The 72,089-nt window shown below is 33.3% G+C and overlaps 1 protein-coding gene and 1 long non-coding RNA gene across 2 annotated transcripts; one reads left to right on the top strand and one right to left on the bottom strand.

The window, feature by feature from the left end:
• Positions 1–4,383: 4,383 nt before the first annotated feature.
• On the top strand, positions 4,384–26,509 carry LOC134246656 (uncharacterized). Its single transcript, XM_062729028.1, has 8 exons — positions 4,384–4,461; positions 8,947–9,024; positions 9,149–9,380; positions 20,366–20,473; positions 20,581–20,686; positions 20,787–20,875; positions 25,529–25,597; positions 26,505–26,509. Exons 2-8 carry the CDS (start codon positions 8,971–8,973, stop codon positions 26,507–26,509), a joined length of 663 nt encoding a protein of 220 aa, XP_062585012.1. The 5' UTR covers positions 4,384–4,461; positions 8,947–8,970.
• A 26,511-nt stretch (positions 26,510–53,020) lies between these two features.
• Positions 53,021–55,724, bottom strand: LOC134246655 (uncharacterized). Its single transcript, XR_009987674.1, has 3 exons — positions 55,095–55,724; positions 53,846–53,919; positions 53,021–53,296 (listed from the first exon to the last, which is right to left on the bottom strand). It is a non-coding gene; the product is annotated as an uncharacterized LOC134246655 (long non-coding RNA).
• Positions 55,725–72,089: the final 16,365 nt, after the last annotated feature.

The raw sequence follows: 72,089 nt of genomic DNA on the forward strand, positions 1-72,089 counted from the left end.
ACTTTGAGTTCTTTGAACAAATATTTTGTCTCTGACGTCGCTTCAACCGTATAAAACATATTTTTTTTATTGTACGCTACCCCGTGCGGAAGGCCAACGTCACTTTTTCTGTCGAGTTTTGACACAGATTAAGGTATTCAATCCCTAATGGGAACAAATTCAGTGATATTGAATACATATCTGATATGTAGGCATTGAATACTCAGTTTATTTAGACATATTTCCCATTTATTACTATTAGTATGTATAGTGAGATCTGTCCTAATTTATGACCTTGAGTTTTGGTAAGAGTTATCTCCCCTTTTTTAATTAATAAAAAAATTAAATTTAAAAAAATTTAGCTGATAAAAAAATTTGTTTTCAATTTTCATTCTATTTCTAATGTTTTAATGCATATTTCCACCGCATGATTTATTGATATTCAAATTATTGAATTTTTATTTTTAATAAAAGATGTTTTTCCCCATAGACTTCAATGCAATCTTTGTTAATTAAATACTGCTTAATTAATGACAATTTAAAAACTTTCTCGCGGGCAATCCTTTTCCACTTTAAAATGCTTTAATATAATATCAGTGTTTTATGAACAAAAATGATTATAGCCTTTTTAGTTGTGTTACATATAATTTTAATTAAGCTTTGACGTGTTTTATGTAAAAAAAAAATACTCATTTTATTCCAAACACTTTATTTCAAAGTTTATGGCATTTTAACCTTGGTCGGTGCGCAATATCCGCGACCTTTAAAGACCCCAATTTTTACATAAAAAAATAATAAGCAACATCAATAAAAATGAAATCTATCTGACTTGAATTTTCATTAGAAATATTTTGATACAAATGATATATATAGATCCATTTATTTTAGCAAAAACGTCATTGTCAACGAACTTTTTGGACAGCCCTCGTATTTGTTATTTTGAGCCAACAAAAATCATTAAAATATGCATATTTTACATATGCAGTAATGAAATCTCTAAAAGGGACATAAAACAAACATAAATCCTTTAGAAAGCATTGCCCTTAATATAAAAAAAACTGAATTTTTACCAAGTTTTAAAAATATTCTAAGAAAATGAAATTGGGAAAGACTTTGCCAAAAAAAAAAAATGATGATTATGGATAAACTTTGTTTCTGAAAAATTTACCGGAGACTTTATCTCAAATGAGCTAAGCAGTAAACAACAGGACCAGATTCGTATATGCTTTTTTTGACTTTGAAATGTGACTGGGCATCTCTTCGATTTTATATTTGAAAGTTACATGCACGCAAGTTGATTCAAAAGTTCGTGCAGTTTCACTCTAAATTAAATTTTATCCTGATTTCATGATATAAAAAAAGACTTATTTATAACATAGAGCCATTATGCAACAATACTGGAAACTTTCGCCACCTTCCAAATTACGTTAAGGTCAGTCGAACATTTTAAAGTCCGGGAAGACTCTGACTTAAAGTTAATTTAGGTATGTCACGTTCTAGATACATCTCACCCTCACGTTCAAATGGACAAAAACATTCTACAGAACATATCATATGTTTCGCAAGAAAAGTGTGGGTATCCTCTTGCTCAGACTTTCTTTTTATTACAATATTTTTTCAAGATAAACTCGCCACCTTTCCATATGATTTTCCGATTTCAGTGACAAAGTTAATGTGTATATAATACACAATATTTTTTTTTATAAAGAGACGATTAATATATAATCAGATGAAATACTTATTTTATGTTTTTATTATTAAATATAATCATAAATGTAACATAAAATACTCAGAAGTTCATTGAGATACATGTATTGCTCGGATATATTGTAAAACATAAAACATCCATTTATTGTCAACACCTTACTGTGACACTAGACCTTGACATAAACGGTCGCATCAGAAGGATTGGTCTCCTGACTCCACAGTGGTTTCTAACCCACGATATAAGAACTTACTCTTTGCAAATCTAGTGCGCTGTGTCTCTTAGAAGGGGATACTTTCTTAAAAATCTAAAATTATATAAAATATCAACAGTTATCTTTCTTGTGATTGTATTATTTCTGCTTTTCTTTGCAAAACTTTTTGTACATGAATAATGCTATTTTTGAAAATGTGCATTAATATCATTTATTTATCTAAAATGTGAGAAAGATAATTTATAAAAACTACAAAACTTAAAATCTAAATAATGTTTTTATAAACATGTTAAAATTTTTGCAAACATATTACATGTACAGTGTATCAGCTAACGAACAATACAGAAGAACAGAAAGCACCAATTTAAGGCCTAAAGTGGACTTAGGAGTCAAAGATTTGAGTCATATCATTTTTTGATCATATAAGGACAAAAAGAATGCCAAGGTAATAGTATAAGCAAAAACGTTTTTGCGTACTTGTTGGCCTTGTAAATAAATAGATTTGCAATGCAAAATATGACCTAATGAAAATGTTATGTTTCTGAAAATGGTGAAAATTGCATCAAATTTGAGTAGCCAACCAAGATGTTGATATGATAATCAATGTTCTTTCAAAATGTTTTGAGACGGTTAAACATAATAAACCAATAGATATAGTTATCATTGCTGGTTGTTTAGATAACTTTAACTGGATTTATTAACAAACTTTTCAAGAACTATAAGTTTGATAGTTCAAAGCAATTTATAAGAAGGTAGTTTATTCAATACTGTAAGAGTGGTAATTTTGACAATGTGCTAATTTTGACTATAATGACGATTTTTTTCTCGTCAAAATTTCCTATCATCAAACTTTACATCTTATACACATAGCGTCACAGTAGACATTAGCTCTGTCTCTTAATTTCCTCGGATATCATTTATTTAAACTTGATCAAAGTAACCGTTTAATTTATAAAAATAAATAACTACCGTTATAAACTATTATTACCCATCTACCATTATCAGTAAAAAAAGACATGCAAACGTTGGGACATTGTTTACATTTAACATGTTTAAATTATTTAAAAAGTTATTTCTTCTTGCTGAAAATTTCTCAGCCTTCTTTATTTTGGAGATGCTATCTGATATGATTTTGAAGGTTCGTGTTTACTCTGCTTCTTATTTGATGCACTTTTGATCGTTATCTCCATATACAACATTCCTCTGTGCATTAAAGCGGTTTTAACAACACATTACCTGTTTCATCTCAAATTCCACCAGTCGGAATAATTTAAATCTCTGGAAAATAAGTGGGACACTCTTAGGTATGCATTTCACACATTCTCAATTTATCTTGACAAATTGACCTTAGGAAAAGTCAAAATATTTTGTGAACTGAAACTAATACTTTTATGTGTCACTTGAAACATGAAATGATAGTGTATATTTATTAAAGATTTCAACTTGAATTCGTATCGATGAGTACCATAATATAATCAGAATATAAAGTTTTAGCACTCTCAATCAAATAAACTGACATCCTGTGAGTAAAACGACCATTTGTTCTCCCTACTCCCGTTATGAACGATATTATGGATTTTACAAATAACTTGATATGGTAGGTATATATTGAAGATGAGTATTCTTTTCTGAAAACACAATTTGTACTTTTAGTAGATAGAATCTGTGTCCTACAATTAAAGTACATTTTATTTGTGTGTAACCCAATTTTGCAAGAGAATTTGTTCAAAACTTTGGCTCCGATTACATCTTTTCAACATTGTATTACTCTAATAGAATGTGTGATTATTCCATTTTATGGGGGTGAATTGCTTACAGGTAGGGAGGAATGTAACGCCCTAAAATTGCATTGAAATTTGTTTTTAAATTAATACTTTAATGTCGCTTTCTTTCCAGTGGCGGATGCAGTAATGGGGGATTGGGGCGCAGTGCATTATAGGATGCAAGGTGGTGGTGGACTGGAGGCTGTATTGAGAGGCTGACCCTGGATCCACCTTTGGTTTCTTAAAATATGTAAAAACAAAGTTGTGTCCGCCTCTTTCGTAATATATGATCTTGATCATAAGTTTATAGATGATAAATAGGCTTTGTTTTAAATTCAAAATTAGATAAGTGATATATAAGGCATTCCGATTGATAATGGGAATTTGAATCTAATTAGTAAATCTTTATTGACAGAAGGAATCTTAGGTGTCGTTGGCGGGAGGGATGGGGGTGGCTTGGCAAAGCTCTAGTTTTTTTTAACAGTAGAAAATATACATATACAATATAGACTTTGAAAATTGGGTCTTAACTTTTTCTTTATATGTTTTAAAGACTAAATAAATAATTTCTTTTAAATGGATTAGGACCAAAGCCCCCCCCCCCCCCAGTCGCTTTTTCCACATATACTTCAAATATTATTTTGTATATCTGAGTTATACCTGTGTTCGGTGAATAAATAGGTTTTTTCTGTTTGCCTTTCCACGGTTAAGCGACATCCCAATCAGCGCGTGACGTTTGTTAAGATGGAATTCCAGATGTGATGAACACGAGTTGTTTGCATTCGGTTACCTAACAAAAGGTAAAACTTATTTATTGTAAAAAAGAAAAAAAAATTATATGTTTTAAAGTACTAAATAATTAATTTCTTCTTAAATGGATTAGGACCTTTAGTTATTCTACTTTCGTTATGTCAACACTTTCAGCTAGTGCCTATTATATACGCAGTAAATGAGATGAAGTGAAATCATATCAACTTGTCTTTTTTGTCATCAGGACCGATATTCGCTATATATCATTCGTAAAATTTCTCATTTTTATCTTTAGTCAGGAGCAAAAATGAAAAAAATGATTTTTTTTAAATTTTCTATTCGAGAATGTTTAACTCCAATCATGCAGGCCTGTAGGAGGGGAGGGGATCACAGTCATACATTTTCAGCTGAGTAGGCACAATCTACTAAAATTCCTTGACAAGCAAAAAATAAAAGGTCTTCAGAGTTTTTTATAATAGAGGGGGCAAGTGAATAAGTTAAATCTGTTTTCTATAGTAGTCAAAGACTATATATTGGAAGAAATAATTGGAGGGGATAAATCCCCTCAAATTATTTTTTCCAATATATAGTCTGAGACTTCTATTGAATATGTCATGAAGTGATAAAAATGGAATTAACAGGGGAAAACGTACACAAGCTACATGTATGAAGAAAAGCAGATATAATTGTGTACTTTTCAGTAGCAAATAAATTAGCCGACGTAAACAAGATAATATACAAAAAAAATCCATTACATAATATATAAATGCAGAATATTTTAATTTTCTTTTTGTTTAATGCTTTAATCATGAAAGTGACACCGAAATCCGTTAGATGAAATAATTGAATTGTGTCTCAGACTCTGACTCTAGACCAACCTTTACCAACCTTACATGCACATGCAATATAACAGAAATCAGGAAAGAAAACCGAGTTAGAGAATCTCCTTTTTTTCATAATCAATTAACACAAAATTTATACTGTGGTTGATCGAGGTCACTAGATCAATGAGTTTATTATTGTGGTCCAGGTCTCGGGGCCTTATTTCACCATGTTGACCTCAAAAGGGATAATTAATTGTATATTAATTGCCCTTATTGCCCTTGGTGAAATAAGGACCCGAGACCTGGCCCACGAGGTGACCTGACCTGACCGAAGCCGCGTATAGAACAGTCACTTTGTGATGAAAAACTGATATACTTTGCACGTAAGTCTCAAATCGACAAGATTAAGTCTGACATTTTAATGAGCAGAACATTCAATAAAAATGGCTTTTTACAATGGTATAAAGTTAATTGTTCTTTTTGGGCTGATGCAATATTAAGCAATGATTTTTGCAGTAAAGTTCAAGAATGGATTTCAGGAAAAATGACTGAAAACTGAGTAATAAATACTATTATTTATTTTAAAATACATTTGATGTGTTTGCAACTTTTCTTTGGTTATAGGATTTTTTTCTGTATTATAATCATGCTGAGCAAATAAAGGAGATCTCATGTAATAATACATTTATAACCTCGAAAACTATTTACCGTCATATTATACTGTATATATTTGCTTCATTGACGCTGCAATGCTTTTCAATGGAGATTTAAACGACCAAAGAGGTCTCAAAAAGGATAATGAAAAAAATATTGCATTACGAAGAACACCTGTACTTGGTTACCGATTCTGTATTATGTAATTAGCTAGGGTAAAGACAGTTTACAATGAATCCATACATAAAAATTTACGCACTAGTTTTCCTGTCCATTACACTGGCACAAGTTTATAAATGTAAAAAAAAAATTAAACCACAAGTAAGGTCCATCCGTCTGTAAACATTTCACATTCACATTTCTCTTCAAGAAGCATTATACCATTTTAACCCCAAAAGGTGTAACAAAAACCAAAGCGACCTTTGAGTGAGAGGTGTTTAAGCTGTAAAAAAAATGAAGGACCCTAGGGCGGATTAAAAAAATAGGAAGTCATAAATGAAAAATCTTCACAAAAACCAATGGGCTATAAACGACATGACTTGATTGATTTTTTTGTAAAGTGTCTTGTTTTTTTTTTAATTGGGATTTTTTGTATTTTGATAAAAAAGATACGGAATTTTGAAAATTAAGCATGGTATTATATATTTTACTTTTAAATTAATGAATCAATTAATTTCAGGGCTTTTTTCGTATTTACATCTGTATAAATTCTTTATACCCCAGGACTCAATATTTTGAAAATAGAAAATCAATGAAATACTCACTTTTAGCTCACATAAGCTGAGGGAACAAGTACGCTTTTCTGACCATAAATTTTCCGTTGGCTGTCCATCCATTCGTTTGTCTGTCCGTTTGTTAACTTTTAACATTTTCGACTTCTCAAAAACCACTTGATCAATTTTAACAAAACTTGTAGCAAACATCCTTTGGTGAAGGGGAGTTTAAATTACTTAAATGAAGGGCCAAAACCCACCAAAAAAGGTGATAATGAAGACAAGAAAAAAGGTGCTGTTATTAAAAATCTTCTACATGATATCTAATTACTGGGCCGGAAACGTCAAATCTTATGCAGAAGCACCTTGGGGTAGTGTAGATTCTAAATTGTTCATATGCGGGGGGTAGGGCTGTGCCACAACAGGGAACTCATGTTTTTTAATAGGAAAAATCTTTAAAATTCTTCTGAAGAACTATTCGGCCAAAAAAAACTGAAACTTATGTTTAAGCATCCTGGAGTAGAGTAAATTCTAAATTGTTCAAATCAATATTAGGGGGAAGGGGAAGGGGTAGAGCGGGTCGACCATAAAAGGGGACCCAAGTTTTACAAAGAAATATATAAACAGGAAAAACAACTTTAAAAATCTTCTTCTCAAGTACCACTCGGTTAGAAAATTAAGCTGAAACTTATGCAGAAGCACCCTCTGGCAGTGTACATTTTTAAATTTTTCACACCATGACCCCCAGGGGAAGGGCGGACTACAATTTAGAATTCAAGTCTACATTGAAATCTATCTATTAGGATTTTTTTTTTTAGATTTTCTTAAGACCCACTTGACTAGAAAAGCTGAGAATTATACAGAAGTATCCTTTAAAAGAGTAAATTCTTAATTCTTCACACCATGACCCCCGGGGTAGAGCGGGAACATAATGTGGAATTCAAGTTTAATTTACATTGAAATTATAGGGGTTTTTAATAAATATAAATCTTCTTCTCAAGAACCACTGGGCAAGTTATTTGAAAGCATCCAGGAGTATTGAAAATTTAAATTGAAATGCTTAAGAAACTATACTCGGCCGAAATAATGAGACTTGAATATTCTATTGGGGATTATCAAAAGGTTCGTGTACAACAATTATCTTTATCTTCAACAATTATCTTTATAATTATTAACGTCAAATGTAATGGATGCATTTTATCAGGTGTTTTTTCTTAATACCTTTAAAAATGGGAGGTGCATATTGACGAAAAATTGAATAATAAATATTTATAACGATTGATTGTTTGTATATTGTGTAATGTTCCATTGGAGAATGTTTCACTCATACAAAGACGTCATCGAATGCCGTTGAATGGCTTCAAATTTATACTCGGCACTCAAGGTCATTGAGCAGTTGGGGTTATTATCATGCCAACGCCTACCAAGATACGGGATATATAAAGGTCATATATAAAAAAACCCCATGACTTCCACTTTTAATGCCGAGCGCTTAGCGAAGGAACAGTCCCTATCTAGGTTATCCAGGCCTTCTGATCACAAAGTAAACACTCTACCACTAGGCTACCGTAATATTTATAACGCATTCCTGTAAAACAATCAATTGTATATATTTATATAACGTTTAATACTTAAAGCAATTTGCTGATCTCTTTAAGGATGTATTTATTATTTTACTTTTTTTTTCATACATGTAATAATATGAAAATAAACAAGCATTCTGAGAGTATTGCATTATCAATACATATCCCCGACAGGGTTCCCCTTCTTCAATATGTCATTTAATAGTATGCAAAAGTTATGACCAAGGTAAAACTGCTCGTTTTTGAGGTTGTGAATGCCTTTAACCTAATAAAATAATCAACATAAAGACAAAACTCCTGATCATGGCAAGCAGCACATGGCAGGTGTGACCAGTCAGCAGATGATGCTCACTCCTCCATGGCACCTGATCCCACCTCTGATGTTTCGGAGGTCCGTGTTTGTTCTGCTCCAATTTTGTATTGTTTTATGGACTTCAGATTGAATACTGTTCGTTATATCCATATCTTTAAATTTTTTTAGAGGGATTTATTACTAAAATTATTATTTTTTGCGTTGAATAAAACTCGTTTTAAAAATATATAGGGATAGATCTAATTTCAACAGATTCGTAGAAAAACTTTGTACTTATAACTAGAAATATATTATATAGATATGAGATATAATGTAATAACTGTAGGGAAATATTTCAGAACCATATTATCATTTATTTAGAAATTGAGTATACTATTAAACAAGTTGCGATTATTCTAGCAGGGCCTGCTAAGAACAAGAAAGTGTTAAATTTTGAGAACTTTTCCAGATGCGGTGATATCCAAGCCCAAGCATGGAGATTCTGAAGCATCCCTATATTCTTTTGCTATACACGCTGATAACTTTCGTAAGTTTTAAGTTAATACCAATGTTGTGTTCACTTTATTTGATTGTGATCTGCAATGAAAAATTAAACATGAACAAAAAATAAAATTTATTCTTTCACAAAGCGTATTATTAAAATTTTGTAGCTCACTTTTTCGGCAACACAGCGCTGTCCTTTGTCCGCTAGGACAGAAGAAATTGTAAAAAAGTGCCCAGAAGATGAAGAAAGTACAAATAGAAGTGCACAGATAAAAAAATGTGAGATACTTGCAGAACAACAGACGTGTTCAAGTCCTTCCAAATTCAAGTATCACTGCCTACCTACCGATTTATCAGGAACCCTAGTGGAAGTATGTGCTGTTGAAACATACATAGATGGTGAGTAGATATTAAATCAATATGGCCCTTTCATGAGGTCGATCAATAGATATATCGACTTCACATAAAAGCACGTTGGCCGCGCACGAAATGCAAGGTCGACATGCTTTTCTGTGAGGTCTTTGGATAGACCAAATGAAGAAGATACATTTTTATATTAGATTTATTTTCAAAAATATTAACAAAAGTTAAAATGAACAAGTCACAAGTTTTTTTTAATCATCTTTTAAAACTCATGCTAAAGAATAAAATAAGTTGTTTATACTAATTGTGTTTTCATTTTCACTTAAAAAGTAATTTACAATGTAGGGAGGGAGTGTTCTAATTTCAAAGAATATATTTTTTTCATTATGATTATCAAAACCAGTTCTAGTATATTTTAGTATAAAGTAAATTCTTATTCAATAAACATATCTACAGTGGCTGGAACGTTATTGTTGACAAACCAATCGTGTAGAATCGTTCGTGTATCGTGAGTGATCGTTCGTTTAACGTGCAAGATCGTTCGTGTATCAGACTCAATCGTGTGCGTTTTTAATCGTGCAAGATCGTGCGTTTAGAATCGTGTAAATTTCGTTTTGTAAGTTTTTATTGAAGTGTTATTTCTAAAATAAGCATTTCCCTTGTTTGTTTTTCTTAATTTATTAAATAAAATCAAAATAAAATGAAAAAGCACAATTTACATAATAGATTGCAGAACGAACTAATTATCGCTCATAAACAAGCAATAAAATAAGTCGTACAATATTAAGTTCTCGTCAAATAGCGCGATCAATATTGTGATCATGATAAACCGTATTTAGATCTCTTACACCTTTCTGAAAAATCTGATTTAATTATTATTTACTTCTTATTGTGGCGAAGATAATCTTGAAATCAATTAATTGAAAATAAATATTTTTTTTACAAAGAAATAAACATTTTTTCAATGCTTACATAGCTACATGTAGTTAGTAGACAAACATACATGCACACGGCATGATTTTCGGGAGTTTTGATTATCTGTGTTTATCTCTTGAGCTTATTTGTAACCAGTTATTTTAAATTTCTGCAAATAAAAAAGTTGAATAATTAGCAAGTTTATCAGACATTGAATAAATAGAAACATAAGTATAAAATTTGTAATTATTATTAAGGCCATTCAATGCTGCCATTTTTGTTCAATCGTATCCCCCTTTCTGCATATCATGATATCCAATTCAATCAAATTATAACATGTACATCGTCTGATAGAACGAACAAAATCCGTTTTCTTTGATCGGAGAATTACCTTAGAAATAATTATTTTCAATCTGAAATATTAAGTTTTAATATATTTAGTTAAAGAAATATCATTTGTCGTTTTTTTTTCAAAGTCTATGAAATAATATTAATAAATCTTTGAAATCTTAAAGAAGTACATGTATTAAGTTTTATTTCGTTTTGAAAATATTAATTCCTAAATATTTGGAACTATTTTGAGTGAAAAACGTGCGTTTGCGTTAACAATCGTGCAAGATCGTGTAACGTGTAGAATCGTGAACGTGAAAGATCGTTCGTGTAACCGGTTTAATCGTGCGTTAATCGTGCAGAATCGTTCGTGTAACGTGATCGTTCGTGTAAGTTGTCAACAATAACGTTCCAGCCACTGTATATAAAAACATAATTACAGAACACAATGATTATCATTAAAAAAAAATTTTTGTTAAACCTGGTTCAATAAATTTGTTATTGTCCTGCAACCCGTCCAATAAGTTACCTGTAGATGTCCAATAAGATTCAACTTATTGGACAGGTACAGGTAACGTTTAAATGAGAACAAAGGGCGAGTCAAATAAGTAAACAGCACTTAAAAGGCAATGACAAATCAAACAATTTAATATGAACAATGTAGGAAATTAGAAGCGTTAGATATTAATATTTAAAAAAAAACTCCTATTGAAAATGGCACAAATGGAATGTCTCAGATTCATTATTGTAGACGCATCCGTGGCTCCGATCATAAAGTTCCTAAATTCACCGTCCATTGCTATACAATAGATTCATTTCAAAATGATTGATCCACGGAATTAATATAATATAGAAACCAGTGGACATAAAAGATGAATGAGATTTTTTTTTTTTACACTTACATGTATTACACACAACCTTGGTCTTTTTGTTTATTGAAATATCCATTTTGTTCCGCATTTAGCACAAAGTTTAGCTCATGAAATTTTAACGAAATCTGTGATGTCGTTTGGTGATTTCTGACCATTTGTCCATCTAGTCCTGTGTGTTTGAGCGAGTATCTATCGTTGTTTTAAGAAGTGGCTGGAGTAAAATCCGTCCGAGTTCGAAACCTGCACACAAAAAAGAAAGTATTGCATTTTTTGAAAAAAATACATCAGAAATAATCCCCAATTTCATAGAAAATGCTTAAGCAGTTGTTGGAGTAAAATCTCAACTGTTTCTTGCAAATTCCGAATCATAAGAATATTTTGTACATGTATCTATCCAGATTTCACAGTAAAAACTTGAACTGAGGCATCTTGGTGTAATCAATGAATGGCATCATTAAACCACCGGGTCCCGATTCGGAACGTCTTTTTTTCAAATTTTAAATGTACGTCGTCATCCTTGGTCGTTGCGTTGTAAGATGAAATAATTGTAAAAAGTTTAGTAGAACTTACTTTTACGCATGCGTAGTTTATATAAAAAATGTCGCAATGCGGATAAATACATGTAAGACCAAACAAAGTTAATGTTCAAATTTATCGATGATTCCTAAATTAATAAAGACAGAAAAAAAAACCAAAACTGTTTTTCTTTGGCCTAACTTGATGAACAGTGCCAGGTAGTCAGCGAAGCAAAACGAGACCTTACCTGTGGCTGTCCAATAAGTTAACAATGGAAGTGTTCGACAGTGGTGAAATGTTTAAGTAAGTTAAAAGCCTTAAACTGACCATTATGTCAGATATTAGACTCTCCTCCGCAGGGGGAATAAGGAAGCATACAAAATATTCTACCTTGGCTAAATCAGTGCTGCATTATGACGTCATAGTAGACAAGATGACGTCAATTTTACAAATCAGGTTTTCGTAATATTGGTATTTAGCGATGTAATTTAACTCTAGAAAATGAATAGAAACGTGTAAACATTAACAAAATTAAAATGTTTTTATTTTGTTATGCTGTAACAGTCATTATGATTGAAATCTACCACCGATGACGTCATATGTGTACATCGAGTAACTTGGAAATTGATCATGTCGTGTTAAAGAGAATTTGGCTAAGACGGCATGATCAAAGATACGTAAAATGGAGTTTAAAAGGAAATATCGGAAATATTGTGTTAAATTCATATGGAGTTCAATTAATAAAACAGGTATGCTAATTTATTTTCATCGATTATATTCACTTTCGAGGACAGTCAGCTATAATTACGTATCCCGGTCGACCTATCGTCCGTCTTTCTTGACCAAAAAATGCAACAGAACAACAATAAGCTGGATATTTCATAACATACGATTTGTACAGATTGAAAGTTTGCGTTTTGACAAACTTGGAAAGTGCTGCTAGAATCCCGAGTTAAGCACTGTTGTACGAAAAATCTCGATTCATATGTATGAAATTCAAAACAAAGGGTAAGGTTTCGTGCGAATGTGTGGAATAAATATTTTACGGACAAGATAGTCGGATTCTAGCAGCACTTTTTAGACAAAGTAGATGTTTTCCAGCTATATTAAATACTCAAAGAAATTATCAAATTCCGGGGTATTGTTGTTCTGTAAGCCTTTTTATTAAGGAAAATTTAACTATTAATAGAAGTCACGTGATGTCGTGGCGGTGATGGACGTCTTTGGGTTAGACACGCTTTTATCTGTATGCAATAGTAAATAACGGTTTACGTTTATCAGTGGTTCTGGTAATTTATTAAACTAAATTTTCTTCAAAAAGTCTAAATTTCCCGAGAAATTACTTATATGCTTCCTTAACATACCCGCGTCGGCGCTAACTCGCCTCGGGTCGTCTAATAACTGACATAATGGACAGTTTTCGGCTTATACATGTAACCATTACTGATTATAAAAAAAGTTGACCATGGGATTATTTATTTCTCACAAACAACAAACAATATTAAGTACAAGTTTTGTTAAGTCAACACTTTTGTTCTTTTATATATTATTTTCATGAATATTAAGATACTTCAAGACAGTTTTTTTTTCAAAATCTATAAATAGTAACATGTTTTATGTTATTATATTCTTGATCATGTGATCAGTGCGCATAGAATAATAGAGAAAAGGAATATTAAAGTGTTTAACTCACTTGTAATATACATGTTTGAAATAGAAATTAATTATTACACTTAAAGTAGGCAAATATGAAGAAAATAAAACAAATTGTCGTAATTTAGGAGGGTGACATCTTTTAGAGACAAAACAAATTTTGATGTCTACCAGGCAATTTAATGTGCTTACGTGTAATTTTTTAATTGTTTGTTCCTATTTAAGGTACTCAATCCCTAATTACCACCGATTCAATAAACTTAAATACATAACAGAAAGATGGAAGCTTGATACTCTGCTTTTTTTTTAATGAAATTTCAATCTATTACTATTAGAATGTAATAGTGGAATGTGCCCTAATATATGACCTCTAATTCTGGTAACAGTTATCTCCCTATATATATTTTTTTTTTTCAATTTAAAGAACAATTTTAGAAATCTCATATGTGTTAAAAAGATATTGCCAATTGTCATTCTACGTCTAATGTTTCAGTGCATCTTTCCACCACAGTCTTAGATGATATTCGTTTAAAGTTTAATTTAATAACACAATGCTTTACTCCATAGTGTTATATGAACTTTCATATTACTACTCGTTATCTCCATATCCTTCCTTTAACGTTACAACATTTTACTCATTTTTTTCAGTATTAATAAAACCTATTAAGTTTAAGTAACAAAAAGATTGTCTTTATAAACAGTATTACACATATTTGCAATAGATCAATTAATAATGTTAAGCAGATTGATACGCTTTTAACGACAGTTATTTTGATGCCGACAACCAATGTCATACAATTTAGATCAATTTTTCATCCAAAAAAATGACGCATTACAACCAACTTCAAGTATTGGAAAAAAAATACCATTAGTTATACATTTTTGTTTAAATACATATTTATTTTCGCTTCTGTATCTTCATTTAGCCTAAAAATGGTTGACTTAGAATTTCACAAGGGGTTGATGAAGAGTCTTGCCAACCTCTCTCCTGGAAGGAAATTTATCTGAAATAGTTTCTTAATCTTCATATTTAAAATATCACATGTGCATGCAATATACAAATTAGTTTTAGAGCTTTAACACTGTGCCTAATCTTCAATATATTTTATCCTAATTTAAAAACGAGTTTTTAGTGTGAATTAAAGGCAATCAACTGTATCTCCATGTTACTTCTATTTAAAATGTTAAGGTCCATTCAAAATATCGGGAAATGTCAATTCAAATTGTATCAAACCCTTTTTAATAGAGCTTCAAAAAGCTTTCTAATTGACTAAAGTCAGTCACAGACGTACTTTTAAAACCGACACCTTTCGACAAAGGAACTAAAAGACATTTTAAATTGAAAAAAAAAATTCTTGCGAATATTTTTGTCTTCTGGGTAATATGTATTTTTTTTACTGTGCCCATAACAAATAGGACGTCTAATGTCAATGCACCATGAATGTCTTTTTGTAGTTGTTGTTGTTGTTAAGAGCCTCAGTCTTTGAAAATGTTAAAGTCAATAATTTTGCTTGAGAATTAAACTGAAAGATGAATAAGATACATGTATTTGCTTTAATAGGATAATCGAGAATATGCACATTCATTGCTGAATGCATATTGGAAGTGAACTATTCTTACTAGCGCGGGCTTATCGAAAGGTTGAAAGTTTTGAAGAATGGCTATTTAGATATCGATGCTGTGTAGCAAATTAATTGTTTGAGGAATTAGAATTTTTAGAACTAATAATTACGCGTAATGCCTGAAGTCGCTTTAAAATGTTTATGTATCAGTGTTTCCACATGTATTTAGCGATAAAATCACTGTTTGTTCGATTGATTGATTGATTGATTGTTTATTGTTTAACGTCCCTCTCGAGAATGTTTCACTCATATGGAGACGTTACCGTATGCCGGTGAAGTGCTTCAAATTTTGACCTATACTAGGCACTCAGGGCCATTGAGCAGTGAGGGATCTTTATCGTACCAACGCCTGCCGCTGACACGGGGCCTCGCTTTTTAAGGTCTCATCTAAAGGACCCACAACTTTAAACTGCCAAGCGCATGGTGAAGGAACAGTTGCTACCCATTTTAACCACTAGTCGCAGCCGAGATTCGAACTCACGACCTCCCGATCACGGAGCGAGCGCTATACCGACTGAGCTACCGTGAACGGTCACTGTTTGTATTATCTCTAAAATATATGCATAATGTGATCTATTCTAGGATTGAATTTTTCAATTTTGAAAAAAAAAATGCTTATTGCATAGGAAAAATGCGAGAAATCGTGGGAATTATAAATCATTATATCTTAAAATCATAACATCTGTACATGTATGTTAAATGATCACTATTTTGAAATTCTTGATATTGACCATTAAGCAAGGTTAAAGTTTAAGCTTTTGAATGAAAAATAAATTTAGAGAAAATTTATTTGAAATTGCATTATCTCTTGCCATGTGTAAATTATATCTTATGTCTTTAAAAATTTCAGCAAAAAAAAAAAAAAAAAATGATATCTTGAATTTCTAATAGAGTAAAAAATTTCAAACAAAAAATCCTTATGATGGCGAATATTTTGCATAACGATGATTTAAATAAAGCTCTTAATGCAATTCTATTTTGTTAATATTTTTCATTGAAAATTCTTAATTTGATGACTTGGGAAAACTTTATATTCAGTGGGGTATGTAATGTGAAATTAATAAAAAAACATAGAGATAAATGTTTCATGTAATTGCCTACATATTGATTGCTTATACTCATAATTGACCGATCAATTTATCATCAAACTTTTTATACAAAGTAAGATCAAATGTTTAAGGAAAATTCGAAGCTATGTTTTGCAAAAATTGTGTTATCGCGAGGCTTCTAAACGTAGCTTTATCTCCTATGTTTTCAGAGCACTTTACAGTATATTGACCGTACACATGCATTTTATAGTGTCTAAAACACATGGAACCTTGTAGGGGAGTCTATCTGATAAACGATCCATTTTCTGTTTTTGTAAATCTGTTGTTTGTGACGAATAAATTAATGTAGAGCAAATGAAAAGTTGAATTTCATTTCTGATTGCAGCGAGTTTATCGACATTTCAATTTATATGTTTCATTTTAAAAGTTTCTGTTGGTGATACTCATAACTGCCTGTATTAATCAGATAAATCAGACAAAGTACACTGTCACCATGCCAACCCAATGCGAGCTCAATTTTTAGAAAGTTATACATTGTAAATGCATTTTCACTAAAAATTAGACCGCCTAAATCCATATTTGGGGTCTGAAGTCTAGGTTCTGTACATTTGATTTTATTACTGGAAGATGACAGTTTTGTTCATCATAAGTGTACAAACTTTACCTATCAAACATCAATAACTTTCAGTACTTTCAGTCCTTTGAACTGATATCCTGTTGTTCGTCTTCATGTCATCCGTCTGTCTGATTAGTTGGCTCTCTGTTTGGTTCTCAAGAACCACTGGACCATTTTAGCTGAACTGGACGGGAAGCATCTTTGGTTGAAGGGAAGTAAAATTATTAAGCTGAAGGGAATAATCCCCATGCAAAGAGATATAGTCAAGAAAAGGCACAAAAATAGGCACAAAAATAAGTGTCATTAAAAGTATCTTAACCACTAGGCCAGAAAAGTGAAAAATATGGAGATAACGAACAGTATTCAAGATCAAAAGTCCATAAAATAATACAAAAAAGAGACAGAGTAAAAACAGACCTTCAAAACATCAGAAATGGGATCGAGTGCCATTAAGAAGTGAGCATCCCCTGCCGACCGGTCACACTCGCCATGAGCTCCTTTTATTCATGAAATAACGGGAAAATCCGTTGTTGAGACATTTTAGCTTGCATAAGATAACTTTCATGTAATGCGCACATACCCTTGCTTAATTTTATTGGGTTTTTTTTTCTATACATTTGTAAGCAGGGTTTATATTTTGTATTAATTTGTATCACTTTTGCTACAATAACGATACATTACAACAAAGTTATCCGATAATGACTGAAGTTCATTTCCTCAAAAATACCACTTTTACACTTTCAATTAATTATTTACTTTGAATGAATGTTAAATGGCGGTGAAATGTCGGGAAAATAATAAATCATTACTCCCCGATAAATTGCAGGCCACAAAAGGGAATCCATATTTCGCATAGAAACATACATGTATAGGAAAACCTTTTCAAGAACCAATGTGTCAGAAAAGCTTACCCTTATGTGATGGTATCCCGGGGTAGTGTAGGTGGAAATTGTTCAAATCAAGACTCCCAGTGCCAGTGTCGTGTCACAATTGGGAATCAAAGTTTGACATTGAAATATATAGGACAAATCTTTAAAAATCTTATCAATAATCACGGTGACAGAAAAGTTCAAATATATTGGAAATATCCTGGGATATTGTAAATTCTTAATTGTTAAATCTTGACCCACAGAGGAAGGTCGGGGCAAGAACAGGGAATCCAAGTTTTCCAATGAGTATTATAGGAAATATCTTCAACAATCCTCCAGAGAACCACAGGGCCACAAAAGCTGAAAATTATGTTGAATTATTTTAAGTTGGTGTAAATTCCAAATTGTAAAACTTATAACCCCCGGGATTTAAGCAAGGCACAATAGGGAATCCAAGATTTACATTGAAATACCGGTATATGGAAAAAATTCTCAATAATCATAGAACCCGAAAAGTTGAAACCTGTGTTGAAGTATACTGAAGTAGTGTAGATTCCAAATTTTTCAAATTATGAGGTTGAATCATAATAGGAAATCCAAGTTCTACATAGACATATGCATGTTTTTTTTTAAATATACTAGCTTTTGGAGAACAATCTGGGATACTTTAGATTTTAAATTGTCATCCCAAGAATATGCCAATTTACTTAAATATTGCTTCACTGTAAGAAAATTGGAAATTCTAAGGGTGATGATGCCTGTAGATATTGTCATGAAGTTTTAGAAAATTCCGAATGACCTTCTTGTTGACGGCTGTAAATGATGTTTAAAACAAGCTAATTCAGAGAATTCGTGTCCCCCGGTTAGGGAAAATGTAAATCATGCGCAGTTTGGTGTGAAGGAGATTAAGTCGGATCTCCCTGACTGAATTTGAACTAATTTTATGAGTTTGTGCATGCCATACCTAATTTTTTTTTTCATTTCACATGCTGAATACTATCATTTACACTGTAGTAAAAAGTATTTCGAACTATTTCGAAAAAAATAAAACGATTCGTCCGGTATTCGAACCCAGCACCTCTCACATGGGCAGCGAGAGGCATACCACTAGACACACAGGCACCTGAAGTGTAATTTATGACCCCCCCCCTTTTTTATGACAAAAAATGTAAGAGTCTCTAATATCCGAAAAAAAAATTCCCCGTCAAACACATCTATATGTCTTTATATGCAAGCAGATTGTACTTTTTCTGGCGTTTAAAGAATGACCCTATTCGATATAATAAAAATACACAAGGTAAGAACAAAAAGTTGTAAACAAACGGAGGACAAATTCATGAAATTACCAAGGTAATAGTTAGTGTTACCTATCATAAATTTGCAAGCACTCTGTCTGGGAGATGTTCTTTTACTAGTCTCTTAAACCTAAACCCCGGTATTAGCGTTTGACATGCCGTAATCGGACGATTTATTAATCCAATCGGATACATAAATTTTTCTCCATTGACAGCTTTGGAAGAGGTAATGAACTCGCATTTCTGTTTCACCTTATCTGATTGATTAATTGTAATGCAGTTTAAATATCTAAATAATCAGATAAGACAAAACTGAAAAGCAACTCTAACTGTTGTGAGGGCTTGTCCCGAGACACAGTTAGATTATTCTAACTAAGAACCGCCAATCATTTACTACTATCGTTTTGCCCTCAAATCATGATCATCATTTTAATGAATTATTCTTTCTCCAAATATACTTGGTTACAAATAGTTATTAAATCCAATGTCAGATCGAATTTTATCCGATGAAATGAACAAAATAATTCAATGAAACATAAAGAGATAACGAACACCGCATTGTTTAACAATAATTAAAAAAAAACTTGTCATGTTTTACTGAGTAAAATGAACGAGTGTGAGAGCGTAGCTTTTAATTTTTCATATAGAGTTTCACAATAAATAGATTTACACTGAAAACATTTGTAGAGATCGATAAGGATTGTTGTTGAAAGGTACAATTTTGAGCATCAGAGATGCTTTACAATTTATTTGTATTTGAAAAAACTCATGAATAGAATTTAGAATTTTTTGAAGCAATAATAGGCCAATACACATGTACCAATCCAGGCATACATTTTTTCTTTGTGTCATCTGAACTTAAATACTTTTAAGCTCTTCTAATATGCATGTTTATATGAATTGTCATTACGTTTAATTTTTTACTCTGCAAATATTATGATGTCATGGCATTTGTATTTTGCACTCGTGACCATTAACTTTAATCCACTATTTTTTGGTCTATATTAAATTTTACAGTCTTCATTCAAATCACTTTTAAAAACAGACTTAAATAAATAGCGCTATTTAAAGTCCACGTCATACATGTATAAATGTAGTATGCTTGGATGTTATATATTTTATAACTTAGTGGATTTTTTTTCGGTGTAGCCTTCACATACCTGCATAATTTAGCCTCATCATGTTGAAGATAACAAAAAAAAATAGAATCTAACTTTAAAAATTTTTGTCATATAGCAATTTTCACTACTTTTCTCTAACACATTTCTTTAATTTATGAAACAGGTGTATGTGTTTTTTATAACAACACACAACTTCAAACAGATAACAACATAAATTGTAGCCAATCCTCTTCGTGCCCTAGCCGATTTCTGTCCTCAGAGGCCCACCTATGTAAGTAGAAAAAATTTCATCGCCTAAAGTCTGTATGTTTATCTTTAAAACACGTAGGATAAAAATTATTATGATAATAATATAATAGTAATGTATTGCTATTGTAGACGATCCTTGTAAATCAATCGAATTAACATCAACAATTCCATTGACCAATAAAACAGTGACTTTTGTTCATGAAGATAATTCAGAAGTGCATACCACTGTCTTCATGTAAGTACACTTTAACATATGACATTTTCTTCTTGCATTTCATTTTGAAGTATGCATAAATAAATTGATAAATTGAATTTAAATTCATTGAATGTTCTAGATTACTTGCGGTAATAATTCTTGTTTGTATTGGATTGGCCTTGTTCATTCTTAAAAGACGGAAGGACAGACAGAAAAGGAGTAGAAAAAGTTTGTATATTTTAAATAAGTAACTTCATTTAGTCTAATACAAATTAAATTTGAAAAAAAAAATAAATTCGTGACACTTTCTGAAAACTATTAAATATCATCTTTTCACGTCCTTTCTCTTGATTTTCAGTGTATTGTCGTATATGTTTCTGCAGGTACATTTGAGGGCAATGTTACGATCTTGATAAACGTACTGCAAATGTCATGAATTCTTGGAAATATATTAGTTATACCAAAATTTAATGTAGGTGACCAGACAAATATTCAACCTGTCGTCTAACTAATGTTATTTAAGCAATTAAAGCAATATGATCTGCAATTTTGATATCGGAATTGTCTGTTCAAAAAAATGTATTTAACTATTTCTATGATAGAAAAAAAATATATCAATAAAAAACTTCTGTTTATATTTTCGATGGAAGAACTGTTTATAAGATTCGATTGAATCAAAATTACATTATTGTCGGACTGCACAATTATGATTTCTTATATAAATCTATAGAAACATCTAAGAGTCGTTGTTTTATAATGAGATAAGCTCTATCATTTATTTTTTTTCTGTCCAAAGTTGGCCTAGACCTAAAAGGCACAATTCTTCTTTGATTTGCAAAATTCATTTTTCACGCTACGTACATAAGTATGAAAAATTTAACATACAGTTTCTACATTAAATCCCTACCTCTTTAGTTTACTTGAAATAGCAAACAGAACTTGTCTTCCTTGTTCAGCAGCATGCTTCTGTGTTTTTTTTTAATCCATTAAAATTAAATTAAATACCTAGATAATCAAATGTATTCACAATTTCTAATTCAGCATCATTATAGAACCAGGATTTGTTAATGCGTACTTTACCAGCATTTCCAAAGACAACAGTCATTGTTTTTGTTACATTAACATAAAGGCTCCATTCTTCTGTATAACTGCACAGTGTGTTTAAACCTTCTGGAGATTCAGCAAAAATAACTATGTCGTCTACATACATAAGTATGAATAAATTTAACATCTGCTAATCAATATATGGATAGTTATCTGATATAAAATCAACCTCGAAACAACACATATGGTGAATATAATAATGGTGATAATGTTTCCCTTGCATTAAACCAATATCATTGTGAAAATAAACACTGAGAAAACCGTTGTATTTAACACAATTTTTAACATTATTGTAAAGAGATTTGATTTTCTTTAACATTTTACCTTGAATGCCTAAATGAAATAATTTTTGCATAATTTTATCCTATCAACAGAAACAAATGCTCCAACAAAACAACAAAATAATCTTTTCTTGGTAGAAAGGTACTTATTTTTAAGCGATTGCACAAAAAAACATCAGTTGTTGACATTCTTTTACGAAACCCAAATTGTGCATCAGTCAATATATCATAGTGCTCCAATTCCACTATCCTATTGTTAAGAACACTTGTAAATAATTAATAAGTAATAACCATACAGCTAACAATAGATATACCACGATAATTGTTGACATCATTCTTATCTCCTTTTTTAAACAATGTATAAATGAAACATTTTGACCATGATTCAGTGTAATAACCGGAGTTAAAAATATTATTAAAGAGTTAATGGAACAGCGGGAGCAATTCGTCGCGGAATTTCATAAACAGTTCGTTGACTACGATCTTCTTCACAACTTTTGTTTATTTTTAACTTTTTAATTGTTGTTCATATTTCTTTGAAACTAATCAATGATTCCAAATGGTCGAACACAGCATCCGAATAAAAGTCTTTTTTTCAAGTTGTCGCCCGTGTTATAACCGAGAATTTTAAAATGAGTGAAGAAATCTTCTAAACTTAAATTACAATCAACATGGATTGTCTTTTTTGTTTTAAAAAGTTAAAAAAAAGTTTTGAGTTCTGTTTCTTCAAAAAAGTAATCATATCGCCCTCATTGCGTTTGTGTTGTCGATGAAGTTTTTTTTTCAATTTTTTTGTAAGTTTGTAGTTAACGTAAACGATAAAATGTAGCGTCATAACGTTATACAAACACAATTAACTTCCTTAGATTTTACAAAAAATTCATGGACAAACAGTTTTACTAACCCAGTTATTAATTTAAAAAACATTATTTTTGGTAACAGAATATATTATTACGCAGTATAAAATCGGTACGATCGAAAAGCTATACAACTTTTTAAATTCAATATGCCAATTATATATCATCGACATAACAGATGATTCCACAGCTCAAATAACCTGCACTGCAGAGAAGAATTAAGAGGGTTTCATAAAATTTCAGAAATTGCCAATTTAACCTGGTTTATATGCAAATCTATAGTTTTATAGTTTTATATTTGTGATAGATATTGTATATGTTAAATGTTTTAAGTAAATGATATTTTCAAGCTTTGAATTTTTATTTGTATTTGTGCAATCATAGCATTGTTTTCACCCCAGTCTATAATATACTCAGAGAAAAGTAACTTATGAAGAGAGGGTTATGGTAGATTTTCCAATAAATTCAAAACGCGTCTCTTAAAAAAAATCAAGAATATTTTGATCACAAGTTACAAGAAGAAAGGTTTTTTTTTTCGAAATAAAGACAGGTTCTTTAATTAAAAATATTTCATTTGAAAATCACGCATTTTCAATTAAAAATTAACCATATAATTTTTCTGTTTAAATTCTTCAAAATTGTATCTTCTACACAATCAACTTGTTTTATGTTGAAAGTTTTAAACAATATGAGATGAAGTGCATTTTGAGAAATTTATTTTGCTTTATAATTTTAAAATCTGTCTTTGTGATAAAATTGTGAGAAACTTAAACATTAATGATCAATTAGAAAAAGAAAGTATTAAATTGTTTCTAAAGAAAGACATCTGTGCAATCAAATATTCTAGCACTATTTATGGAAACAATATTGCACAATACGAAAGTAGAATATGAAAGAAAATTCTTGAAATATTAAATGATAATTTAGTAACAGAAAATGTTGACATCAAAGTTGCAGCTCATATTGCTTAAAACGTATTATCTATCGAATATAATTTTGACAGCTATCTTAGCCTGAAATTTTTCAGATTCTTAAGCTAGTTGAAATTGCTTTTTACTCGAGATCAACTAAGATGGGGTGGGGGGAGGGGATGGTGGGGGTTAACTTCCTGTCCAAATTCGGGTCGAACAGTTTTGACCAAAATATACATACATGTACACAGGGTAGATATTGTCATGTATAAAATATACAAAAAATAACAAAAAGAAGATGGGGAGGGGGAATTTGTTGTACATCCTTAATTAAACAAACATTTATTTTAAAATAAGTTTAGTTTTAAAATTATTTTTTATCTTTTAATAGCATCTGAAAGAAAAATACTTTATATTAAATCAATATAAAATCATTACAACTTACATTAATTTGCATGCCAAAAATACCCTCGCGTTTTACGATTTTCCCTGCCTTGCAAATTGTTCTATCCACAAGCTCTTTAGTACTTTTTGCGGTATAAAAAAACCCTACTTGAACCTTCAAACGAGTCGCCAAAAATATATTTCGAACTGACTAATCGTGATTTTAAGTTTTTGTTAAGTTTGTTCAAAGGTAAGAAATAGTTATCATACCCCTGCTAAAAATAATAATAATCGTTATGTCCGTCCGTCCATACGTCCGTCTCTCTGTATGTCCGTCTTTTACGTTTGGGGTACTCATCTTTATTCGCAACTCCTCTCATACAACTGAATGAAATTTGACGAAACTTTCACAGATTCTTTCTTACACATTGTCAATGTGACCTTCTATTTTATATTTTGATCTGAAACATATTTTGGGTTTACAACAACAAAACATGGATACTTCCATTATATTCATATGGGAGGTGGTGGAATCATTTAATAGTTAGCTCATTGCTCAAAGCATCTCTAGACTCCGTGGGGATCCGGCTTAGAATAGGTCCTCAGTACCCCCTTGCTTGTCGTAAAAGACTACTAAATGGGACGGTTCTTCGGATGAGACCGTATAAACCGAGGCCTCTTGTCACAGCAGGTGTGGCACAGTAAAGATCCCTTCCTGTTCAAAGGCCGTAAGTGCCGGGCATAGGCCTAAATTTGCAGCCCTTCACCGGCAATGGTGACGTCTCCATATCAGTGAAATATTCTGGAAAGGGACGTTAAACAGTAAACAATCAATCAATCAATCAAAGCATCTCTATTTTTTTTTCATTCTTTTATTTTATAATATTGTCCACAAATCAAACTGCTACATATATAAATATACTGAGTCCTTGCGTACATAAATAAATAAAGAATGGATTAATGAAAGAATGATGATTATAATTTTAATAACAATATCTAAATTATTCTTTAAAAATATTGATGTGCGTAGTTCTATCATGAGTGCCAATGGTGGAATATGCGAACTTTTCATCTTTTTGAACTAAATTCAATGATATATGGAGACCGTACTGGCTGATTGATTATGGTGTTTTATGCGGAGTCGGCAATATTTCAGCCTTATTTCGGCGGAATAAACATAATGATACCTAATACCTCATGTAACAAACAACTTTCATTACTTAACATTGCTGAACTATCACGCTGATTACTAATTACATAATTTTGAATCATACTCATTTTTAGTTTACATTATCTTTTAATACCGTTCAGCAGATTTCATTATCTTTTTTCAAATACATTCAGGTTTTGAAGAAGAAGAAATTGTTCCTTTGCGTCATATAGGAAGAGAAGAGGTTACTTTTTTGCCTAGAGGTGAGAAGATAGATGGATGTAACACTCATATAGAAAAATATTTCTTTTTGTATTTCTGCGTCTACATGTTTGGTTTAAGATATACTAGGTATGACAATAAGCATAAAAAGGTATTAATCTACATGTACCATCTTGAGGTGTTTTTTTTTTATTTTATTCTCCCGGGATAGCAGGCATATTGACTACTTTACTATACAGCAGATTTTTCTCCAAGGAAGAGTTTTGGTTAAGATATTTAAGAAGAGGTCCATGCTCCCTATTGCATACCTAAGCAATCTGACTAGGAAAAAGCTAGTTCAGTATTGAACAGGTGGTAGGGAGGTTTGCACACACTTAGATTTACATTACCTCAGGTTGCTTCCATATCAATATTACTAATCATAGCTTTGCTGTTTTTTCAAAGAAGGATTTTTCCCTTCTGTATTCCTATCGCACTTTACCCCAATATTCCCAATTTAAATATGAACAAACTTGAAACTTCAATAGATTTGGGTATTTCTTTAGTATTGTGACTAATCGGATTCCCTGTTCTTGAGCAAAAGATTTTTTTGCAAGGTGGTGTATTTATTGATCGGGATATTTTCGGATTTAGTATATACATGTATCGCATGCAACTGTACGGTTTCTTAGATATAGGTAAGTTACTGTAATTTAGAGCAAACGTGACATGTTTCCTGCTAGAAATGAGAAAAAACTGCACAGTTGATGCATGCTTTGCCCACACCGGGATGATATGTACTTTCATTTTGGTTGAAAATGGATTTCCCCCTTCTGATATCCACCTATATTTCTTGTCAAATTATTCACTTTATTCTAAACTTAAAATATTATCATTCCATATCTTGACTACCCTTTATTACCATCTGGTTGTTTAAGAAATAAATCCTCGTTTTTGTGAATGTTGCAGAGTAACCTTCGAGGTCGAGGAATGTTGATTGAAATATAAAATCCGAAATTTCGAGACCGAAGAGGTTATTTTGCGTCATTGACGACAAGAAGGACTTTATTTCTACTCCACTAACAAATACGACCGATCGTTCTCTAAGCGGATTACATGTATGTTACCGTGCTGCGATAACGCTGTTTCATTTAGCATAAGAATGTGAATTTGTTTGTTTACCTGTGAACGGAATGCAGACGATTTGTACTTATGCCACAGTAAAATTAGCTTTTAAAGTACGGCTATTTATAAGAACCAGGCAGAAATGAAAATAAGTTATTCATGATAGTGATAGATGTTTCAAAAACTATCATATTTACATTAAGATACATAAGACTAAATACTTTATCGCAGTTATAAATGGATTTTATGCATAGTTGATTAAAAGATGAATTCAATATATACTGAAACAGTCAACAATATCCATTGAAAAGTGTCTGTACGTGCAGGTGATTTTTTAAGAAGACCCGCACTCTCCTTAAATGTGAATTATAAAATATTGAACATCTAGTATTAAAGAGTAAAAAAACAATTAAAAAAACCCATTGGTTATTTTAATTACGGATAGATATTGTGATTTTAAATTTTGTACAAACATGAAATTCTAGTTATCTCCCTTGGCACTCTTTAGTAAAAGGAGTTGGAAAGAGTGTATTTAACTCTTCAGTTTAGAAGGTGAGGATTAAGAAATGTGTGTGATTTCATCTTCAAGTTTTGCCCATTTTCATACATTTAAAGGGGCATGTAAGTCTAAAAATTTTTATTAGGAAAATATAAGCTTAGGATAAAAAAAAATAACTGCCTGCAATTTGCTTAATTTTATCTGACAAAAACAAAATTCTATTTCCTAAATATGCTAAATGAGAACAGAGTTTGAGTGTTTTGAAAAAAGCTAACTTGTTTAACAATAACATCAAAACTACTTAAATTCAGTTAATTTTAAGGAAAAACATTTAATTTTGTACTGGACTTTGAACACTAGCTCGCTGCTGGGGATTACAGTACGATGAGTATCTCTCCTTTCCGTCGATAATCCCTTAGTACTGCAATATATACACAGTCGACTGGAAGAAGTCCTCGACCTCAGCATACATGAAGTCATAGAAAGAAGCAGTGAAAGCCACAGCAGAGATTGGTTAAAGCATATTTTTTTCTATGTCTCGGCGCCTCTATGGATGTCATTTTTAGATCAGGTATTTAATACATAACACAGACCAATGTCTAAACAAAGACACTATTGACTATTTTCTTCAAATTGAAAAAGGGGAAAGTCGAGAAAAATTGATGGCAAACATACAGGCTGACTGCTATTAAAAGTTATCAGTCCTGCTTAAAATCTACCAGCCTGAGAAAATAATTGTCTTTTGTAAAACTGATGTTTGAAACTAGAGATACGGTGAGCAATGAGCAAATGATCCCCCGCGCCTTTTATGTGAATATAATAGTGTCCATGTTTTGCTGTAGGAAAGTATTATATTTTTAATGCCATACTTTCATACAATACCACTATTTTTTTGCCTAATTTTACTCTTAAACACAAGAAATCTCTGACAGGAGCTTCTGGGGCTTTGCCCCCTGGACTCCTTTCATTCAAACTATGGTATGACTAACATATGATTGTACTTTAGAACATCACTATCAAGACCCCTTGCCTGAACAAAGTTATCCACGCCACCTTTCCCCTTTTAATCACAAATCCAGTACTGCTCATGATACCATTAGTTGATTCGGAAGCGATTAATCAAATTGATAAATTTTATTTAATGAAAACTTTAAACAAGTCCAGCTGGGCATCGATATATATATATGTGCAAACTGGTATGCCCATAGCAAAATTTGTGCGTATCGAGCGGTCAGGCGCACTGTTTTTTCAAACACTTTTTGAAATGTCCAATGGGTCCTTCTTAAAATCGTGAATATTAAATTAAGCCCTGAAAAAAACCCAAATGTTATGGCAAAACCATAATTACTATTTTTCTTATTAATTTAATCAAAATGTAAAATTGTGTCCTTTCAAACTCTATATTTCCAAACTTATATGTGTATAATATTCTTCAAATGCATTTCCTTTTATTTGAATTATAAATAAGGGTGGGGAGTCCTACACAATTTAAATTGGCAAACAAAACAACCAATAAAATACTGTTATGGTTTTATCAGTTGAAACGGGGGGAGGGGGTGTTAACCTCCCCAAAAATTCTGAAAAAGCCATAAAACTCTATCCGGATGGGGGGGGGGGGGGCTTCCCAAATATTATTCCTACAAGCAAATCTAAACACACATAGAAAGAGAGAAATCTATAAATTTGAGAGAACATACAATATGCATGGGTTTCTGCCAATGTTTTCATCTAGTTTAGGTTGAAAACGTAAAAAATAAAATTTGATCCTACAAAACTATAACTCTTTTTCAATTTATAACTGGCAATAGTATGAATTCATGATGATAGCACTAGTACATGGGGGAGGGTAAATAAATATTTTATTATCAATAAATCGAAAGCTAAATTGTTACATAAATGTATGGATTCTCTTGTCATATGATGAATTTCATGATTTGTTATCATTTCAGATGCAATCTGAGCCTTGTTCTGAATTTCAAAATCCATTTTGCCGACACCTGCACAGCTGATGTAATGTAAACTTAAAAATTAAGGAGCACCGTAACCAAGAAAAGATTATCAGTTCAACTAACGTTAGTGTTATATATAATTTATATTATTTATGTAACATTAGATATTTCGGTATTTTGTGCTGACAACTTGCAGTTTTTTTTATTATCATTAAGAACATTCCTTTTCGTTTAGCAATCAAGAACCTTCTGACTAAGTGCTTAATTATAGTGAACACTGTCATTCAGAGACTTTGAAACAGGTATTTCTTTTGATCTTAATTTTCTGAATTTTTTAGCTCACCTGAGTCGAAGGCTCAAGTGATCTTTTTTGATAAAAGTTTGTCTTTTGTCTGTCATTGTCATTCTACAAGGGGAGAGAATTACAAAATTAATAGCATTACTGATATCGTCTCAAGAACCAATGGCCCAGGAAATATAAAACTTATGTGGAACCATTGTCGGGTAGTGTAGATTCAAATTTTTCAAATCATGAACCCCAGGTATAGGACGGGGCCATTAGGGTGATCAAAGTTTAACATAGGAATATATATAAAAAAAAATTAAAATCTGCTTCTTGGATAAAGCAAGCCTTAATTGGTAATATTTATATGAAAGCATTTTCAGGTGGTGTAGATTCAAGTGTGATCAAATCATAACCCTGGGGATAGGGTGGGACCACAAAGGCCAATAAAAGTTTGATATAAGAATATAGAGAAAAAATCCTTTAAAAATGTTCTTCTAAAGAACAGAAAAGCCAGTACGTTATATATACATATGGAAGTATTTAGTGAAGATTTGTTCAAATCATGACCCCCCCCCCCCCCCCGTATAGGGTGGGGCCACCATAAAAGTTCAAACTTGTAGGTAAAAACTCACAGTTATTCAAAAATAAGTATCCCGTAAGCATCCTTAGTGTAGATTCAGTTATGTTCAATTATACCCCCCCCCCTTTCTCTCTCTCTCCCTTAGGGGGAGAGGTCAGGACCACATATGCTTTTTTTAAGGCTTTTCAAAGCTGATTTTTTATTTTTTATTTTTATCAAATCAAGGTGAATGATGTTGCCCTGGGTCTCTTGTTAAATCATTTATCTACATATAGACGATGGTGACGCCAATGTCCGATGGTCTCGCCAAACCCCGATGGTCTACACCAAACCCCGAAGGTTTGTTTTCGGTACGGACGCCAAAGTCCGATGGTCACGCCAAAGTCCGATGGCTCTTTTCCTTTGAGACACGCTGCGCTAAAGTGCGATGGTCTGACACGCCAAAGTCCGATGGTGTGGAGAAACAATCGACGTTTATGACGTCAAAATAATTCGACGTCAATCCTTGATGCCGTTTTCCTGCATGCATTCAAATGCCATAATTTCCGAATTTATCCTTGCATACGCTTTTATTCATTTTGTGTATTGCTTACATGTTTCAGAGATATTAGGATTAATCCTAGCACACCACTCGACTGATTAGGGTTAGTCCATTTAGTTTTATTGATTTAGGGTTAGTCCTCGCACACTAGTCGAGTTATTAGGATTAGTATCGCACCCACCCAAGATATCTAAGTATCTAAATAGATGTTAGGCCTACACACTTTTCGAGCGATTAGGGTTAGGTAAGTACCTGTCCGAGAGATAGGGGTTAGTTTTTGCATAATATACAATTATGGACTTCAGTGTAGGTTGATATGTGGTCATTTTCTGTGTCTGAGGTCAATATCAATTGCAATGAGTCCTTATAACCACATATTGACCGTTCACTGAAGTCCATAATAGTTATATTATATAATCACTCAATCTGAATGCAATACAGTCCTAACTGAACGGACTCGTCTGTCATTACGTCACAATGGTTAAAAACACACTTCTTATATTATGACGTCACAACTTACGTAACTTCAGTGCAACCGAACGGCGTGTCGTGCAATATCATTTTCCGCGGACGCGCTTTGGCGTCGCTATCGCAAAAGGAGGAATATCATGTGACATCCTTTTGGCCAATGAAAATTACGAAAATAATCTGCTTATATAATATTATATAATTATGGACTTCAGTGTAGGTCGATATGTGGTTATAAGGACTCATGACAATTGATATTGACCGATGACACAGAAAGTGATACGAGCGAGCCTGCGAGGTCGCTATCATTTTCTGTGTCTGAGGTCAATATCAATTGTCATGAGTCCTTATAACCACATATTGACCGTTCACTGAAGTCCATAATAGTTATATTATATAATCACACAAAGTGAATGCACCGACATACTTCCTAACTAGACGGACTTGGCTTTCATTACGTCACAATGGCTAAGAACACGTTTCCTATATTATGACGTCACGTTTACATGTACGTAACTTCAGTGCAACCGAACGGCGTGTCGTGGGATATCATTTTCCGCAGACGCGCTTTCACGTCGCTATCGCAAAAGGAGGAATATCATGTGACGTCCGTTCAGCCAATGACAATTGCGAAAATAATCGTCTTATATAATATTGATAATTATTAATGCTTATTTAAAATTTTGGAATGGTGCGGCACTGTAGTTTGCAGCATTAGTATTATGACGTCATAAACGTAAATTGTTTTCAGCACCATCGGGGTTTGGCGTGTCAAACCATCGGGGTCTGGCGTAGACCATCGGACTTTGGCGTGACCATCGGACTTTGGAGTCCCGTCGCACTTTGGAGTCCTACATATATATATATACAGAACAACTCGGTTATAACAAACTAGGACCTGTAAAAGTAGTTTGCTATATCCATAATTCGCTATATCCATATTTGTAATTTGTAATATTTATATAGTTGGGGATCCAAGAGGACTTCACTATATCTGTCAATTCAGAATGTCCGTGTTTGTACTAAACAAGTTTTACTGCTGTTACATGTATGTGGAAGCCAAATAGGAGTAAAAAAAATGTATTATTGTAAATGTAACACAGTGTCATCCTCATTATTTTGTTCAATCCATACAAATGTTTCTTTGAATATTGAAAACTAAAATCAGTAGAAAGTTAGAAATTAAAATTTATAAAATGCAGCATATCTAAACAGAATTTTTGTTGTAAAAAAAAAACCTTTTTCAGATGAGCAAGGCTGTAACAGTCATACTAATATTTAGAATCAAATAACAACTAACTACTTGAGGCAAGGATGGGGTGAGGTTTAAAGAAAGGGGTTACATCACTTGAAAATTTAGAGAATTGTAGAGCTAAGGTTCTTTCTCAAAAACCACCAAACTTGGCAGGGCTAAGACCCCTTACAAGGTGTGATAATCAAGAAAAGATAAAAATAGGGAGCCACTGGGTCAGAAAAGCTGAAACTTATGTTAAAGCACCCAGGGGTTAAGTGTAGATTCTAAATTGTTTAAATCATCTCCCCCTCCCCCTAAGAATAGTCCTAAACCACAATAGGTATTACAAGTATGAAAATCTGGTGTAAGACAGAATGACCAGTTACTCTGGTGATGTTATGGACCATGGCCTTCTTGTATTCATGATCATGATCATAGAGAAAACGAACCTTAGCTACTCTCTTCCTTCAACAGCAACAAGAACAATTGCTTTACGAAATGCATATTTTCATTAACAAAGTTCAAATTTTGAATTATATTTTTTCCAGATTGATGAATCAACCACATGCATTATGTCAGAGGAATCTAGCTGGAGCACCTATTTAGCAGCCAGGACACATAGATGTACCTGTACAGTTGATACAGATAATCTCAACGGCACATTTCTAAATGATGGCCAAAAATGTCTAATGAAGACACTGTCAGTTTAAAACTTTTTGAACGAAATCCAGACCAGGAACAAAGGATATTGAGTTTTAAGCTCCTCCAAATGTAAAAGGGGTTTTATTGAAACCAAGACCAGGATACACCCAAGGATATTGAATATTATACCCCTTCAACATAAAATTTTGAATTTTAGTTTGCCTATCTAGTCAAGAACATGGATTTTTTGACATTTGATACACTTTATAATGTTATATTGACATTTTTTAAAGATTTATTTACTGTAAAATAATTATTTCAGCAAAAAAGATATTTACAGATGATTTTTGAATAATTGCTTTAAAAATACAATTGAAATATTTAGATCACGTCTCATAAATGTTTAATCACAGTTGCCACAGAAACCAAATAATTGTTTTTAAAAAGTTGGGTACAAAAAAATGTTGTGTCTTTCAATATTTTAGCTAATGTCAACTCATACAGTTTTCTTCATATAAGCTAATCAGATTGGCTAAATTGTATAGGCAAATACAATATTTTTGGAGATGTCATGGTAACCAGATACAAATCACAAAAGGATATTTAAAAAAAATATATTTTGATGCATTTACAATAAACTGCGAAAATAATACATGTATGTAAGTCAATAATTGTTTTGTATTTTATGGAGATTTTGTAAACTTAAGACAATTTATTAAAAAAAAGCATTTCCAGAATAATTTGTTACCATGGTTACTAAAAATTATGAGAAATCCACTGGTTTCATCTAATATTTGCAAGGCTTAGGAGAACATTTTCTATCTTATATTATCTTTTTTTGTGCTTGTGGTATTTTTATCTGCAACATTCTCTGAAAATTATGTATTTTGGTATTTTCTTGAAAAATGAATTTTTGTGATATTCTGTTGCCATGGTTACAGAATATTTTTGAAAAACCCATGGTTTTTGTTGTGTTTTATTAGCATGATTAGAATTAAGAATGTGATCTTTCTATTCCATGCTTTCAGTTTTCTTTAACAAGTTGGACTTTTCCTAACTATGCTCTTAAAAATGGTTATTATTGTGAAAAATGAATTTTTGTGACATTTCGTTGCCATGGTACCAGAATATTTTTTTTTTAAAAACCCATGGGTTTTATTTAATTTTTTTAAAATTAAGAATGTGCTCTTTCTATCCCATGCTATCAGATTTCTTCAACATGCGGTCCTTTTTCTTAATATGCTTCTAATTCATAAAAATATGTTGGATTTGAAGAAATATTGTGAAAAGTGAATTTTATGAAATGAGCTATTTTTAATTGAAATTCAGTACCTTTAATAAATCCTATATAATTTTATCCTTATGATCACCATTTATCATTTTGTATGTACTTATCAGGAAAAAAGATTTATGTATGGTACTTTCATAAAAAAAAGCTCTTTTCCTGTGTTCAATAATTGCTAAATTCACATTTTTCTCAATTTTTTGCTTGATTGCAATGTGCATTTACATGGTGCATTGTTTCCATGGCAACAAAGGCTGGCCAAAAAAATTATGTTGTCCACTGATGTTCCCTTGGTCCATGAAGCAACATATTAAAATATTGCAAAGATCTGAAATGGTCATGAATCACCCCCTGCCTGGTTCTTAAAATAGCTGTACTTAATTATTAAGCTGTAATTTATATACATTAACCTTTTTGAATACACAATAACAAAATCAATTTGCCGCTTTATCACTAACATCAAGTAGTTTAAATATGTCGTAGGGAGGTCCGTGGTACAGCCCCGCTTAGTTTTTTGAAACTTACATTCATCAGCTACTTTCTGCATTATACAGTGTTTAGACTGCAAAAGATTATTATCGAGGGGGTATTTATAAGTATTTTATCTCATATCAAATGTTAATTTCAACTGTACGGGTCTGATACGTGGATCTGATCTAAAAAAAAAAATTAAACACGTTTGTGATTTATTGGAGAATAATGTCCGTGGCATTTCTTTGATCTCGGCAAAAATCGTTTTAGAATTCTCTTGAGAAATTGTCTCTTGTATGGAGACATTGCCATTACGGTGAGGATATGCTTCGCTCAGCCATATTGCTGTTAATTTTTTTTTTATTAAAAGTGAAAAAAATTCAAGAACAAAAGATTTTAAAAGCAATGAACAGATCTAACGTTATTAGTTGCATTGTTACAACGCACTTTGAAAAATTACGCACTTTGAAATTTTTTTCAAAGTGTGTTTAATTTGGGACCAAATCAACGCAGTTTGAAAAAATAAAATTTCTTTTCGATGTGCCTTGATATCAACCATACTCGTATGAACGCACATTGAAAAAAAAGTTTATGGATTGGTCAATATTCTTGAAAATATTACATGTAGGCATGTATGATAGATAATTGAACTTGTTTCGGTGATAAGGTCACTTCTTGAGTGAGCAATTTTGAATTTTCCATAGTTTGAAAATTCTTTTTCTCTTAAATGTTTTACTGTAGTGTACTTTATTTTTTTTCCAGTTTGCATGTATTTAATGTAAACTAAAATTTATTGAAAGTTTTCAGCGTCACACCAGTTTTGCAAATACATATATTTGGGTGTAGCATAAGCATCAATACATTGATGAGGGTTGCTCACAAAAATGTTTTGCAAAGATATACATGTGAATATAATATAGGAATTAAAAATTAGGGCTTACCTGGTTGGTGATTCACTTTAAATTTGCTATTTAAGTTAAAAAGAGTTGGCCTGAGAGACCCTCTACGTACTCATCTTCTACTTGTTGTCGATGAGGGTTAATAACACATGTAAATTGAAATGTTTTTCGAAAGATATAACTATAATTACAAACTGATTCTCTCAATTACTAATGTCTAAGTCTAGAATTTTCGTTTAATACATACTTTTTTTTTCAAAGTGCGTTAAATGTCCACAATAAACAGTGGTTAAAATATTGATGTACACTCTTAACGCACTTTGATTTTTTTTATGCATTGAGTGTGTCCCAAATTTAACGCACTTTGAAAAAAAAATCGAAGTGCGTTGATTTTGTGCCAATTTTCACGCACTTTGAAATTTTTTTTTCCAAGTGCGCATTTTTTTTTCAAAGTGCGTTGCCACAATGCATAAACTAAACCAACAAAAAGTGACCTTGGACCTTAAATTGCTCAACGTTTACACGCGAATTACATTTCTGGTCCAATTTTGGCCCTACGATTACATGAATGCATATCTATATCTATAATAATAGGGCCAACATTGGACCAGAAATGTAAGTGGCGTGGAAACGTTGAGCAATTTAAGGTTTTCGGGAGTATTACTGTGATAGGCGTCAAGTATGTATTCTGATGGAGTCTTAAATAAGTCGATGACACCTGTGGTTTTTTTGTCGGTGGTATCTTGAGAATTCAAAAATATTTATTCATAACATCATAATATATTCTTACTATGCATACTTTGGAAGATTATTCCCTTTTTCACAGTATTTTATAAAAATCTACATTTATACTTGTATAGTTCATAAAATTCCATTGAAACATATGTTAAAGTGTTTAACAATCTTTATTACACTCATTTTGTGAATTCTAAGTCAACTTTCATGTATTAATTAGGAATATATAGAAATGATATGTACATATGTAAAAAAGAAATAAAATGTACCTATTTATGGAACCTGTGAATGGTAACTTTGTATAACAATTACTTGCACGGTATCATTGTATACCTTAGTAATCTGTAATAAAATAATAAGATCCAGTCTCAACTCTTATACACTCAATATTTTATTAGTTTATCAATTTCACGGTAGCCTTGTGTTAAAGCGTTCGCTTCGTGATCGGGAGGTCTGGGTTCGATTCTCTTTCCCGGTGCCGCGTCAAACATAAGACGCAAAAATAGGTAGCGACTGTTCCTTCCCCAAGCACTCGGCATCAGAAGTGAAAGTCATGTGTCTTTCGGATATGACCTTAAAAAACGTAGGTTCCGTGTCACGGAAAGCGCTGGCACGATAAAGAATCCTCACTGCTCAATGGCTCTAAGTGTCGAGTATAGGTCTACATTTGAAGCCCTTCAACGGCATGAGGTGACGTTTCCATATGAGTGAAAAATTCTGGAGAGGGACGTTAAACAATATACAATCAATCAATCAATCAGATACTTCACAGACAGGTAAGTGCACAGCCCAGTCATTATGATGATCGTTCACAAACGCACTGAGCATTGTTGTGAGCGTTCTGTTAAAACGCTCAACCATCCCGTCTGACTGGGGATGGTACGGGGTGGTATGCGTTTTCTGGATGTCGAGTAATCTGCACATCTCCTTGAAGAGGTTACTTTCATATTGTGGTCCTTGGTCTGAATGAACCACAGCTGGTACTCCAAATCTCGTGATAACCTCCTCAACAATCTTTGATGCTAATGTGGACGTTTCCATATTAGGTATTGCAAAACATTCAGTCCACTTTGTGAAGTAGTCTGAAACCACCAGGATATATCGATTTCCTCTGGCAGTCACAGGTAGCTCTCCAAGAAGGTCTGTTGCAATTCTTTCAAATGGATAGCCAGAATATACCGACTTCATTGGAGCCTTGTTGCTTGGGATTGGTGCTTTCCGCCTAGTGCATCCTTCACAACCAGCAATATAGGAATGTACGTCTCTTTGCAGACCAGGCCAATAATAAGACTGTCGAATTCGGGCAAGTGTTTTGTGAATACCAAGATGGCCTGCAGATCTACAATCATGGTGGTGCTTTAACACGGTTCTCCTTTCACTACTGGGAACAATGGCTTGTAGAAAATCTTGCCTCGTAGTCAAATCAGACCATTTCCTGCAGAAAACTTCATCATTTATGACAAGCCTGTCCCACTGGGAACAAAGAGACTTCACAGTGACCGACTCTGATGACACGACATCTTTGCTTGGTCTACTTTTGAGTGATAACCAAGCTTTTACTTTTGATATGTCTTTGTCATCATCCTGTAGACATTTCAAAGGCTTCTGCTGAAACAACTGTTCATCCACTTTGGCACTACAGATACTCATGTGGTCAGTAACACAATGCTCAGCCTTACATTGTTTACAAGGTGCTCGACTAAGGCTGTCCGCATTGCCATGCAATCTTCCCGGTCGATGTTCAATGGTAAAGTCATAGGTAGAGAGAACATCCATCCATCGGGCAAGCTGTCCCTCAGGATCTTTGAAGTTCATTAGCCACCTGAGTGAGCTATGATCTGTACGTAACGTAAATTGACGACCATACAAGTACTGTCGGAAGTATTTCACAAAGTGAACAGCTGCCAATAATTCCTTCCTAGTAACACAATATTTCTTTTCAGATTTTGTCAGACTCCTGCTTGCAAAAGCAATAGGCCGCTCTATACCGTCATGCATCTGAGACAACACTGCGCCGATAGCAAAACTGCAGGCATCAGTGTCCACAATAAACCTTTCACTGAAATCTGGATGGGCCAGGACTGGTGATGTTGACAATTCTTTGCGAAGTAGATCAAATGCTTCCTGGCATTTGTCACTCCAAATAAAATGTGCTTCTTTCTTTGTTAGGTCATGAAGTGGCTTAGCTATTGTTGCAAAGTTTGCTACGAAACGTCTGTAGTAGCTACAGAATCCGAGGAATGACCTGAGCTCCGATATATTGGAGGGGACTTCCCATTCTTGCACAGCCTTTATTTTATTTGGACTTGTGGCGATCCCCCTCTGGGATACAATATGTCCCAAGTATTCTACCTCCGTAGCAAACAATGCGCACTTTCTGGCCTTTAGCTTAAGACCAGCTGCTACTAAACGGTCAAACACTTGAGTAAGATTTTTAATCATATCATCTACAGTTTCTCCAACCACAAAAATATCATCAAGGTAAACAAGGCAAATTTGCCATTGCAGACCTCTCAAGACCGTTTCCATTAATTGCTCGAAAGTCGCCGGGGCGTTGCAAAGCCCAAATGGCATGACTTTGAAGTTGTATAGGCCCTTTCTGGTTGCAAACGCCGTCTTTTCTCTGTCATGGGAAGCCACTTCAACCTGCCAATACCCGGCGTTAAGATCTAAGGTTGAAAAATATTTCTTTCCTGAAAGCTGATCAAGGGAGTCGTCTATTCTTGGGAGTGGGTATGCATCTTTAATGGTAACATTATTTAACTTCCTATAGTCGACGCAAAACCTTGTGCTCCCATCCTTCTTCTTTACTAACACGACTGGGGATGACCATGGACTTGTGCATTCCTCTATTATTTCCCTTTTCAGCATATCATCAACGTGGCTGTCCGTTTCCTCTTGCATATGAACGGGCATGCGCCTTGGAGGCTGTTTAATTGGCGTGGCTGTTCCAGTATTAATGGTATGCTCGGTAACTTTTGTTTGACCTAAGTCAGCATCTGAGGCAGCAAACAGGTGTGAATACTTCAAAAGCATGTTTTTAATAGCCTTGGCATTGTCTGCTGTCAATCCTGCAACTGACCTTTCGTACAAATCCTTAAGATGGTCAGGCAATTTTCTCTTATTGTCTTGTAAGTAACTGGTCTTATCATAGACGTTGTCAATGTCAGACAAAGTAGCTACAAAAGTTCCTTTATATAAGGTTTGTGTTTCTGCAGAAGGATTCATCAATCTAACGGGGGCTACTTTATTGCCTTCTGCTAAAGTTCTGGCCACTAAACCTCTATCAGATTCTAAGAAACGATCAGACGACTCTACGATACCAAATCGTGGTACCTTTTCAAAGACAGGTGGTATGACATTGCCAATGGTAATAATTTCACTGTAAGGTGGAACATTGACACTCTCAGCCAAGGTTATCCTACAGCAACCTATCTTGCCCTCAAAAACAAGTTTTACACGCTTGCCCATAATAATCATACAAGAGTTTGTCAAATCAATCAAGCAATCATTGTTCGTCATAAAATCAAGCCCAAGTATGCCATCAACACCAGTGTCCGCTACAGCAAATGTTTGGCTAAACATTGAGTCCACTATTGTAAAAGAAATTGAAAGAGACCCTTCCACTTTCATGGCAGTACAATCAGCCATTAGGATGGGCTTGCTCACCTCATTAAGTCTTGGGTGCGGATCCTTAAGAACAGAATGTAGTATGTCTGGTGCAATAATACTGAGGATCGCACCAGTATCTACAAGTAGTTTAACCCTATTACCATCAATAACTGCTTCGATAAAAATACCAGCTTCCCCAGCTTTTCGACTAATGCCTGTCTTGTTGGCTGTGCTATCCTTTTGTTTAGTATTCTGATGTTCCCTTCTGATAGGCGCTGAACTTTGGCTTGTGTCGGCATTTGTCATGCCTTGTATCGCATTTTTATACTTAAAACAGTTCTTCTTCACATGACCTTTCTTTTTGCATTAATGACAGGTCACACCAGGAGAGGATGGCTTTGTAGAGTTTTGCTTCTCCATTCTCATCTTCATAAATTGCATTTCCTTTTTGATATCCTGGACTGCTTTCAGTAGGGAGGTAATTGTATCTCCTTTGTCTGCCTTTTCCTCTGGCTTCACCTCCCTCAAATATCCTTTGCTCTCTGTCAAACGCCGTTCAGCTGAATTGAATGCATCTAATTCAACGGCATGCCTGATTGCGTCATTCAAGTCCACTGGCCGGTGTAACGACGAAAAATGACCCCCGTAGAATATTGACCAGGGGGTCATTTTACTACGTAGAAAAATGACCCAGTGTCAGTATTCTACGACAAGTAGGGTCATTTTTCGACCGTAGAAAAACATTCCAGACCAGCAATTCTACGACTTCACACACATTGAAAAATGACTCCCATAGAAATTTGACCCCCTACTTTTCTATACAATAAAACCTTATATTTGTGTCCCCTGAATTTTTTTTTTACTTTCAAATGTAAGGAGGGGAAATTTTTAATGTATACTTTACTCCTTTCCAACATATATTTGATTGTATATCTTAATTTATTTGCCCTGCAAAATCCCAATGAATATTAATTAATCGATTTATGACTTAATTATGATATTATGATTATATTTTTGGGGTGTTTTTTTATCATTCAAAGGTTTTATCCGAAAATGGCACGATATGTTTCTGATCACAATAAACTTGAAGGGAGGCCTCTAAAACGAGCACTTTGAACCATTTGTATTCATTTTTGAAAATCCAAAAACATAGCTTATATATTCAAGAAAAGCAAGTTGACGTAATTTAGCTGTATACAGTATATAAAATTCTATTCCCTTAGCTCTTACATTTGAACTTTAATATATCTGTATGCATTCTGCTTTAAAATAAATATTTTTGACTACATTATATAAAATACTATACTTTTTCCTGTATGTATGGGAAATACCATACACATCGAGAACGTTCTAATAATTATTATTTAAAAATATCCCCCAAAACGCGCAAAAATTTACATTTTAGTGAATAATAGTTCAAAGATATCTATAAATTCATTAAAAAAACTTTTTCAACACTTTTTAGCGCACAGACACCTGACAAATGATTGCGTAACATCCTCTTCATTCTGAAATTTTCTTAGAAACTAACTTTGCAAACACAAATGAAAGCTTAGTCTAGCATGACTTCACTTCGATATCTATCCTAGCACATGCTGTCCAAAAGTTAAGGCCAAAGTAAAAGATTCTAATTTATGTGTGAATGTGTTTCAAACTCCAATGTCAAAAGGTCAAAATTGGTTGTATCCAAAGAAAGGTCATGTCACAATAGGTCACCTGAGTATCATGTAATAACTTTCCAACAATTGAATCACTTCGTGTTTTAAACAAGAGGCCATGAAATTCAAAATTTTGACAGAGGCACCATTGCTTATCATAACTATACATTTAGCTTGCTAACGTTAGTTACTTTATACCAAGAGGTAGATCAGAGCAACAGAGATAAAAACATTTCCAATTTATAACCAGTTGTGCACCCCACCCCACAGGAACCACTTACCCTGGGGGCACATATTTTTGAAATTCTGGAAATTTTACCATAAATTTTATTTCATTATAAATGGTTTATAAATACCAAAGAGCAGATTTCAAAGCATTAATTTTTTTTTAGACTATGTACCCCGCTCTCCCTTTCCCAAGTACCCCTGATCCAGGGGCCCTGAAATTAACCATTTTGGAAAAAAAACACCTTTCATCATTATTAATATGTACTTAGATTATTGGCATATTACCAGGAAGCAAAGGAAAAGATTTTCATAAACAAACAAACAAAAGGTATTTTCACTATATAATCATCAGAGCCCCGCCCAAACACCAAAACGCCTGACCCAGGGGCCCTGAAATTCATAATTTTGAAAAAGGTATCCGTACTCACAAAACTATGTGCGTAGTTTACTGGTATAATACCCAGGAGCAGAGGAGGAGAATTTGAAAGAAGTAATGTATTTTCTCTATATAATCAATAAGGCCTCACCCTAACACTAGAACCCCTGACCCTGGACCATGCATTCACAATTTTGGAAGAGGCAGCCTAATTCAACATAACTATGTACTTGGTTAGTTCAATACCCAGGAGCAGAATTTTTCTTTAAAGAGTTAATGAATTTTTCTCTATTTAATCAAAATAGCCCTGCCCTACCCCAAGAACCCCAAAACCAGGGACCCTAAAATTTACAGTTTTGGAAGAAGAATCCTTACTCATTATAACTATGCACATACATCTAGTTCACTGGTTTAATACTCAGGTGCAGAGCAAAAGATTTTCAAAGAATTTTTGCATTTTCACTATACATGTACAATTAGGAGAGCCCTGTCCTTACACCAGAACCCCAGACATTGGGTCCATAAAATTCACAATTTTGGAAGAGGCAGCCTTATTCAACATGACTTTGTACTTGGCTAGTTTATTTAATGCCCAGAAGCAGAGAAGATTATCAAAGAAAAAAATGCATTTTCACTATATAATCTATAATATCCAGACTATCCCTGGCACTAGAACCCCTGACCTTTGGGCCATGGATTTCAAAATTTTGGTAGATGGCTTAATGCTGATTACAATCATGCAAACAGTTTGACTGTTTGTTGTCAAGAAGGAAAGAAGATTTTTAAAGATTGCACTAATTTCAATGGTTTTGGCCCTACTCCTCAGGCTCCAGGGAGGCAGGGTCCATGAAATATACGATTTTTCCTTGCCTTTACCCATAGATGCCTTATGTCAAAATTAGTTGAAATAGGTTGAGTGGTTGCAGAGAAGAAGCTGAAAATGTTCAAATGTTAACATACGACGACGGACAAAAACGGATAGCAAAACGTCAGCTTATCTTACTCAGGTGACCCAAATTACACCTGTGATCATGTAATATGACAGCCATACTCCCATGCATCCAGTCAAACGTTATGGGCAATGTAAAAGTTTTTGCAGACAAACAGACAGACGGATGGAAAGATAAAAAATAATGATTGAGCACAGATTTAACCTGACGACTTTTTCATAATCCAACATTAGTTTTTTTCGATTGGTAAAAAAAAAACTTAAATCATCATATGTAGGTACTTGTACAAAGGGAAAAACCGATACTTCATGTGCCAATTTTTGGTATGACGAAAACTTCTTTTTGAGTAAATCATGTTATGCTACAACCCCCATTTTGTGGAGATTCTGTTGACACTAGCAAAAGACAAAAGAAATTTCAAAGGTTTTGAGCAAACATTTTTTGTTTCCCTGGTATCATAGGGCAGAGGCAATTTAATTTAGTACTTATTTTTACAAATTTAACCATGATCCCTACTTTTTATATGAGAAGTTTGAAACTTCATTCATAGAAAACCAAATATTTATATAATTTTCTAGGCAAGTGCAAGTGTTATTTAAGCTTAAAAAATTTCAGGAATGAACACTTCATATCTTAAGGCTGCTTTATAGTTCCCATATGCATTTGCCCAACGAGAATATTCCTTCCAAAACGAATGTTTTTGCATCAAAAAATTACAAAGGTTATTATTCTACGGGGTCATTTTTCTACAATGCACACGGAGAAAAACGACCCCATGGCCATTATTTCTACAGAAACGTGGGTCATTTTTCTACGTAGAAATTTGACCAGGGGGTCAAATTTCTACGTAGAAAAATGACCCCCGGTCAATATTCTACGGGGGTCACTTTTCGTCGTTACACCGGGCTTGTTTAATGCGCAGTCGCATGTCGCTTTCCCTTAAGGCATCAATGAACCGTTCTTTCGCCAGGGTTTCTCTCACTTCCACAGGAGCCGTTGGGTAGGCCAGGTTTGCCAGACGACGCATGTCCTGTCCAAGCTCTGGTAATGACTCTGTAGCCTTTTGCCTTCTCTCCCTCAACTGAGCCCTATATAATTCAGTCTGATTGGACGGCAAAAATCTCTCTTCAAGTGCCTTATTTAAAAGTCTGTAGTTACATCTGTCTACAGCCGGCAGATTTCCAAGGACACTCTGTGCTTGACCTCTTAGAGCAACGGCTAAATACATCCCCCTCTCAGTTAAAGTCCATCCGTTTAGTTCTGCACAGACATCGAAGTGAGACTTAAAATCAGCCCAAGACGAACTTCCATCAAATTTATCTGGTTTCACCATGGCGTTTTTCCGTTTGTCAGCCTGTGTGATATTCTCAGGACGGCGGGTTGTAATGTTTGCCCCATTCAACAATGGGAAATCATGCCTGGATGTATAAGCATGGTATGGTGTACTCGTAACGGAAAATCTATCTGGCTCGCCACCATCATCTCTTCTCACTTCGCTAAGGTTGTCAGGCCTAGTATATATACTTCGTAGGGTGGTCGTCCTATTTGTTTTAGGTCTTACGCCCTCACCTAAATCTATGGTAGTCCGCCTACTTTCAGGTAATCCTGAATTTCTGGCGGCCGTCTTTGCTCGTTCTTTATTTATACTGGCCTGAAGCTTGCTTAGCTCCTGCTCTAAGGCAGTCATTTCGTCATCCATAATGTCACTCTCAGACATATCGAAAAAATACAAAATAAACTTTAACTTAACTACAATTTACCAGAACAAAAACTGTATAATAATAAACTTTAATGATTTAATGCAACCCCAAATCCCGACGCTGCCAGCAAATTTTGTAACGTATTTACAATAAATCACTGGGATCGTACCTGGTTACTTCCAGGGTTTGGGGTGTAAAACATAAACTGACTTAAAATTGATTGGTATGATCTTAGTGGACTGCCGAAATATACAAATATGTCCTAACCTTATCTAAGTAAATTATAAGATTAACAAATGAATCACTAAAATAATCGGAGGCAAGTAACGACAAATTATTTGGTAGACCTAACAATATTAAAACGAAAGCCCAGTCGCCCTCGGACTACCGCATATACTGTAGGATGCCTTATTCAGGACGGACAGTATATGTGATAGCCCTTCAACCACTACACTCACTGTAGGATGCCTTATTCAGAACGGACAATGAGTATAGCGGCCTGGACGGACTGGTCAGCCAATGCAGACGAACTTTATGGCTAGCCTCTTCGCTTGAGGTTAACCTCTGTGGCAGGCCTTACAACTGGTTTGGTAAACCTCAATGGCCTTCCAAATTATCTCTCTAACTGAATGAACAGGCGAGGAATTATTAATAGCAAACTTAATTTACTATCCACTGTCTTTGAACACTGTCTATCGTCTTCTCTCCTTGGCTGCATTCGAAGAACAACAACAGATGACTGCGGAGTCTCCGTATCTATACACAATCAAAGTCACGTGATGTTAACAATGACTAATTAAAAACTCTGTATGGTCATACCACAAGATTCCGGAATTGTCACATTAACAATTGAAGATGTATAGTTATACATATACATGATGTATACAAAATCTGTAAAAGACACATACTAAAAATTCTGAGTTCTTATAATATGTAAATCTATACTGATACATGTAAATGATTTCAGTGACAACGATGCTCGGGAAAGAAAAATATGTGACAAAAATGATAATGAATAATATACAATATCACAAGTAAAATTCCCACGTCATAAACAATCAATTTAATTCGTACATGTATGATGAAATGACTAAGAAACAGAAAGAAAAAAAAGATCAAAATATACCTGAATCAGAAATGAATCTTTGGACGCAGTACAATATTTTTTTATTCACATCAAAAGACAAGGAATTATTTCCAAATAATATAAGATTGGAGTTGACTATTGTCAAGTAACTGCATAGTAAAATATTGTTTAAGAGGCAATTTTGTTTGCCGCTCGTATTTTTTACATGCAACGAAGAAATGGTATACATCTTCAATTTGTCCACATGAACAATTAGGAGAGTCAAATATATTTTTACGATATAGATCATAATCAAGTATACTTCTAAGCCTTAATTTTGTGTGAATTATATTTAAAAAGCGTCTCCAATACATAAATTATTTTTAAAAAATTCTATGATGTCACCCATTGTCATTATTCTATATTTATTTTACCGATTGTCATTATTCTATATTTATTTTACCGATTCAACCCGCACTATTTAGATATTTAAAGATCCAACTGGCCATCAGTTGGATATGTTGGATATTTAAAATATTCAACAGCCTATCGGTTAGATATTTTAATACCCACCTGAGATGCGGAGAACAAAACAACGAACAAAAGAGATTTTAAAAAAATCAAATTATATTTCCAATGCATATGGAAAATAAGATGCTCACAGAAATGATAATTCCTCCGAAAGTTTCACACTATTAAATGTTTAAAAATGTTTTCGGTCTTAAACTTTGCAATCATCACTTTTTTACAAAAAGATACATTTTCACCTTGAATATAAAAGTACATCACTTCTTATTGCATAATATTATTTCAGGGTCCGCTTTCAGAAAATTCTTTCAGATTATCCGAGATTCATATATCTGTTTCATTCTTTTTCTGCACACTTCCTAAAACCACTTAAATAATTTACAACCCATCTTTTTTCGCCACCATTTCTATTTATTTATTTATTTATTTTTGCACTTCTACAAGTATTGTCCGAATGGAACTCCATAAGAATCAAACGCTTTTCCACAACAAACCATCATCTTATGATATATAATTACAAATTCCCAACCTTTTATCAAAATTCTGTAGATTCTTCACGCAGCACAGTTAAGGTTACAGTAAGGAGGCGGGGCCTAATTTGTACGGAAAATGTCTACTATGACGTCACACAAAATATAAGGTCTTCAAAATACCACAAAATGAAATTATTCGCCTTTTCAAAAAGCTGGATAGCTGTATACTACATACAAACTTACTATTACATGCAGTTTTGTCGTTTGTTAAATCCCACACAACAGTATATAAACGATGCATCGATCGTAATGAACTTGTCAATGTGACGTCATATCGCAAAAATGACTCAGTTTGTACACAGTGAGAAGCTGATCAAGTCACAATTTCCACAATGAAAAATGTCTTGTGTTCTCGAATAAAATATTATTTGCAGTTAAATAAAAAGCCGTTAACTTGGATGCGATGTCTATTTAATATTTTGTTTATAAAATGTACGTACATTCTCCAGACAAGCGATACTGTCGTGTGTTTGTATGCAGATTCATTAAAAAAGTAATGGAAGGGTCCTTATAAATCGATTTATTGCAAGGGCATACCTTCAATGCATCTTGTCCATATTTTACACATAAACTCAAGAGGCATTAAGCTATTTGAAAAGTGCTGCGAACCTCTTGAAATTTTGCAAATAGATTAATTATAGCTATATTAAATGTAGTTGACCAGCAAAATATTCAACCTGCCGTCAAAAAAAATTAAATTTTAGCAATTGAAAAAGGGAATCTATATAGGTTCGCAGCACTTTTCACAAGCTACATATAGTGTTGAAAAGGATTAAAAATTAAACTAAGATTTTTAACTTCGTTATGCCCTTGCAATATTGAAATTTTTAGATGACCTCTACACTGCAAGTTTAATTGCTAAAGTCATGTGACGTCGACATCACATGACAAGCTAAATAAAAAATCTACATGTCTCCAACTTGTAGATTTAAACAACATTACATTTTTTTTATATCAGTGAAGTCTTAAAAAGAATCGCCAATCCTACTAAAGTATGTATTTTCTAACTTAAAAAATCGCCGATATTTCCATTTGTAACCTTAACTGCGCTGCGCAGCTTTCAGGTTAAAAGTATTCAAAACAATATCTGAACATTCGAATAAAAATATTCTTCGTCTGATTTTACTTGTAGAAGTGGAAAAATAATTAAATAAATAAATAAAAATGGTGGCGAAAAAAGATGGGTTTTTAATTATTTCAGTGGTTTTTGTAAAATAATTACATGTACGAGTTATAATATTCAAAGGTATAATTTATCAATTATCAATTTATAATACATTTCGGCTTGGCCAAGAGCAGGTGCCAATTCCCATATGAATGATGTTATATAGAAGTAAATCTTTAAAGTTACAATTAATCTAAATTTCTTTAGTTGTATTGCAAAGAGCAAATTGAGAGCTTTCCATTGGTATATTATATTATATATGTATAGTATTTACATTTTGAAAAAAACAACAGAATGAAGTCTCAAATTCATAATTTTTGGAGAGTTATACTGTTGGACTTGTTTTTTTTACCTTTTTAAAAATGGTTAATTAAAATCATTTTCAATGAAACATTCCAAAATAGATAGAGTTTATTACAGTGTATAGAGAAACCATTCTAGTTAAGTTTATTTCTTACAGAAAAGAAAAATAAATTAAAATTGTGGAAATTATGAATAGATGTGTGCAGATATACCTTTGTTACACAAATTAAGATTTATCAATGTTTGAATAAATTCATAATTTTTAGCAGAAAAAGAGAAAAATATAGTGGTTATTTTGTAAATTGTGTGCACATTTAGTAATTTCTTTTCCATGCTGATCTAATATTTTGTATAGTCCGTAGCCACATATCTCATGATCGCTTGTGTTCAACAGAAGAATAAATAATTGATAATGCTCTTGTTTAATATTTTCACTGTTACCAGTAAAAAATGAAAACAGCAATGAAAAGCCTTTTCAACAACATCAAAAGAAGTTATAAAGGAATGATTGTTGTCCGTAGCCCTGTATAGTTCGTAGCGCCTATATTATAACTATCAGGAAAAAGTCATATACATTATTGATACAATAACTACAATTTAATAATATGTTTGTTTAAACAAATACAATGTTTTTATATACATAATCAACTGTAATTAAAACAATAGTGTCTGAATATTAACATTTTTTTTTAAACTAAAGGATGGCTTCTGTCTATAGTGCAGTACCCGCATCGTTATTCTTTACAATTCTATCGTGTCCTATCGTGCGTGTATCCTATCGTATCGTGCGTGTATCGTATCGAATCTTGCGTGTATCCTATCGTATCGTGTGTTCCGTTTATCAGGTTTTGCGTTTTTTATCGTGTTTTCCGTTTATCGTGTTTTGCGTTTATCGTGTTGATCGTTTATCAGGCTCCATCGTGTATCGTGTTTTGCGTTTATCGTGTATATTCGGAAACCCTCGCTTTTTATCTTTCCTATAGAAAGAAATTACTGAGCTATTCCGAGTTTCTTTTTCGTTTTGTTAACTAAAATAAGATTACCGGGTACTTCAAACGAAAAAGTCTTACAGTAAAGAAAGTTTAATCATTTTCTTTTTGCATCATTAAAGAAATATTAAATCTTAGAAGGAAAAGAATAAATAGATAACGTTATTCATAAAAAAATAAGTTGATTAAATAATTAATAATAAAATAGATCAATTAAATAATTCTATCATGGTCAAGCAGAGAGTGATTATCAAAAATTAAACAGTCACTCTATTATCGGAAATGAAATTGCAATCATTCGCCTGGTCTTTTTTTGAATAATTTATCAAATTGTATGATTCATTTTTTTTCAAAATTAAACATTATTGATATGATTTTCTTAACGACGACGGACCTAATTCATTTCTACAATAGAAAAATTACTCAAATTTTAATATGAGGTAAAGTGACTTTTTGTGAGTTAAAATCGATGAAAAAAATATATGGTCATCGATATAGATTTTTAATAGGGAGCGTTTCAAAAGTAGGCAACGAATATCGATGATTACTATAGGAAGTAATAGGAAAATGTGAGTTTGTGGTACAAAAGTGATGATTAAAAAAATTCTGCAATAGAATTTTTGTTCATATTAAGATACAATTTTAACAAGATAATTTAGTAGCAAATAATGCCAAAAAATAAATAGGTCATCGGTCTAGATTTTTTAAGGGGGTGTGTCAAACTCTGGTGAATGGCATATTTTGGGGGAAAATTTTCATTGAAAATACCTTGGCAAAATAAATTGTGTCGTTTTATTTCCTTATTCTTCAATTAACTTTTACACTAAATAAAAATAATAATCTAAAGTTGTTTAAAACTCTAGGGATGGTGATAAAGTAGGATTTTTGTGAAATAAATGCGTATAATACTCTAGGGATTGTCTCAAAGTACGATTTTTGTGACCCACGTCCCATGGGAATCAATATCTGAAAGCCTGATTATTTCAAAAGTTAATATTTTCTTAGCATATCTGTAATTAACTAAAATACTTGTACCTGATACAGTGTTTGTCAAATTAAAAATAAGCATAGATAGTAAAAGTTTAAGTATAAGGGACTGTTTCAAGATAGGTGTTTTGATTTTTCGTTATATGCGTGCTTTACTGTATATGATCAAATAGTAAATTACTGATGCATTCATCACGAAAATGTTACAGAAAAACAAAAGGCTCATGGGTGACATTACTCATCTTAGCACACTGGCTAGAGAAAAAAAAAGCAAAAATCACTTCAGTATTGGGAGTTTACATTGGGGGGGGGGGGGGGGGCTTGAATTTAAACAACCTGATGATGCTTCCATATCAATATAACAACTGGCTTTGCTGTTATTGAGCATATATTTTTTATTTATTCATTTGACACCCCCTCACACATTATGGTCCAGCCCTACCCCTGGAGCCCCCATTTGAACCAGTACAACTATTACCGGTACTACCTTTAGATTTTTATGCCTCCGTAAACGAAGTTTCGGGGGTTTATAGTTTTTGTTGTGTCCGTCCGTCTGTCTAGCTGTCTCTCTGTCCGCAAAAACTTTAACCTTGTCCATAACTTTTGATTTATTGGAGTTATGACTTTAAATGGATACCAAGAACTTTGACCTTGACCTTTGAGATTGACCTGCTTTAAAAAAGCAAACCTTGACCATAACTTTTAAAGAGTTAGGGCTAGTGCTTTCACACTTTATATATTTGATCCTTATGACATGACCTTTCATTTGATAACAAGAACTTTGACCTTGACGTTGGAGATTTTTGTACTTATTAAAAAAAAACCTTAACATTGGCTTAGGGTGAATTCACCATGCATCGGATACCCATGTACTTCAACAAGTTCTAGCGATATTCCTATCGACGGAAAATTATCAAAATGGAGCTTAACATTTAGTTTTTGATTAAAATATCAATTTAGGACACAATTATATGCCCTTTATTTAGAAAATATCCCCAAAAATCGAGTTTTTAGGAATAACTGAAAATTCACCATGGATCGAACATTGTTCATCATGCATCGGACAGACGGTATTTAGACCGGAAAAATATCACACCTTTATCACAGTGCTTTAAAATCCTTTATATGGATATATTTTCATCTTTTATCTAAGAAATAACCCTCCACTTAAATTTGATTGACGATATTATTGCAAAAATGTAGAGCGATTCAAGATTATACCTCACTCTGCCATAGAAATGCTTTAAAATGTTTACAATGCGGTAATTCGCGCCTTTTTCTCAAGGTTTATCATACTCTGGTTTGTAGAAATAAATTGAGTTAAATTCCAGACGTCATACATCGATAACTTGTATTTTGACTGAAAATATAGAGTTTTTATTTTCTTTTTCGGCAAAAAACAGCTGTCAGCTGGGTTCTGTATGAATATGGTACTGCTTACCTTTGCATCGAAAAGTGTCCGATGCATGGTTAATTTTTGTCCGATGTACGGTGAAATTAGCATACTAGTAAAAATCAGCTCTAATAAGAATTAAACAAACATTGAAGTGAAATTTCTTTTTAATTTTTGTAAAATTACCAATCCTTGACAAAATTCACCAAAGTACGACTCGTTCCGTTGAAGTCGAATTTAAAAGAACGATAACTCTAAAAATCGCAAAATCATAAATTTCGGGTTATTCCCCTTTGATGATGTAAAATATGACGTAACTTCAAGGCCATTTGCGGGGTATTTTTATCACAATATGATAAACACAATCGGTATCATTAAAAAATTTAAATCTTCATCTTTTTGACAGAAACAAATAAATACACAGAACTCTTAATTTGAAAGAGAGTTTATTGCCTAAAGTTGTCCGAAGCAAGGTATGTGTCCGATGCATGGTGAACTCACCCTACTTTCAAATTTCACAATTGTTTTCCAGTGAGAATACCCTACTCTTGGTACCAATTAATTAAATTTGCATTTAAGAAAAGCTTAATCTTTGCTATGTTGCCATATGGGGGCATCAGTGTTTCACAAACACATCTTGTTTCTTGGTATTTCTAGGTAAAACTTTGATCCCCTATTGTGTCCCACCTTAACCCCCCCCCCCTTTGAGCTGAAATATCTATCAATATGAAATCTGGGAATGTTTTCACAAAATTTGACAATAATGCACCTGTGTTATTTTACTATGAGTCTAGGCTACTATAATTGTAAAAGTATAAGAATTTCACACACACTTTATTAATAAAGTATTTCACATTACAGGACAAAATGATGACAGGTATAATAGATTTAACTATGGAGTATCAAACAGTACCACTGGGTATCAAATACATGTATTGATGAAATTTAATATACAAAAATATTTTACTTGTATATGTTTGTTTACAATGATTTCACTCAGTCATTTTAAATGGCTACATGTATTAGCTGTTACCTTATATACAAACTTTGATTTTTTTACCTAGTTTTTTTTTTTGAGATATAACATATATACATGTGGGGTAAAACTAACCGTACACTAACTAGAGTTCCTAATTATTTCATCACATCTGTATATCTAAAAAATGATGTACATGCTGTTTACATGTAGAACAACACTAAAAACTTGCAATATTGTTACATAAGAAAAGTTTGTAAAAAATTTTCCCAGTGGCTAATCATATATTCTGACTGGTGCTGTAAAGTTGGAGGTCTTTTGGTTGAGAGAGTAAAGGTTGGAACAGCAGAAATTGGCACACTAAAGAATCCTCACTCCTCATTGCTCCCAAGTGTCATTCACTGCATCTTGTGACTTCTCATCGGGGTTAAATAATCTTGTAACATGTGTTAAGCTACAACAATCAATCCATGCCTGCAAGGTGCATTTTTAGAAATGCTGGAAATTCAAGAAAAATTCCTGATGATGATGGGTGCTCCAATAGATGCAGCAATTTGAACTATTTGCATATTGTTGTTTCTACCTGAAATACACAAAAAACTATGTGATCTTCAGATAAATAAATAACATTCAATCAATCAATATCAAGTGTACACAATTTTTTGCATTTTGTTAACAAAGGTAAAAAAAAAAAAACACTATGCGCCCAGAGGCAACAAAGATTTGAAAAGCTATTTTTAGCTTAAGGGTCACAGTCAAGGTCAAAGTAAGGGTCATTTACCTTGGTGTCTTTTGAAAACTTAATTAGTGGATTATGCATACCAAATATGAAGTTTCTATCTGTTTAAAAGTTATGGCTAAGGTTAAAGTTGACAACAGACAGACAAACAGACAAACAGACAGGACAAAAACAATATATGCCTCTGATCTATCAATTGGGGTGCATAAAAAATACATGTATATGAATAAACTGAAAGACTCAAAATAAAAATTAATATTCACACCCCAATAAAGCATACGATTAATCAGCATTGTCAGTGTACAAAGAATAGGAGAATGACTTTTAACATTTATCTCCCTTTTGAAAAAGTCATGTGTGAAGTTTTCATTTTAAAAGACTTCAAAAACATACCTAAACAAGTCTTGGTTTTTTTCTTAAACAGCAGGTATTTCCTCAGTACAAGTATCTCAGTCTGCAGATTTTTTCTGCGGTAAAAAAAAAAAAACATCAAATTTGAAATGCAAAATACATGTACATTTGAGTATTGTGATCTACATACATGTACATGCATCTTAAATTTGTATAAAATAGTATTATCAGTGTGATTCAGTTTTGAGTTGTTAATTTTTTAAAGCCGCGAGTGCATGTACTGTAAAAGATGAAGGCAACTTATTATTATCTTTTTGGAGGAAACAATTATGAATGATACACAACTAATAATTCAACAACTTTTTGCATTAAAACAAATGATTCAAGGGTTCAAATACTGTATAATCCCAATTAACCGCCCCGGGCGCTTAGAAAATTGTAAAAAGGGGGCAGTTTTTTTTTTGGTACTCTATTTATGATATTCAATGTCATATTTTAACTTTTAAAAAATCTTTTGAAAAAAATAAATAAATACAAGGAACCAAAAAAATAATGTCTAACTTTACTTTAGAATGAAGATAATCCACCCAAATTATGCTAAATTATTCATTTCCATTGAAATATTGGATAATAGATAAGTTTATTTTTCGCTTTCTTCAATATTTTGATACGATTCTTGTTGATTTTAATCATTTTACAGCCAGGGGGCCCTTATTTCCTGACAAAAGACCTTAGGGGGCACTTATAGGGGCAGGGGCAGTTAATATGGATTATACGGTATATGACGTACAAGAGAGCATACTGCCATACTTGATTCTAATGATTACATGTTGGTAACACAGGGGAATTACCAACAAAACACATGTAAAATCTTTAAAGAAGTTTGCTAGTTTAGTTTCATTGCAATATAGGAAAATTTTATCAATGATTGAATGAAGGTAGCTCAAAATACATATATTTAAAAATAAAGTGATCATCCTGTTTCAACATTGCTGGTACTTTACTTGATTCATCTCTAAGCAGGTAAATAGCAAGGTTTATCTGCATGGCTTTATATTTTAGCTTGGTTTAATATTCTTTGAGAATTAAGTATGCTTATAAATTAACTCGGCTACTCTAATAAGGTATTTTGCTTAATATTTACAACCTATTGCAATTGCATCCAAAATCTTTCACATTTTTACATAGACCTAAACTAAAAGTTGCATTAAAAGAAATATATTCAACAACAATAATAAAACATGAATAAACGCAACATTTAGCCTAAAACAAAAAATCTAAATATGGTTACCTGTTCCAAATGAAATACTGAATAGTGTTGATATCACATCAGAAATTTCAAGCTTTGGCAGTTGTTAGGTCCCGACATTCCGGGCTCTTGTTTTCTTCTTCATTTACAAACACTTATATGTTCATTTAGCATAATGCATGTTTAGTTCATCTTTAGGACGAAAAGGCAACGTAACAGAAATTATTCAGAAAAAGATCTTTCCTTACAAATCATCTCCATCAGAAACATCAGCTTGAACTTATTGTCTCAGGCCACGGTCCAGAATCCGCTCTAGAATCGTATCGATAATGAGAGACAGGGGTCGTACATTTTGCCGTTGATTATGAAGATGTTTGTACTTGCTGCACTTCATTTTTTAATGAAAAACGAAGCTTCAAATGAACAAAGCCAGCCTAACCGGCGAGTCAGGAAAGTCATCAACATCACAACACGTTTTTGTTTACTCGCCATGCGCTTATGGCACATGTCGTAAAATAGTCATTTACTTATAGAATCAACAAATGAATGTAAATCGAATTGTGTAAAATATTTTTGAATTGGGAATAAAGGTATGAAACTCTTTGTAGACATTAAAAATGTATATCAATCATCTTTTGCAATACATAATTACGTCAATCTGATTCAAGGCAGATGCGCGACTTCCTGCGCAGTGGCGAGAAATTTCGAATTAGGTCTGTCGTCCTTAAGTGAATCAGAGTTAGTAGAGATTTTTTTTTTTGGTAAGCTACGGTGTATTCGTACCCAAATCGTATTCGTGCACAATTATTTAAATTCTTGATGTTATAAAAATAATAAAGCCTAAGACATTGATACAGATTATTTTAAAACCGATTTTGGCAGTATACCTTTAATCTTTAAATTCATTTTTTATCACTATTTAATTAATTATAAATTCCTTGATATATGTCTAAAGAAAAAAAAAATAAAGATTATAAAATATAATGAATTAAAACATTTTCTACCCAATTTATCACACCATGGCTGTTACTATAAAACAGAAGTTTTTAATAAATTTATCTGGCATTAGATAAAAATAGTATATACAGTGAAAACATGAGGTTTTTTAACAGTTTAACTTTCGGCGTGGAAATAAACTAAAAATGTAATGCATCGGGGTGTCAATTATCTCATTGCTTGAATTTTAAATAAAAATTCAAATAATCAATTTAATGAAATGAAGTCCTTAAACACAATCCGCTGATTTATTTCATTTTTACAATGATTCCATTATGTTTATGTAAATAAGCCTCTTAATAAATTAAAAAAAGAATACTGCACTTATGGTACATGAACTTCCGGATCATCGGGTTTTCTGCGTAATACGGACATAACTAATTCTAGGAAACAATTTCATTGATTGTAGAAACGGATGTAATAGTTCTAACATTCTAAACTATGAAAATTAGCTCGTATCATTTATTAACGGTATTTTACTTTAATAATAAAACAAATGAAGGTTGATTCCGCCGTGACAATGCAAGACAAGTAAATACACCACATCATTTTACAGTATTAATCGATTAAGATAATTTTCAGGGTTAAATAATTCATTTGCCGACTTAAACCTATTTATGTTATTATAAAAAAACAGTACACACAAAGTTTAATAGCAATGATTGATAATTATTTAGTCGGAAAAGTCGCATTTCACTCTTTTAATACCGGTATTTGTTTACAAATTTTTGTGTTTTGTATTGTAAGGAAAAAAATATTTAATCATTCAGTGTTCGTTAATTAATACGAAGTTTTAAGTATCTGATATATAAATGTTTACATGTATATAAGTGAAAGCTAAGCGTAAACGTACATGTATATATAGCAGATTCATATTCTGTTGACACAATTTACATGTATTAATGCAGAGCGCCATTATATTAACAATTATTTAGATTTCTATTCAGGATATAAATTTTCTTGAACTATGTAGTTCTTGATATATCTATCATGTTGAATTTATTAATTTTGTAAAAGCCGATTTCTTTGAATCTTTCTTTCGGCCGGTCTTCTACACGTATTTTTTTCTACGATTTTGATATTTAATTGCGATTTTTTTTTATACACCGCAGATGGTAATCTTTAGACATTAAATACAAGTATTTAATTTATTGCGTCAATTTCTTCCATGAATTAACTTACTACTTGTAGATAAGTTCATCAGGTGAAAAATATATATTTTTTCATAAAAAATAAATTTATTTATAGAGTTTCATTAATTTATAATTGTACCCGTGAGAAACGGCACGCAATTATGTAAGGGATTTTTTGTTCTACAATTACATGTATGTTGAAATATCCATAACTAAACGATTCATAGTTCAATCTTTAGATGACAATTTCGACATTTACACAAATAATCGTAAATTCACACCTTTGCATAAAAAAAAAATAATACTGTCTCGATCACATTATAATCCATTTAATCATTGTCATTTTTTATATAAAATAAACAACTTTTGTAAAATTATCACAGTGATCTAAAGTTTTTTTTTTTTTTATTTTGAAAATTAAATGTACTTAATAATTTAGATTTAAAGCTTTCCAAATATTCAAATTAAAATATTGCAGTAATTGAACAAAATATTTTTTTTTTGTTTTGTCAGAAAACAATCCGCATTTTGAAACAATCCTATCAGGTTTTGCGTTTACCCTATCGTGAAGATAGTTTATCAGGTCTATCGTGTTTTGCGTTTATCGTGTTCTGCGTGTATTGTGTTTTGCGTTTAGCGTGTTTTGCGTTTATCCTATCGTGTGTGTATCCTGTCCTATCGTGCGTGTGTCCCATCGTATTGTGCGTGTATCCTATCGTATCGTGCGTGTATCCTATCGTATCGTGTATCCTATAAAGAAAAACGATGCGGGTACTGTATGTCATGTTTTGTTTGTAGTCACAACATTTTTCTAAATATATATGATAAAGTTTTCCTTCTTACTCTTCGTACTATCAATCCATTTAGAATAATTAGCATTGGAATTTTTTAAAAAGAATATTTGAACACAAAAAGCCTACTTACAGAAGTGCTACACAGACTCTTCAAATAAATTTAGCAAAATTACAGACCATATAACAAAACTTCTTTATCAGCAAGATATTTTTTTCCTGGCTACATCACTGTAAAATGTGTTTTAATGTTTTATTAGATTTTACCAACCAGTCGCTACATCCCATTAGGGATTTGATCCCAAAACATACGGATCAACTCCTTACTTTTGCGATTTAGAACTAAGTAATATCTTCACTCTAAGTAATTGCAACGCCCAATCTACTTGTCTCTAAATTGTTAATTTAAGATTTAAAAAAAACATTTATTCTTTATGGATAAATATTGTGATATTATGTTTTTTTTTTCTTCAAATGGTCAACTCGTTTTGTAATTTTTTCCATGAAATACACTCTATGATCATGATAATAAATCCTGTACTGAAACACCTTTTGGATGACCATTTTGAGCTATATATATATATATATATATATATATATATATATATATATATATATATAGATAGATAGATAGATAAATCCAAGAAAAATCACAGTGGTCGGTGATAAATATGAAAATTATTTTAAATAAATAAAAACACAGAGGACGAGTAAAACATAAGCGCTTTCATTTCTTCTTCATGATGTTTTACAATACTCATGGTAACGTCTATTATGACGTCATAATAACTTAACGTTAACAAGTCTTTGATTGACGTCATATTTTTCCCGTACTCTCACAGAACAATGCATTAACAAAGCATACAATAACAAAGCAATAAATGTGACTCAGTAACATAATTTTCATGTAAAGAAACAATTCTTTTACATTAAACTATTTAATTTAGGTTTGAAAGTCCTTATAAAATGTCTTTCTTTATCACGTCTTTCGATTGTGTTAGAGTTGTGCAGTTCATAAAATGGAAAGACAGTAAAAGTTCTCTTTCCGCACACGTCTAAGTGTTCACTGACTTTGAGTTTGCGATATTGCGGTACGTTTATTTGTTGTTTGTGTACTCTGATCCTTTCCCGTAAGGTACTTCCCGTCTCGCCGATATATAGTTCCCCGCAACCGGAACATGTTATAACGTATATAACATTTCTAGTTTGACATGACATGTTATTATTAACAGTAAACTGTTTCCCGTTAAAGTTGAAACTTTGTCCTTGTCGTATGTATGGGCAGGTACCACAACGCGGATCCTGGCACTTGGTCACATGAAATTCTGTCGTTTCTTTAAAAGAGGACTTTGTGAGAATTCGTCTGAGGTTCTTCGGCTGCCTCCTACTGTTTATGAATTTCCGATTTTTAAATATTTTAGACATAGTTTCGTCGGTTTTCAAAACGTCGTTGAGTTGGTAAACAATCGGTGCAACGTTTGTATTCTGGGGATTATGGGTCGTTACTAAAGGCAAGATCCTGGAATCCGTCTTGTTTTGTTGCACAGGGTTGAGGAGGTCCTCTCTGTCTAAATCCATGGCTTTTTTAATACCATTATCAATAATTTTTTCGGGATAACTTTGTTTCCGTAGATACTCTTTCAGCTCTTGTAGTCTTTGTATTTTGGTTGTTTCCTTATTTACGATGGTGCATATTCTCCTTGCTAAATTATAAGGGATGGCTCTTTTCGTATGCCGTGGATGGCACGAATTAAAATGAAGATACTGATGCGTGTCTGTTGGCTTGTAATAGATATCTGTCAAAATGACATCGTTTTCCTTAATAACCATGATATCCAGAAATGGAATTCTATCTGTACTTTCCTCCGCTGTAAATCTTATATCAGGATTAAGTTCATTCAGTAATGTTTTAAAGGTAGACAATTCGTTGTTACTGTATTTCCAAACAATAAAACAGTCGTCCAGATATCTTTTCCAGTTGTTAGTAATATAAAGTTTCACCTCTTCGTTGAACTGCTCTTCCACTTTCTTATACATTTTTTCTTCTAAGTATCCTAATGTTAATATGGCATATGTAGGGGCCATCTTTGTGCCCATAGCCGTTCCTTTCATTTGTTTAAAATGTTTTCCATTAAACGCGAATGTATTATTTGATAGTACTATTTCTGTTGCTTCTGATATAAAATCCTTTGTAAATCTGCCGTTATTTTTTTCGGGATTTTTACTTATCCAGTAATCCACGGCTTCTAGTCCTAGGAAACTTGATATATTGCTGTACAAGTTTATTACATCCAGTGTAACGAGTTTACTGTTATTTTCCACTCTCTCGGGTAAATGGCGTAGAAAATCAAAGTCATCTCGTACATAACTTTTGACTCCAGAACATAACGGTTTTAGAAGAATGTCTAGTAGATGACCAACACATAGACTTAGTCATCTACTAGACATTCTTCTAAAACCGTTATGTTCTGGAGTCAAAAGTTATGTACGAGATGACTTTGATTTTCTAGGTCATTTACCCGAGAGAGTGGAAAATAACAGTGATGGAAAAATACCCAGATATGATCAACAGCAGATTTCAACATGATGTGCCAATATTCAATTCACTTTAGAGATGAATGAAGAAAAATTACCATTTCTTGATGTGTTAGTGGAGAAAAATTGATTGATTGATTGATTGTATACTGTTTAACGTCCCTCTCCAGAATATTTCACTGATATGGAGACGTCACCATTGCCGGTGAAGGGCTGCAAATTTGGGCCTATGCTCGGCACTCAGGGCCATTGAGCAGGGAGGGATCTTTATCGTGCCACACCTGCTGTGACACGGGGCCTCGGTTTATACGGTCAGTGGAGAAAAAGAACGCAAGGATAACTACTGATATATACTACAAAGCCACCGATACACATCAGTATTTACACTTCGGCTCATGTCATCCAAGCCATACTAAAAGAGCGATACCCTATAATCTGGCAAGAAGAGTTTGCACCATAGTAAGTGAGGAAAGCACAAGGGATTTACGACTAGAGGAATTAAAATCTTTTCTTGTGAAACTTAAATACCCTATACGACTAGTGGATGATGGTATAAAAAAGGCTAAGTCTTATGAAAGAACACAACTACTTACGACACGTTACAATCGGGAGGAAAAACAAATTATACCTTTTGTTCATACCCACAATCCACGAAACCAAAACCTAACACCAGTGGTAAAACAATTAAACCTGATACTAAAATAGGATGAGAACACAAACGCAATTTACCGAAATGTTCAATTTATAAACAGCAAACTCCAGGCTAAAAATTTAAAAAGAATTCTGTGCACATCCAGTTTCAAGGAAAAGAATTGTTCCGTAACTAAATGCAATGACCCGAGATGCGGTACCTGCGATTATATTTTAAAGGGAACCAGCTACGACTTCAGGGGCCGAAATTTCACTGTAAATGCTGACATGTCCTGTGAAACTAAGAACCTAATTTATGTCATAACATGCCCGGGTTGTAACGAATTTTACATCGGAGAAACTAGCACTACTCTGAGAGCTCGGATAAGAGTCCACAAACAGCATATTAATAACCCGCAATACAGACAAATTAACCTTAGTGAACATTTAGATATATGCGGGAAGAGACAATTTACCGTTTTCCCGTTCTATAAGATGTCCGGAAACCAAATCCAACGAAGAGAAAAAGAAAAGCACTTTATTACTACTTTAAAACCAAAGCTAAATAGCATTGTTTGACTTTCCCGTAATAACTGCTGGGAGAATTACGTCATAGAGACTGTATTACGTTCCGCTAATTATGACGTTATAGAAGGCGTTACTATGTGACAGTTAAAAAACTTGATATAAAGCATCTGAAGATTTTAAAATGAAAGCGCTAATGCTTTACTTTGTTGTCTTCGTGTTTTCTTTTTAATTATTTTTACTATATATATATATATATATATATATATATATATATATATATATATATATATATATATATATATATATATATATATATATATATATATATATATATCAGAAGTCCATGAATTCACAGTGGTCGGTATAATTATTTTACTATATATATATATATATATATATATATATATATATATATATATATATATATATATATATATATATATATATTTCTGAATTTATTGATTTACATCTCCGTCCACACGTAGAGAATTTGCCATCCTATCTCAAGGACACCACGGACTACATTAACAAGACGCCCTCTACTGGCCTCCCAGATCATACCCTCCTCGTGACTATGGACGTCACATCCTTGTACACCAATATTCCGCACGATGAGGGTATCAAAGCCTGTAGAGAAGTCTGGGATAATAGATCCATACTAATTCCTTCTACCGAGTCCCTTGCTAAGCTCCTTGAACATTTTCTCAAGTTCAACAACTTCATCTTAAATGGAGAACATTACCTGCAGGTTAATGGCACTGCTATGGGTACGAAAATGGCACCGTCTTATGCCAATGTCTTCATGGGCAGACTGGAACGCAGCTTGTTACTTCAAGCACCTTTTAGGCCCCATAGCTGGTTGCGTTTCATTGACGATATAGAGATGAAGTGGGTGGAATGTCGCGAGAGCCTCGAGGCATTCATTACGTTTGCCAACACCTTTCATCAGTCGATCAAATTTACAGTAGACGTATCTAATTCGAAAAACGTATTCCTAGATACTACATCTACCCTGATTGATGGTGAAATCGAATTCAGTCTCCACACCAAACCCACAGACTCCCACCTATATCTTATGCCCTCTAGCTGTCATCCCCCACACACTTTTAAGGGAGTGCCTAAGGGTCTAGCCACCAGAATTCGACGCATCTGTTCGTCCCCTGCCTTATATAAGGAGCAAAGTGGTCTTCTTAAGTCCCACTTATGCAAAAGAGGCTACAATGCCCGCACCGTACAAACAGCTATTGATCAGATGGCAGGACATGACAGGCAAAACCTATTACGCTACAAGGAGAAAGACAATAGCGGTAGGGTCCCTCTGGTAACCACATACCATCCCGTCCTTAAGAACCTTAGCGGTATCCTTCAAAAGAACCTACCAATTCTCCATTCAAACAAACAAATGGCAGAGGTCTTTAAGGAACCCCCATTGGCTGCATACAGACGCCCAAGGAACCTGAAGGACATGGTAGTAAGAACCAGACTGGACAACCCATTACCTAATGGGGGCTTTAAAACTTGCTCTGACAGAAGATGTCTTCTTTGTAAGCACAGTACTGACACAGACAGTTTTAACAGCCCCGTTACAGGCCGCAGCTACAAAATACTAGGGAATTTGTCCTGTCATACTGACAACTACATTTATCTCATCAGTTGCAAAGTTTGCTCCAAACAGTATATTGGTGAAACAGGAGATCTCCGCAGGAGAGTCAATAACCACCGTTCGACCATTAGGACCAAAAAACTCAATGAACCCGTTGGGGAACATTTCAACCTTGAGGGTCACAAATGGGAGGATATGACAGTAGTGGTGATTGACCATAACCCAAGATGGACAGATGCTCAGAGAAAAAGCAAAGAAAAGTTCTGGATGCACAGATTGAAGTCATTCCGCCCTAATGATATTAACAAACTAAATGACTTCACCAGAATGAACGTAAACTAGACCCAATTCCTGACGATACTAAACAAGATCATTCTCTCAATTTAGTGTAAACTCTACAGTCAATTTGCGTCACCAACTCTCGAACAACCCACATAGCTATGTATTGCTTTCGCCTTTGTTAATTATTTTTTCCCGGTATTAAGTCTTTAAATATTTCAAAATTTATAATGGATCATAATTCATATGTTTAAATATCCCTGCCATCTTATTTTTCTTTGATTATTCTTCATTAAGTAAAGTTACGCCATTATTTTTCTTTGATTATTCTTTATTAAGTAAAGTTACGCCATTTTGAAAGAATGAAACAATGTACGATTTACTGATTGTCGTAATCAATTAGCATAATTAATTCGTTCAATTATGTAAATCGCACTTCACCCGAGTATACCCGATAGACCGGACGCATTTCATAGCGGTCCGGATTTCTTTCTTTATTATTGTTCTTAAAAATTTCGAATTCAACATGTAATTTTTTAAGTATGTAAATATCTAGTGTTTAGTAGCTTAGTAGTAGTGCTAGTTGTTTTTGTTTCTATTTTTCCTTTGTTCTTATGACTTTTTAACTTTTTTCTTTGTCCTGAGGAAGGGACAGGGCGTCCCGAAAATTTGACAATTTTTATTGTTCGTGTCGTTGGTCATTTTTAGTGCTTATATATATATATATATATATATATATATATATATATATATATATATAGAAAGCACGAAGAAATTCACTTTTACATGGATACCCACTTCCGCCCCAGCCCGGGGTTGAACTCTCGACCTACGGAATCTGTCTCCTAGCAGTGCAGGAACAGCGCGTTAGACCGCTCGGCTATCTAGGCAAGTTAAAAAACTTGCTTTCGATGCCGATGGAATTCTCACAACGCTGCCCTACACTACACGGTCATTGAGAATAGAAGTGAGATACAGTTATTTGGACATTAGTTTTTAGAGGATTGTTACCAATACATGTTGTGATGAAATTAATTTATTTATAAAGCACAATTTACAACAACTCTTAAACTAATATAACTATATATATATATATATATACGTTGATCAAGTGGAAAACGAAATGCTGAATAGCTCATCCTACAGTGAAGTCAAAGAAGACAGATCTCAACAAATAACCAACAAAATAAAAAAGTTAGTGAATAACATGCATAAAAGAGGATCTATCTCGACAGAGCTACGACACTACCTTTTACCGACAGAAATTTCTTCCGGTAAACTACAGGCCAATCCAAAAGTACACAAGAAAAATCACCCGCTGAGAACTATAGTAAATGGCCGTCAACATCCCACAGAAAAACTAGCAGAGTGTGTTGAATTACAGCTCGAGGATGCAAACAAATCACTTAAATGTTACATACAGGATACCACGGATTTCTTGAGGAAACTCTCAACATTGAATCAACCGTTGCCAAATTCTTCTTTATTATTTTGCATGGATGTTAAATCACTGTATCCTAGTACACTAAGGAAGGAAGCAAGGGAAGTAATTAAAAGAATTATAGAAGAACGAAGAAAAAAGAACTAGATACTGACAGTATTCTAGAAATGATGGATGCTGTCCTGGATAACAATAATTTTAGTTTCAACAATAAACATTATATCCAAACCGAAGGTACTGCTATAGGATCCAAGGCGGGACGAAACTATGCATGTGTAAACATGGGGGAATGGGAAAATATTCTTATGGCGATTTGTAAACAACAACCTCTTTTTTATCTAAGATACATTGACGACATTTTCGGGATCTGGACGGGGACAGAAGAAGAACTACATGATTTCCAAATGACTGCAAATAATATTCACCCCAACATTCAGCTTGACCTGCGTTTTTCATAAACTAAAATAGACTTCCTTGATGTTTCTATTTCTCTGGATAACGGATTTCTCACAACAGATCTTTACAGCAAACCAACTGACAAACATATGTACCTTAACAAAACCTCCAGCCATCCCAAATCTACAAAAAGTTCAATTCCGTACGGCCTTGGTCTTAGAGCACGTCGTATTTGCTCCACAGAGGAAAACTATCAAAGCCAACGTGATAAAGTGAAAAAGAACTTGCGAAAACGAGGATATTCTAGCAACGAAGTAGAAAAACAACTTACGAAAGTTGACAAACTCAATCGCTCGGATCTACTAAATTATAGAAAAAATAAAACGCGATGTGACCGTGTTCCCCTTGTGTTGACCTATTCAAAAGGATTACCGAATATTCATAACATTTTGAAGATAAGACAAAAAATTCTTGAAAATTCCGATCGCCTGAAACCCGCGTTCAAAAAGCCCCCAATCGTTGCCTATAAAAGAGACAAAAATTTGAAAGACATTTTAGTGTATAAAAAACACAACAATTTATTTTTTAAAAAAGGAAATTTATGTGAGCCATGTGGTGCTAAAAAATGTATTTTGTGTAAATTTGTTGTGAAAACCAGCCAGTTTGAAGATAATAACGGATGCACTTTTCAAGTCAAAAATTATATTAATTGTAAATCAAGGAATGTTGTTTATGGAATTTTTTGTAAAAAGTGTGACAAAATAGTGTATGTGGGAGAAACTGGTGATAGTTTATATCAAAGACATGTTTTGAATTTGTCTTTAATTAGAAGGGAAACAAATGATCCTGTGGCTACTCATTCTAATTCAGGTGTACATTCAGTAGAAGATTATAATATAATAGGCATAGAAAAACTGTATAAGAATGACATTTACCGCAAATATAGAGAAAATCTTTGGAAGAAAAAGTTGAACACTTATATACCATTTGGTATTAACAAAAGGGAACACTTCTGTCTTTGAATTGGATTCATAACTTTATGAACATTTGTGTGACATTGTGATACTTATTTTTACAGATATACTTTTATATATAATTTAAAATCATCTTTTTAATATACCCCGTATTCTAGTATTTTATTCTGCGTGATAAGCATTTTGAAACACAAGTACAATTTTTGCTCTCACAATATTTTCAGATGTTTTTGGCGCAATTTTATTGCATGACGTTGCCTCTTAATTTCTACGTACATTGTGACGTCACAATACTGTTGAGTTGCTATGCATTGAAATAAACACGACTGATGAAGGCCGGTAACACGGTTGAAATATTTCGAAAAGTGTTTTAAAGTTTTTTATATATATATATATATATATATATATATATATATATATATATATATATATATATATATATATATATATATATATATATATATATATATATATACAATGAAAAAAAGTCAGAAATCACAAATCTCGAAAATCATTTTTACTGTTAGCGCTTTCTGCCTAATGGCTCTTCAGACAGTTAAAAGTTAAATATAAAATTGCTTAGTAACGTTCAGAAGCACGACCTCAAGTATTGTCCATTGTGACGTCATAATAACGTTAAAAGGTAGCATTATAATTTGCACCGTTACAATCACTGAAATAAACCAAAAACACGTAGAAAATAACGTTAGTTAAAACTGAAGTAATTGTTTTCTGTTAAGTTTTGGGTTAAATAGTTTTATGAAGAAGTCCTCCTTTGCTACTCTGGATATTTCACAGTCATTGTGCATTTTATAAAATGGAAATAATTTAAATTTCCCTTTCCCACAGGAAGCAAAGTCCTCACTGCACGGCGTATTACTTACGCTAGGGTCCCGAATTTGTTGTTAATGGACTCGCACTCGTGCGTTCAGTTTGCCGGTTTGTCCTATGTAGTTTTCATCACAGGTCGGACAGGTTATGCTTTCATCTGTATAAGGCAGTGGTTGAAGCGAAATATTTTAACTGCATGAATAAAGAGTGAAAACTTAAAATATAGATTTATTATGTCCTATATTTCAACAATATCTTATTCATGATATATTTTCTCCTTAGCAAGTTTCCACAGTACTTTATTTAATCATGTACATTTTAAATGCAAATTAGAATTATAAGCAATTTTTACGATTGTAATAAGCTAGGTTATTTTTTCTTCGTGCATTTAAATCATATTTTTGTATAAAAACACAGTGTATACATAAATCAAAGCCGAAAGCGTTTATGTATAAAAATTATCAAGCAAACCAATCGATTGATCATCGTTATCGTAATCGTCATGAATTTTTTAAAAAATCTGAGAGTCATAACTTAAGGAATAACTATTGTAACGAGACCGAGAGTATCGTGTAATAAACTCATGGGCCTCTATTAGTTTTTGGTCACTTGGTCGAGATTTGATGGTTCCGTTGGTTACAGTTTATGTAATGGCTAATAACCAATTTTTGGTCACGTAATTGGTTAATGGAATGACCAACTTTTGGTCACTTAATTGGTAAACGGAATGACCAACTTTTGGTCACTTCTTTGGTTGACATAATGACCAACTTTTGGTAACTACTTTGACTGACGCAATGATCAATTTTTGGTCACTTTAAATAATGTTTCTTAGGAATAACTCTTGTTAAAAGTTTATAACATTTATTAAGACGATCAAATGGTTCACTTATAAACACACAGAATGGTACACTGTAACTTGGTTGGTACAACGTTATTTGGTTAACAAAAAGGTGACCAACCGATGGTCAATCCAGGACGTTCCTAATAACTTGGTTCCCCTTAATGGTTTCGTATACATAGACTTGATACCGTCTTATAACCGAAGTATACGGAGTCGTTCCCCAAAGTGACTTAGGTCACTTTTCCCTTACCACGGAAGGCTGTGTGCTCCGAGTCGCTCCCCACAGCCGACTGAAGTCTAATCCCAAATCAGCTGGTTTATATAGACAAAAGTTGTTATGATGACGTAAGAGACAATCAGATACCTATTACGACATAATCAATGCAATCAATAATATAAGTTAGCGGGTTTTAACCATCAAAATTACCTACAAAATTAATAACGTTGTACCCATATAAAACATACAAAATACACCAATTTGTCATTAAATAATACATGTTAAATTAATAAAGTCATTAAATCAATTATAGTTCATTTCTTTCGTTAACTGCAATTATTTACGGAGTTTATAAACATCGGGTTCAAGTTCCATATATTCCAAACTTGTAAACAAGAGTTAATCCGAATTTCACAGGTACACTTTGTAAAACGTAACATTACCCCCTTCTTAAGTAGAAACGTCCTCGTTTCGGGGTATTTTATCAATGACTAATACAAGTCCACTGGTAAAGTCTTTCGAGATACGCGTTACACGGATAAAATTCATCTACTCCACCACCAAACAGCTTCATCTGGTCATGATGCACATATTTTGGTTTCTCTGCTGCAGACCTCCTTACTTTGAATACTGACTCGGACATGGCACGTAACACTGTGTGAGGTCCATTTGAATGAACCTTAAGTTTATGACATCTTCTTTTGGTCCTTGACTTTGATGCGATCAACACATGTTGTCCTGGGTTGTACTTAATCTGGTTTGACTTGGTGCCATACTTTCGTTTCTGGGTCTCGGTTGCTTTTATCCATCGGGTGCAATAATCTGAACTGCTAACAACGTCCTTGTTACCCTTCTTGGTCTGTGGTAAAGGACCACGGATGTCGATGTCCACCTGTTCCAGTGGTTTCCTAACTAAATACTGACCCGGTTTTCCTCTGGCTGCACTTGGTGGATTCTTCTTTGATTCACCAACGGTACAGTCTCTGATATGTTTCTCAGCGTCGTTTGTCTCCTCCTCTTCACAAGGTTCACATGGTCGTTGGTCCCTATTATCAGGTTGTAAAGCTTCTTGAACGGAAATGCTGAACACAGAATTTATTTCACTATTAAGGTCACATGGTAACTTATTCTTTCCCAATGTAACAGTTCCTTCACCCAAATTCAATTGACAATTATGCTGTTTTAGGAAATCAAGACCTAAAATCATATGTGACTCAACGTCAGCGACGACCACTTTATGTTCCGTAACTTCCCCATTAATACAAATTTGAAGTTCAGTCTGACCTTCTGGTACAACTAAATCACCGTTTGCCATTTGTAAGTTACTACGGTTTGGATATAATTTAGGTCTCACACATCTTTCTATCTCGTAATATTTCTTTGGGTGGATAACTGTGATAACTGAACCCGTGTCAATGACACAATTAATTTTCACATTGTTAACAAGCACGTCAATTGTTAATAAGTTGGTACTGCGAGTATTTGAGTTCTTTATTCCAAAAACATGTGGCCTTTTCTGTTTTGTAGTTGACGTTTGGCCGCCGACGTCAACTACTGCGCGTTCCCCTGGTTCTCGGGTTCTCTGGTCGCCACTTCTTTTACGTATTCCGGTTCTCTTTGGTTTCTGTATTTTTCATTTTTTAGGTGCCGTTGTTATAACCTGCATTCTCTTTTGATGTGACCATCTTTCTTACAGTAAAAACAAGGACCTTTCTTGTAAAACTTCTTATCTGTGTTTTGGTTAATCATGGCTACTAGGTCTGTTTCGTAATTATTTCTGTCGGTATATACTGGTTCCTCTGTCTGCATTCGCACTGCAACCGTATTTCGTCTCCCCCGTGCTTGTTGAAAGGCCTCATATTCCAATGCCAGTCGCACTGCATCTTCTAGGTCTTTAGGTTTTCCTTGAAACACTGCCCATTCCATTTCTTGGTCATTTAAACTTCCGATGAACGAATCTTTGGTAATCTGGTCGCGGAAACTTAGGGGTGCGTTTGGGTATGACATTCTCGTAAGTCGCTTTATGTCTTGCATTAACTCTGTGATGGTTTCGTTTTTCCTCCGTATTCTGCTCTTTAGTTGCGTCTTGTAGATTTCTGTTTGGTTTTCTGGGTCAAATCTTGCTGCTAGTGCGGTAACAAGGTGACGAAAATTATACCGATATTCTTGTTGTAGGTCACTCAAAATGCTTAGTGCCAGGCCGCGTAGACTGGTAGCCAACTCTAATGCCTTTGTTTCCTCATTCCAGTGGTTCAATTGGGCGATCAGGTCGAAATGCACTATATAGTCGTTCCAGTTCATGGTACCATCGAACGTTGCTGGTTTTCTCCCTTTAGGTTCCGGAGTACGTCTGAATCCGTGGTCATGGGCTTGTCTTGTGTGACCATAATTTGGTTCATCGTAATCAAAGCTGTGCATAGTCGGTTGAAATTCGTTGGTCATATCATTGGTAGTGTAACGTCGGGGTTCCGTCGGGTTTGACCAACTTGTCCTTGTATGTTCATAATTACGAAATTCATCACAGGAATTTGGTGGAGATGTATTTCTGTGTGGTCGATGTTCACTGCGTATTTGGTCATTTTCAGACGTAATACTGGTACCGGATTGTACGCAATTTTGGTCTACAAATTGGTTGTTGGCACTCGTTGGTCTCACTTGAGATTGTAATAGGTTCATTTGACGCTTCAAGGTTTTTAATTCTTGTAGAATTATGTGTAGACTGTCGTTGGTACATGTGTTGACTGCGCTGCCGTCTCCTATTTGGTCGTTGTTATTAACCCGCAAAAGAACTTCTTTGCTTGGAGTACCGTCAATAAAATGTAGTTCTTTTGGTTCTGTATTTTGGTCCCTTTCCTCAACCAATTTTTCGTTCCTCGACATCTTTGTAATGGCTTAGGTTAAAAATTCACAGAATAACGGATCCCACCGCTGCCACCAATGTAACGAGACCGAGGGTATCGCGTAATAAACTCATGGGCCGCTATTAGTTTTTTGGTCACTTGGTCGAGATTTGATGGTTCCGTTGGTTACAGTTTATGTAATGGCTAATAACCAATTTTTGGTCACGTAATTGGTTAATGGAATGACCAACTTTTGGTCACTTATTTGGTTGCTATAATGACCAACTTTCGGTCACTTGATAGGTTAACGTAATGACCAACTTTTGGTCACTTATTTGGTTGACGCAATGACCAATTTTTGGTCACTTTAAATAATGTTTCTTAGGAATAACACTTGTTAAAAGTTTATAACATTTATTAAGACGATCAAATGGTTCACTTATAAACACACAGAATGGTACACTGTAACTTGGTTGGTACAACGTTATTTGGTTAACAAAAAGGTGACCAACCGATGGTCAATCCAGGACGTTCCTAATAACTTGGTTCCCCTTAATGGTTTCGTATACATAGACTTGATACCGTCTTATAACCGAAGTATACGGAGTCGTTCCCCAAAGTGACTTAGGTCACTTTTCCCTTACCAGGGAAGGCTGTGTGCTCCGAGTCGCTCCCCACAGCCGACTGAAGTCTAATCCCAAATCAGCTGGTTTATATAGACAAAAGTTGTTATGATGACGTAAGAGACAATCAGATACCTATTACGTCATAATCAATGCAATCAATAATATAAGTTAGCGGGTTTTAACCATCAAAATTACCTACAAAATTAATAACGTTGTACCCATATAAAACATACAAAATACACCAATTTGTCATTAAATAATACATGTTAAATTAATAAAGTCATTAAATCAATTATAGTTCATTTCTTTCGTTAACTGCAATTATTTACGGAGTTTATAAACATCGGGTTCAAGTTCCATATATTCCAAACTT

This window comes from Saccostrea cucullata, unplaced genomic scaffold (assembly GCF_032062105.1).
Source record: "Saccostrea cucullata isolate Sc308-1 unplaced genomic scaffold, CSIRO_AGI_Scuc_v1 ctg3608, whole genome shotgun sequence".
Taxonomy (NCBI): domain Eukaryota; kingdom Metazoa; phylum Mollusca; class Bivalvia; order Ostreida; family Ostreidae; genus Saccostrea; species Saccostrea cuccullata.

Coding starts and splice junctions, on each gene's coding strand:
- LOC134246656 (XM_062729028.1), top strand. CDS start 8,971: ATGGAGATTCTGAAGCATCCCTATATTCTTTTGCTATACACGCTGATA. Junction 9,025..9,148: donor TATACACGCTGATAACTTTC/GTAAGTTTTAAG, acceptor AAAATTTTGTAG/CTCACTTTTTCGGCAACACA. Junction 20,474..20,580: donor GTCCTCAGAGGCCCACCTAT/GTAAGTAGAAAA, acceptor TTGCTATTGTAG/ACGATCCTTGTAAATCAATC.